General features: G+C 40.8%; 2 protein-coding genes across 2 annotated transcripts; both read right to left on the bottom strand.

Annotated features, from left to right (window-relative positions):
- Positions 1-12,042: 12,042 nt before the first annotated feature.
- On the bottom strand, positions 12,043-29,434 carry arhgef26 (Rho guanine nucleotide exchange factor 26). The gene is made up of 12 exons (XM_022768974.1): positions 29,220-29,434; positions 26,964-28,712; positions 26,190-26,241; positions 25,879-26,021; positions 23,692-23,748; positions 23,075-23,235; positions 20,115-20,267; positions 19,817-19,946; positions 19,155-19,229; positions 18,784-18,873; positions 18,150-18,304; positions 12,043-12,256 (listed from the first exon to the last, which is right to left on the bottom strand). The coding sequence occupies exons 2-12, from the start codon at positions 28,617-28,619 to the stop codon at positions 12,043-12,045; spliced, it is 2,886 nt and encodes a 961-aa protein (XP_022624695.1). The 5' UTR covers positions 28,620-28,712; positions 29,220-29,434.
- Positions 29,435-59,044: 29,610 nt separating this feature from the next.
- rap2b (RAP2B, member of RAS oncogene family) lies at positions 59,045-61,755 on the bottom strand. The gene is made up of 2 exons (XM_022768971.1): positions 60,795-61,755; positions 59,045-60,159 (listed from the first exon to the last, which is right to left on the bottom strand). The coding sequence occupies exon 1, from the start codon at positions 61,397-61,399 to the stop codon at positions 60,848-60,850; it is 552 nt and encodes a 183-aa protein (XP_022624692.1). The 5' UTR covers positions 61,400-61,755; the 3' UTR covers positions 59,045-60,159; positions 60,795-60,847.
- Between the last annotated feature and the right edge of the window lie 3,188 nt (positions 61,756-64,943).

Consider the following 64,943-nt stretch of genomic DNA (forward strand, 5'->3'; position numbering starts at 1 on the left):
TAAGGCATAAAATGTCATAGTATAATGAGGCATAAAAAGTCATAGCATAACAAGTCAAAATAAAGTCATAGTATAGTAAGACATAAAAAATCCTAGTATGGTAAGGCATAAAAAGTCATAGAATAGTAAGGCATAAAAAGTCATAGCATAACAAGTCAAAAAAAAGTCATAGTATAGTAAGGCATAAAAAAGTCATAGTATAGTAAGACATAAAAAATCATAGTATGGTAAGGCATAAAAAGTCATAGTATAGTAAGGCAAAAAAAGTCATAGTATAGTAAGGCATAAAAAGTCATAGTATAGTAAGGCATAAAAACATCACAGTATAGTAAGGCATAAAAAGTCATAGTATAGTAAGACATAAAAAGTCACAGTATAGTAAGGCATAAAAAAGTCATAGTATAGTAAGGCATAAAAAGCCATAGTATAGTAAGACATAAGAAATCCTAGTATGGTAAGGCATAAAAAGTCATAGTATAGTAAGGCAAAAAAATTCATAGTATAGTAAGGCAAAAAAAGTCATAGTATAGTAAGACATAAAAAGTCACAGTATAGTAAGGCATGAAAATCATAGTATGGTAAGGCATAAAAAAGTCAAAGTATAATAAGGTATAAAAAGTCATAGTATGGTAAGGCATAAAATGTCATAGTATAATGAGGCATAAATAAGTCATAGTATAGTAAGGCATAAAAAGTCATAGTATAGTAAGGCATAAAAAGTCACAGTATAGTAAGGCATAAAAAGTCATAGTATAGTAAGGCATAAAAAGTCACAGTATAGTAAGGCATAAAAAGTCATAGTATAGTAAGGCATAAAAAGTCACAGTATAGTAAGGCATAAAAAGTCATAGTATAGTAAGGCATAAAAAGTCACAGTATAGTAAGGCATAAAAAGTCATAGTATAGTAAGGCATAAAAAGTCACAGTATAGTAAGGCATAAAAAGTCATAGTATAGTAAGGCATAAAAAGTCACAGTATAGTAAGGCATAAAAAGTCATAGTATAGTAAGGCATAAAAAGTCACAGTATAGTAAGGCATAAAAAGTCATAGTATAGTAAGGCATAAAAAGTCACAGTATAGTAAGGCATAAAAAGTCATAGTATAGTAAGGCATAAAAAGTCACAGTATAGTAAGGCATAAAAAGTCATAGTATAGTAAGGCATAAAAAGTCACAGTATAGTAAGGCATAAAAAGTCATAGTATAGTAAGGCATAAAAAGTCACAGTATAGTAAGGCATAAAAAGTCATAGTATAGTAAGGCATAAAAAGTCACAGTATAGTAAGGCATAAAAAGTCATAGTATAGTAAGGCATAAAAAGTCACAGTATAGTAAGGCATAAAAAGTCATAGTATAGTAAGGCATAAAAAGTCATAGTATAGTAAGGCATAAAAATCATAGTATGGTAAGGCATAAAAAAGTCAAAGTATAATAAGGTATAAAAGGTTTTAGTATGGTAAGGCATAAAAAAGTCATGGTATAGTAAGGCATAAAATGTCATAGTATGGTAAGGCATAAAAAGTCATGGTATAGTAAGGCAAAAAAAGTCATAGTATAGTAAAGCATAAAAAGTCATAGTATAGTAAGGCATAAAAACATTACAGTATAGTAAGGCATAAAAAGTCATAGTATAGTACGGCATAAAAAGTCATAGTATAACAAGTCAAAAAAAGTCATAGTATAGTAAGTCATAAAAAAGTCATAGTATAGTAAGGCATAAAAAAGTCATATAATAAGGCATAAAAACCATAGTATGGTGAGGCATAAAAACATCACAGTACAGTAAGGCATAAAAAGTCATAGTATAGTGAGGCATAAAAAATCATAGTATAAGAAGGCATAAAAATCATAGTATGGTGAAGTATAAAAACATCACCGTATAGTAAGGCATAAAAAGTCATACTATAATAAGGCATAAAAAGTCATAGCATAGTAAGACATAAAAAATCCTAGTATGGTAAGGCATAAAAAGTCATAGTATAGTAAAGCAAAAAAAGTCATAGTATAGTAAGGCATAAAGAGTCATAGTATAGTAAGGCATAAAAACATCACAGTATAGTAAGGCATAAAAAGTCATAGTAAAGTAAGGCATAAAATTGTCATAGTATAGTAAGGTATAAAAACCAGAGTATGGTGAGGCATAAAATTGTCATAGTATAGTAAGGCATAAAAACATCACAGTATAGTAAGGCATAAAAAGTCATAATATAGTAAGGCATAAAAAAGTCATAGTATAATGAGGCATAAAAACACAGTATAGTAAGGAATAAAAAGTCACAGTATAGTAAGGCATAAAAACACAGTATAGTAAGGCATAAACAGTCATAGTATAGTAAGGCATAAAAAGTCATAGTATAGTAAGGCATAAAAAGTCGTAGTATATTAAGGCATAAAAATTCATAGTAAAGTAAGGCATAAAATTGTCATAGTAAAGTGAGGCACAAAAAAGTCATAGTATAGTAAGGCATAAAATTGTCATAGTATAGTAAGGCATAAAAAAGTCATAGTACAGTAAGGCATAAAAAAGTCATAGTATAGTAAGGCATAAAAACACAGTATAGTAAGGCATAAAAAGTCATAGTATAGTAAGGCAAAAAAAAGTCATAGTATAGTAAGGCATAAAAAGTCGTAGTATAGTAAGGCATAAAAATTCATAGTAAATTAAGGCATAAAAAGTCATAGTATAGTAAGGCATAAAAACACAGTATAGTAAGGCATAAAAAGTCATAGTATAGTAAGGCATAAAAAAGTCATAGTATAGTAAGGCATAAAAATCATAGTATGGTGAGGCATAAAAACATGACAGTATGGTAAGGCATAAAAAGTCATAGTATAGTAAGACATAAAAAGTCACAGTACAGTAAGGCATAAAAAAGTCATAGTACAGTAAGGCATAAACAGTCATAGTATGGTAAGGCATAAAAAGTCATAGTATAGTAAGGCACAAAAAGTCATAGTATAAGGCATAAAAATGTCATAGTATAGTAAGGCAAAAAAGTCATAGTATTGTATTGCATAAAAAGAAATAGTATGGTATGGCATAAAAAGTTATAGTATAGTAGGGCATAACAATTCATAGTATAGTAAGGCATAAAAATCATAGTATGGTGAGGCATGAAAACAACACAGTATAGTAAGGCACAAAAAACTCATAGTATAGTAAGGCATAAAATTGTCATAGTATAATAAGGCTTAAAAAGTCATAGTGTGGAATGGCATAAAAAAGTCATAGTACAGTAAGGCATAAAAAGTCATAGTATGGTATGGCGTAAAAAAGTCAAAGTATAGTAAGGCATAAAAAGTCATAGTATAGTAAGGCATAAAAAGTCATAGTGTAAGAAGGCATAAAAAACCCATAGTATATTAAGGCCATAAAAAAGTCATAGTATAATGAGGCATAAAAAAGTCATAGTATAGTAAGGCATAAAATTGTCATAGTATAGTAAGGCTTAAAAACCAGAGTATGGTGAGGAAAAAAAAGTCATAGTATAGTAAGGCATAAAAAGTTATAGTGTAAGAAGGCATAAAAAACCCATAGTATATTAAGGCCATAAAAAAGTCATAGTATAATGAGGCATAAAAAAGTCATAGTATAGTAAGGCATAAAATTGTCATAGTATAGTAAGGCTTAAAAACCAGAGTATGGTGAGGAAAAAAAAGTCATAGTATAGTAAGGCATAAAAAGTTATAGTGTAAGAAGGCATAAAAAACCCATAGTATATTAAGGCCATAAAAAAGTCATAGTATAATGAGGCATAAAAAAGTCATAGTATAGTAAGGCATAAAATTGTCATAGTATAGTAAGGCTTAAAAACCAGAGTATGGTGAGGAAAAAAAAGTCATAGTATAGTAAGGCATAAAAAGTTATAGTGTAAGAAGGCATAAAAAACCCATAGTATATTAAGGCCATAAAAAAGTCATAGTATAATGAGGCATAAAAAAGTCATAGTATAGTAAGGCATAAAATTGTCATAGTATAGTAAGGCATAAAAACCAGAGTATGGTGAGGAAAAAAAAGTCATAGTATAGTAAGGCATAAAAAGTCATAGTATAGTAAGGCATAAAAACATCACAGTATAGTAAGGCATAAAAAGTCATAGTATAGTAAGGCATAAAAAGTCATAGTATAGTAAGGCATAAAAAGTCATACTATAATAAGGTATAAAAAGTCATAGTATATTAAGGCCATAAAAAATTCATAGTATATTAAGGCAATAAAATACTCATAGTATAGTAGGGCATAAAAAGTCATAGTATGGTAAGGCATAAAAAGTCATACTATAATAAGGGATAAAAAGTCATAGTATATTAAGGCCATAAAAAATTCATAGTATATTAAGGCAATAAAATACTCATAGTATAGTAGGGCATAAAAAGTCATAGTATGGTAAGGCATAAAAAGTCATACTATAATAAGGGATAAAAAGTCATAGTATATTAAGGCCATAAAAAATTCATAGTATATTAAGGCAATAAAATACTCATAGTATAGTAGGGCATAAAAAGTCATAGTATGGTAAGGCATAAAAAGTCATAGTATAAGGCATAAAATAGTCATAGTCATAGTATATTATGGCATAAAAAGTCTGGTAAGGCATAAAAATGTTATAGTATAGTAAAGTATAAAAATGTCAAAGTATAGTACTGCATAAAAGACACCATAGTATACTAAGGCATAAGAAGTCATAATATGGCCAGGCATAAAAAGTCATAGTATAGTAAGGCATAAATATGTCCTACTATAGTAAGGCATAAAAAGTCTCAGTGTAGTACGGCCTAAAAATGTCATACTATAGTAAGTTGTAAAAAGTTATAGAATGGAAAGATATTAAAAAGTAATGGTCTAGTAAGGCATAAAAACAGTAGTATGTTAAGGCATAAAAGTGTCATAGTATAGTAAGTCATTAAAACATATAATAAGGCACAAAAAGAAATAGTTTAGTCAGGCATAAAACGTCACACTATAGTAAGGCATATAAAGTGATAGTAAAGGTATAAAAATGTCATAGTATAGTATGGCGTAAAAATGTCAACGTATAGTACTGCATAAAAACGACATAGTATAGTAATTTATAAAAAGTCATAGTATACTAAGGCATAAAAAGTCATAATATGATCAGGCATAAAAGGTAATAGTATAGTAAGTCATAAAAATTCATAGTTTAGTCAGGCATAAAAAGTCACAGTATTGTTAGGCACAAAAAGTCATACTACAGTAATGCATAAAAACGTCACAGGATAGTGAGGCATATAAAGTCATAGTATAAAAAGCCAACAAAAAGTCACAGTATAGCAATGAACAAAACGTCATAGTATAGTAAGGTATAAAAAGACTTTTTTTTATTTTTGGAATTTGATTGTGTGTTTGCAAATCCGTTTTATAATTGCAAGAAATTTTTTTGAATTTGCAAATTTATTTTTTGTATTTGTGGAAGGTGTTTTACATTTATAGATTACATTTTTACACTTTGTCAATCTGTTCAGACAAATAACATTTTAAAAAATGTACCTCCATTGAACAGATTGTCAGTCAGAGCAAAATGAGGAAAATGAGAACAAAGGCTGATTCTCAGGTGCTGCTTTTTCTCTCATGTGTTTCATTGGGGAAAAAAACACTGGGTGGAGTCGCACAGGTCAAATTCCACGAAACTCTATCTCTTATTTCACCTGTTCTCAGCTGCTACAGAAAGGAGAGTAGAGGGGTGGATTTAGAAAGAGCAGAATGGGGGAGAGATAAAGGGGGTTCAGGAAATGAACCATAGGGGGTTTATTGAGGCCCTCTGTGACTCAACACCATTGGTCTGCATCATGCAGTTGGGTACAACATGCACAGACGATCACAGACTGACTAGTATTTGTGTGGACCCTCTTCACAAGAGCCTCAAATGGACCTGAAACGGGCAAGTCCCATGAGTCAGATCTCACTATTGTGTTCCCATTGTACAAATGCTGTTCAGATCCCTTTCAGGACGCAGCTGTAAAATATTGGATCACGTCATCCCTCAACAATTGACTGGGTTGTATGAAATCACCTTTATAACCACCACTGTGAAATAACTTCATTAACATTATGAGGAGCATAGGACAACCTTTGGAATTTCACAATAAAATGTTACAGTCTTGGTATGTTGGTACCTTTCATTGTGTTCAAAACAGCACTGCCATTTTCAATTCCTCCTGGGGTCATAGGCCAAGTGATAAATAATCACTGACTAGTCAAGTGATGTAATTTCTTTTTTAAATGTATTATTTATATATTTTATATTCATAGTTTGATGGTCTGTGTTTCAAGCTAGCCTGTTCAAGCACCACATATGAAGTACGTAACTGTACATGAATAGCAACACATACAACAGAACAAGACATAAGTCTCATGAGAATGTTGTTAGCTTTGCAGGTACTTGGTCAAAAAGCAAAGTGTTGGACGAACACTTTGAACTGCTGTTAGTGCTGAATTAAAAGTCAGAGGATTGCTAAAGCTTTTACGATTCATACTATGGAAAATATGAATTTCCGTACCGTATTCTTTGGCATATGTGCAACAGTTTATGGTTGCTATTTAAGTCTGAATCAAGACAATGGATCAACCAACCAACATTCACATAGCCATGATGTTAGCATGGATAAAAAAGACGGAAAGAAAATAGTAACATTGTTAGCAGGCATCATAATAAATAAGGGACAGACAAATAGGGCCCTGCAAATCTTTATGTAGAAGTCAGAGAAAAAAATGAAGGCAAACAGCCACTACTTCATTAGTAAAACACACATACTACTTATTTTACCCATATTTTAACAGACACCGAAGAGGAGGTCGCATTCGTTGAAAGTTACTGATCAGTTTGGGTGTGCGTCCGCAACTGTGACTGCTAATGAATCACCTTCTATGATCTTTCCTGCCCTCATTACAGGCCAAACATGTTTTAAATAATAGACCGGATATCCTGTGAGAACAAACTTGCATCAAATAAATGATATTCAAGTGAAGACATGTTACACAAATATAAGAGAAACATGCTTCAGTCAAAGGCCAGGCTTGGTCTCTACTGAATGTGCAACATCCGAGCTGCTCTGTGGGAAAGGCAGCTGTTAGACGTTGCTCTTGACAGCTGGACACACATGCCGACACACAGTTTGATACATGTGCACACTTAAACAGCTGAAATACTTTATTGAAATTATGAATGTACATGTATTCAATAGATCCTGCACAGGCGCAAACAGACAACCATGTGTTTGAGAGGCACTTAATGGTTATCTGTGGAATGTGAATCATGTACCAAAACAGGGTTCAGGTAAAAAAAAAAAAAAAAAAAAAAAAAAAAAAACAGCCTTCAAATTGTAAGAGTGTGTGTTTACATGCAGGCATGTGAATACTGCACATGGACAAACAGCAGGTGCTTGCCCTCTTCCCCTCTAGATGACTACAGGCCTGTGCAGGATCAGTCTATTCATGGTAGTAAAGCTCCCTCTGCCTTTAACCATTCATCCCCAACAGCAAGAGCTTGCCAAGAATCATAAATCCATTGTCAGAGGTTCTTGTTTCACCTCTGAAAAGAAGCAAGGCCTCACCACTGCACTGTAAAACCTCTTTCACACAAGCAGATAGAAAGTGATGACAGCCTCCTCCTAATCTCCCTTCCTCTGCCAACTTGAAATCACCACCAGGCCACTGTTTTCCATCTCATTTCAGTTTCATCACTGCCTCTCCTCCTAACCCTTTCTGCTAACTCCTATCAATTTGTTTACTCCCAGCTGAATCATTCCCTTGTTTCCACTTAACCACAGGTCAGAACAGCATTTGGGTACAATCCCTACTCTTCCAACGGAAACATGACATCTCTCTGCCCGGAGCAGACCAGCGAGGGAAACTCCCTGGGAGAGGGAACCATTCCCATCAGCAAGTTTTTCGTTATCATATAAACAAAAGCAGACATAGTAAGAAAACCAAAACAATCTCATAAACGAAAGCAGACGGAGTTAAGTAAAAAAAAATCAAAAACAATGCCAAAGTGTGCAGCATAAGTACAGACGCCCTCCTCGCGGTCGGGGCTGTTGCATAACCGATGCTGCTTTGTGTTATAGCTGCATATCTGCCTAACAGAACTGTTTTGCTGCAGAGTTCTGTAGCTGCTCTGTTCTACTAATAGAGAAGCGCTATTCACTGACTCTGGAAAGGACACAACATTGGGTCATGGGGAAGGCGCGCTGACATGCGCACACTGAACAAAAGGATATACAGAAAAGGAAGAGGACACAGACAGAAAAGAAGAGAATCACAGACGATACGAGAGGAGAGCAGCCACACAGACGTCCCTGTGCCATCTCCAATTCAGCTGTCTGTCTGAATTCCTCAAGTATTACGCCACTGCTGAAGTCAAAGATCAGTCTATTGTATGCATGTTTCTTAGACCTCACACAGTGACACGTAGGCTACAGTAGACACAGGTAATCGGCTTAAAGGTTCTGCAGGTAGAGAGAAAATGGAAGTAATGGAACTGAAAGCAGAAACTAACCAACCCTCACCCTAACCCACATTGACACCAACATAAAAAATTCCATTTCTACAGTTTCATTTCCACAAAAAAAAAAAAGACACAAAAAAACAAAAAAACACAGACCCGCCTTCGGGCAGAATGTGTGGAATTTCACATTGGAACCCGAATTGAGCTGCACTTAAATGTAGCAGGGAAGTGAACAATATATGCAAGTAAACGCAGCACAGCCACTTCCTTTTGAGTGGAAGAAATTTAATTCCTCAGAACCACTGATGCTTATACCTTTTCCAGAGAAATCCCACACAAACTAGGCCTGCATTTTTTGTTGTCTTTGCCGTCTGAAATGTGACAGTTAGACCAAATCAGCTGACCGTCCTCTATCCAATCAGCAGCTTCCTTCCCAGGCTCTCTTTGACTTTTTGTGAACACTGAAACACACGTGGAACAGGTGTGTAAATAAATTTGTTTCAATATATTTCAGCTTTACTTCAGTAGTAATAACACACATAGCACATTTTGTCACAAAACAAAGGTGGGTTTCATAGTGACAAAATGGTCGGTCAAATAATCAAACGTAACGATACATTTTCTAGTTGCAGCTTCTCATATGTCAGGAAATCCTTCTTTACTCTTTTCTTTTATTGCAAATTCAATATGTTTGGATTTGTGACAGCTGGTCAACAACACAAGCTATTTGAATTCAACACCTGCAGCTCTGGAAAACTGTGATCAATCCAAACCACAGATAGATCAATCAATAATGAAAATAATTGTTACAGCCCTTCTAGACTGTTGCTCCATCCTGCTGCTTTTTACCGTTTGAGGGAAATTTACAGACTTCATGAGTGATCAAGAATATAAAGTAGCTTCATCTACAATAATTAGTCATAGGCACAATACTGTCCATCCTGTTCACAGCAATTTCCGAGAAAGCCTCAAAACTCATCTATCCTCTCTACTTCATTTAACTCTGATAGAAGACCAAAATAGACTGGCTAATGAAACACCACTTCTATGTGTCATGTCGGGTTAAATCACTAAACTAGAATGAATGGTCGGAGGAAGAGGAAGTTATTCTGTGGTCATCAAAAACAAAGAGCAGACACTGTCTGCTGTCTAAAAGATCAGACACGGGACTGTGAAGAAGAGTCGGGGAGAGTGAAGCAACAGGGTGGGAGTAAGGATAGTCGTGGGAAACAGCCCACTTAACAATGGGCCGCTGCTAGGCAACAGCTTAAACAATGCCTAGCAACCACTGTAACAATGGACGGTTGCCAGGGTCCCCTCTTCTCAGCTCATTCAGTACTACAGTGAGTGGAGCGCTGCACCCTCCACACACAAACACACACACACACACACACACACACACACACACACACACACACACACACACACACACACACACACACACACATCATTACATCTCAGCCAAGGGCCCCAAACCCAAGCTATCAAAGGAGGGAGTCCAGGGGCTTTCCACAACAACACACACTAGACAGAGGGGGCAGTCAGACAAGGAGACCCCCACATGTATACATGGGCAGTATCTAAAGGCTCAGTGGGCAGCACATTGAGTCATGTCACTAAGATTGCCACCTACACAGGCCCACAGCAGTCACACTTAACGCTATTACTGCAGTCACTTTGTCTGGCTTAGACAGCTCAGTGGCTAATACGAGTGACCCACTCTAGAAAACTAGTTTTAATTTTGAAAAGCAACACAAAACTGGACAGTGGAGATGTGTGGGATTTTTCAACTATATCAATTTATCAGGATGGAGTAAAGACCAAACATGAAGGTGTTTCTTTTCAGGACAGCAGTACTGACTGCCGTCTTCACACTTTGATATATTTCTGTCCGGCTGCAACAAACAAGTGTTTTCATTATCCATCAAGTCCAATGTGACATCTTCATGTGACAAATGTCGTGTTTCGTCTTAAAAGCCCAAACCCCAAAATGTTCAATTTACAATCATAGCAGAGAGAGGGAAAGGGAAACCACAAATGTTCATATTTGAGAAGCTGAGACCAGAGAATTTATTATTTCTTACAGATGACTCAAACCTATTGAGCATTATCAAAGGTTATGCTGATTCACTGGTTAAATGACTGACTGTAGCAGTTGTACTCTAATCCCTTAGCGGCTGTACCCCGTGCTGAGTGGTTGTTAAGCTGTTGAAAATAACTATTCCTGTCTGAAATGAGCCTTGCTGTAAGGTTACTATGTTTAACTATCATTTACTCAATCCCCTCTATTACACAATTTAACAATTTAAATGTTAAAGCTGAAATACATTTTTGAAATGAATATAAAAAAAATTTCACCTTCCATGGATTGAATCTTTACAGCCATAGTCATAGAGTAATACAGTATGTACTTATCGAACATTTGGCTGATTTGAGAAAAGGTTTTAAAACAGGTGGAGAGCCATTTAAAGGCAGCGCTATTAAACAATGGAGCTGAAAAACCACAGCTTCTGTAATGAGAATACAGAGGGAGGTTCTCTAACTACACAGGAATGAGGAGGAACAGGCCCTGTGCATATGAAAACACACCATTACAAAGCTTTGAACCAAAGTAAATAATTACAGTGAAAACTGAGTGTGTGTGTGTGTGAGCGAGCATATTTGTGTACATGTGAGAACGTTGCTAATGCTAACTAGAACAAATACACCCTGTATGAAGTCCAATATATGACAGATCCCCTTTGTTTGTGTGGGTTATGTAATCTATGTAAACAACTTCGCTCTTTAGTCTATTCCCTCTACAAAGAGAGATGGGATTGGTGGTGGTGCTGGTGGGGGGGGTGGGGTGGTTTGAGTTTTATCCATACGGTTACAAGCAAGAACTTCAAGGACCTTCAATCCAGCTGAATATATTTCTAGGGCAGATGTGTGAGTAATCGTTTTGCACATGCAATAAAGTTCAGCAGACTTTAAACAAAGGAAGTTGCTTGCCCTAGAATAGATGGTTGTGTTGCAAAGCATTCAGTCAACAAAACAATTATCCGGTACAGCTGGTCTGTGTTACAGTACGACTGCAGACTGTAAAACGCAATAATAAACTTCATTTCCTAGGTCACATAAAGAAGAACAGTGAGGCTCAGGCTGCGTCTAGAGAATGGCTGTAACAAAATATCCCTGTGAGCTGTAATGGTCCAAAATGAGACTAAGAAATAAAAGCTAAGGAGAGAAGGGTGAAGGGATTCTCTTACTTCAAGCTAAAAAAGCATACTAGAGCACATAAAGGTAAAGATAAGGGAGTAGGAATCTGTTTCAAGGTGAAGAGCAGGTCCTGAGCCATTTCTCACAGAGATGTGTATTCAGCCATGGAAAAAACTCGCTCTGCTGTCTTGACTGGAAATCAAACCTTACGAGTACCCTGGCCTACTAATATGTACGTAGAAAGATGCAGGAGTGACGTTATGTCAGAGGCAAAAATGATTCACCAGTTGCTTTACAGCAGATCTCGTAAATCTGTAACTGAACACAAGTGAAACGAAAACAGCAAAGTTACGAGGCACAAAGGTTACAAAATAAAGTACTCACAGCAACTCCGTCCCCAGGATCATGGGCACCTTTTCACCGGAGTGGTTGCTACGGAAACGCAGACAGAAAAGATGGTTGGCGCCGGCTTGCCGGGAGCTAAGCATGCTGGTGGTGCTCCTGACCGGTGACAGGTTGAGATCTTCGGGCTGGCAGGAACCCACCCAGATCTGGTCCCTCAGAGCGTAGTCTATCACAGTGTAACTCTCCTCACTGACAAGAACACAGAGAGTGAAAGAAAGGTTTAATGATGTTTCATTTCAGGTATTCAAGATGTGTGGTCTGTGTATGACAGTGGTTTTGGTGATGGAGACCTTGAAATGTGTAAAGTGGACTTGTGATTGAGAGGCTGCCACTTTGGATCGTTATTGTGGCCTCAGTTGAACATTCACTCTCCTGTCATGCAACAGCCAACAACAAAAGAATTTTTACATGGAAATGGACTTTACACAGTTCACCACACATACAAATACAGCTCTACAGTTATATGTGCTACACATACACACATATTGCTGCTTTGGTGGAAAACTACGGGAAATTGAATTTGACAGTCAAATCAGCTCACTGAAAAGCACTACTCCTGGAACCGTAGCCACCAGTCAATGCAGTTAAATACCGATGCAAAAAAACACAAATGAGACTAGTACACTTTCCATTTTGTAATTTTAAAATAAACCGTTGTCTAGAAATCCAGATAATCAGATACTCTTTTGGCAACTTGTCATTTGAACACAAATGTGGATTCAGCTTCTTTTATTCAAGTTCTCTACCAAACATTTAGACAAACATTAGTATCATTTAACCAAAGGTTGTTTTTCATTTTGACTTTTTGGAATGACTTCTTTATGCGTTTCTCTTCCTAAACGGTTCCTGTGGTAGTCTGTTGAAAGCCCTAGTCCACAACTGGTGCAATGTGCCCTTCAGCCCTAAATGTTACAGTCTGTATTCCTGGATATGGTGCAACAGCCTCCAAGTGGAGAGTGGAAAAATATACCATGTTGTTGTTACTTTGTTTTTCCAGTATTAAATTAAATCAAAATGTTTATAAAGATTAAATAGTGTCGAAAGAAACTAGTGTCTGTCATGGTAACAGATATTTCCCTATTGGTTAATTAATTTAAAGCAAATTAAATAAATCTAATATAAAGAATTGCTAAATATTCAAAGATTTAAATAAATTACCAAAATCATATTGGTGCAATAATAAGAATTGAGTACAAAATACACAATATTTGCTGATTATTGTGTACCTGCTACACCATCCATCCCCCCACATATCAAATTTTAGCTCATTGTTTTCAGTAGAGATCCAGTTTCTTGGTGCCTCAGCTGCTTGACCCATGAGAGGCTGCACACCGTGTGGTTAATCAAATTCACCTGGATTTATAAATCAGCTGTCACATTATGTCTCAGCATCTGTGCCAGTCAAAACTCCACATATTCAGCCGTCTAAATGTCCTTACACTAAATCAGCTGCCCTCTGGTTCCTTTAGTACATGCCTACATTTCCCATGAGTACCATTACCTGAGCATGACCCCGTGTCTAGCAGTACACAGAGTTAGTTAGAAACATCTGGAGCTGGTTGGAAAGCATGCTCCCTCTAATGTGTGTGTGTATGTTTTTTTTTTTTTTTTTTTACAGCGCTCTGAAGAACAGAAGCTTAAGTCCAGCTCATGTGTTTTATCAACCTGAGACTGGAGCTCTGAGACGCTGCTGGACAGGAGCTAGCTTCTTGTAAACCAGAAAATCCATTAGTGTACAGTCATGCTGCACGCGCGCGCACACACACACACACACACACACACACACACACACACACACACACACACACACACACAAGCAGGGACAAAGCTAACGGTTAAACAAACAGTAGCGAACAGTGTATCTTACCTATGTCTTACTGTCTCACTGTTTCACTTACACACACAAACCCTGTACTCTGATGTTGTGACTGGTTGGAGAATCCAGTCACGGTTGGAAGGTTCTCAACAAGGTTCAACTGTTACCCCTCAGTCCCTATTGTCCAGCAGTCAGTCAAGTTAAAGCCTGCTGCCCACAACCAATTAGACTTCTCAGAGGAGGAGAAAGAAAGTAGAGGGAGAGATAGATAAAAGCAGAGGGAGTGAACAGGACAGAGGGAGGGGGCTGGAAGTGGAAGAAAAGATGCTGCTCTGTGCATGAGGGTAACCAGACTGAACTGAAGCTTAAAGGAAAAGTTTGACATATTAGAAAATATGCTTTTTTGCTTTCTTGCTGAGAGTTAGATGAAAAGATTGACACCCCTCTAATATTTGTTAAACATGAAGCTGTGGAGCCAGGAGCCGGTTAGCTAAGCTTAGCAAAAAGACTGGGGCATGAGAGCAGCATCGATCTTCTTGTCTAACTCTCAGCAAAAAAGTGAAGAAGCCAAAATGTCAAACTATGTCGTACATCTCTTCTACCTCATACCCCTATTTTCAATCTGCTTTACTAACCTACAAATTTATCACGGTAAGTTTTGTCAAAAGCTTACACAGGAGTGAAAATCTTAAATTCCATTTATCTGTAACATTGCACCACCTTGCACTATGAAAATAGACCCTGTCATTTTCTTTTACCTTAAAAGGAATTAAATGGGATATTAAGGGGATATTTGGGGTTAGAAAATCATTACAACTGACCAAAAATAATGAAAACTTCCCCACAAAAATCAAATTAGGGGGGATTATTTTAATGTTTGTTTTTTTAATCAGGAATCTTGGGACCCTTGAGAACTCTTTAAACATATTCATATAGTCCATTAAAAACACTTGAATGTATTATGTTCAATTAATGTATCTACATGTTTAGGGTAAACCCCTTAATTTGCACCTAAACTAAAGATACAAATTAAGGAAAACATGTCATGTTATACATGTAATTTGTCCCTTAAAAATATTGTTATTAATATTGTTTGGTGGTAAAATAAGAATCCCTGGATTTCAGGGTGTCAGTATTTGGCTCTTACAGGCCCTACAGGTAAAATGCCTGGAATGCCATTTACATGACACTGGGGAATGGGATGGGAGAGGAATCTGCATGTTTGTGAGGTGAGTTCTCTGATGGGTGCGTGCGGGTGGATATGCAGAGTCAGATCATTGCTAACTGAAGGAACGATGGTGGGAAATAACTGAGAAATCCTGTGTCAAAATGTGTAAGCGAGGCATTCAAAAATAAATTAAATAGTAGGAGAAAGAAAACCTTATCTCGTCACATCAGCTATTTACTCAGAAGCAAACACACAACCCTGCTGGTATGAAAATCACTCCAGTTTTAGAGATAGCGCAGGCATCTACCACACGTCATCACAACTGTGCCAGCTGCCATCTTACTAGTGTACAACCCCTTCTCCAACACACAAGCAGAAGTAACACAAATCAACAGAGAGATGTCGAGATAGGACTCCAAATCAAGCGTGCACGTACATACACAGTCACACACGGTGAAAGCAGAATGTTCTGGTGCAAAGCAGGAGTGTTGAGACTAGGCACACTCACACAAACAGCGGGAGAAAAAAAACAAAAAAAAAACAGAACAGAACATGTTGGGACTATAGACTTGCACACACACACACGCACGCACACACACACACACACACACACACACACACACACACACGCACACACACACAAAGATAGGACAGACAAAAAAGCCACAAGGTCACGACTACCAAAAAGAACAAGAAAGACCAGAGAGAAAGAGAGAAAAGAGAGAAATTAAAACCTCACCCTCAATAATACTCAATGTTTAGATGATGCCCAGCATCACACAGGAAAAAGGGGGGAAGTGAAGATGAGAGAGGAGCCAGCTGGTGTGGACTGGGTGTTATGTAAGTGTTCCTGCAAGCCAGAGTGCAGCAGATCAACACTTTCCCCCACTGCGTGACAATAGCCCAGTCTGACATGGAGCTGGTTTCCAACAGCCAGTTTCTTCTTGGATCAAGTTTGATCTTGATAAAATAAACAGATTTGTTAAGCTTGAAGTCTCACGAAACTCTTATTGGATGATTTATCGCCACTCCTTCCTACAATAAACCAAGGGCAACGAATAATAAACACCAAATATGTAAACAAACAAAACCAGAGGCTTAAACTTTGTTTTGTTGTTAGTTCTTAAATATTTATAACTGCAACTAATATTGATTTTTACTCGTTAATCTGACAATTATTCTGTCAATTAAAATCAACTAATTCTGCTTTATTTAATGACAGAAAATAATAAAAATTTTCATCAGTTTCTCAGAGTCCAAGTCTTAATCAATATAAAAATCAATATAAAACAGGAGAAAGTGGAACCAGAGTTTGTTTTAAAATAACTTCAGCAATTCATCAAGTGCCAAAATCGTTGCTAGTAAATTGTGTCAAATGACTAATTGTTTCAGCTTCGATTTGCAACTTGTTCAAAGCTGAGCCGATACAGACATTAAAATAATCTGACTTGATATAGCACATACAATACTAAATTTATTTTCAGTTAAATGCTACTGAACCCCCAACCATCCCAACATTTTGGGATTTGCAATCAAGTAACACAGTCTAACAACCCCCTCCCACACACACCCACACACAAAAAAACACATTTGTGCTCTCTTACTCCTGCATATTAAGAAAAATAGGCCAATAAAAGTGAAAACATGTTCAGGTCGTAGGTATGTTTTTCTCTACTGTGTAAGTGCTGTTGCTTTGACCTTTTCACCCCTCCCCTCTGGTTTTCACGATATTTCTGGAAATGTAAGTGAAAGGATTTGAGCATTGGGTGCAGTTAGCCGCTTGTAAGCCATCACTCCCCTCCCACACGCTCCAGGTCATAATGACGAGGGAAAGAGCCGTTATACCATTATGTCTAGAAGGGTTTGTGACCTGGCGGTGCCTGGCTAGCCTTGTGTACCCCTGGTGTGTTTTTGTTTTGATGACTGCAGATGGAGTGCAGTAGAGTAGCGTGCCACAGCAGGGCTCCAGTACTGCAGTACAAAACAATATTATAACAGCTTCTCCCATTCAACTGTGCACGCACACACAAATACACACACCGATTCCGGAGAACTCCCTTTCCCAAATCCCTCTTCCAAACACAGGTTTGACACCACACACCGCTGGAGCCTGCCGTCCAGGATCAGATTCCCAGAAAAATATCACATGGAATGTTTCTTTTCTTTTCTTTTCTTTTTTTTTTTTAATGATTCTTAGGAATTCTGAGTTTGCGAGTGGCGGGACAATCAGTTCCAGACACAGAGGGAGATGGACGGGAAAGGATTTTTTTCTGGCACAAATAGACACACATGTGCACAAACTCCCAGACTACACGCACGCAAATGAGAACCACATCATTCTGAGGAAGTGCTGTTTAGGGCTTGCTTCATGGTTCTGCTTAAAACCAGAGGAAACAGGAGGGGAAGGAGGACTGACTGACAGGGCTGACAATGAGCAGGTCCACTAGCTCCACGTGATTCATGGCACCAGGACGGGTTTAAGCCTCGACAACCTTCATAAAATAAAGCTCAGATCCATAATCCCAAGTCGCAGTAGGTTCAGGTAACTGCACCTGTTCATCTTAATAAACACACCCATGAAGCAGGGGGACAGAGTAGAAAACCAGTGCATTTGCAGTGATTGTGCAGTGCACTGCAGGTGCCAATCCCTCTCAACTCTCTCAGCCCTGCTGATAATGACTGAACACTGTGGCTGTGACGCAACTGTTATTGTTATTGTTTCATGTATTCTCAATGTTTCATTCTTTCTTTTCAGCGTGGATCTCTTTGTGTTTTTTTTTTTTTTATCTGAACAGGCTCAATTCCCAGGACAAGTTAAAACATGAGAACAATGTCACACACCCTGTACTCAGGGTCTAAGCCATATAGAGTTCTCACATACTCACACACACACACACACACGCACACGCACACGCACACGCACACACACACGCACACGCACACACACGCACACACACACAGTGAAAACCAATGGCTTATGGTTACACTTTCACCCTCAACATGTCGGAACAGGTGAGTTATGAGCAAAGCCGGTGCACCAAGGCTACGCTCGCGCCAGTTAAATCAAACACAGAGCCTGTGTGCAATGTCCAGCTCACCTCTTCTTCCTGGTCACAATGAGGACGTCGTTGAAGAGGAAGAAATAGACCTGTTGCCGTGACGTCCGCTTGAGGAAGATGCCGTTGTCTTCCACAAAGGCTGTCAGCTCTCCTCTCTTTACCATCCACCTGGAGGATGAGACCAGGGGGAACGGCTGGGAGAGAAGAAGGGAAATAAATGTGACGAACAGGAAAAGACAACATATCTAACCAAATAAAGTATTTTAAAAATGTTGGTGCTGTCAGGAAATGCTAAATCACAGTTTGCGTGTGCATGTGTGAACAGCTGGCTATGCAGACTGAGAATATGTTCACTTGACATCTGTGAATCCCAAATGTGCCAACAGATATTTCCCACACTACTTAGACACACTTGCGCCTGCCAAGCCTTGTGTGCATTACGTGTGTAGATACTCGATACTGCCGAGTGAGAGTGACTTGACGGTGGTGTGTACTCTTTGTATTGTTGCATCTGCATGTGTGCACAAGCCAGTGTATGATTTCATTAGGCCATGTTTTACATCCTTGATTACTATTTAAACGAATTCTACTGTGCTAAACTATTACCTTGAGGCTGTTCATGTGAGATATGAGTTAGAATTATGTTGTTTTCAGCAGGAATACATGTCCATACCTTAATCTTGAACTCCAGCTGAGAGTTGATGGTGTACATCATTTCCGTTCTCTCCATTGTGCGAGCTCCTTCGTTACACTTTCTGACCACCTGCTCACACACACATATACACGCAGCATCTGTTAATCACAATGACTGATGTGCTAAAATTTATGAAGTACAAGAAGAAAAATTTGATTTTTCTATTGTGTATTTGCCTCAAAGTCTTCACCAAAATATAAATTTTTGACTGCCTCGCATCTCTATAGCACTACGAGGAGGCTCAAGAGAAATATTATGTACAGATATGTGTGAAAGTTATGAAAATATAAACACATAAAATCCAGAATGTGGTGTGTAACACTTCAGGTCGACTCATTGAACCCACTGACCTTGCTGACCGCTTGTAAAGCCTTCTTACACTCCTCATATTGTGTCGAGTCTTTAGGCGTCTTCTGACAAATTGTCTGCAACACAAGGGGGGGTGGGGGTCAGGGCACAAATAAGTTGCACTAATTCTTGCCATAAAAAAAAAAAATCCGGCATAACATACATTCTTGCACAAAAAAATCCATAACAATTCATTTCACGCATGCGCACTACACTCTATCCAAGGCCTGCTAAAATATTGATGCCTAAAGGCACTGTGGGAAGAAATGAATTGAAACCAAACTTTCTCAGGATCCAACAGCCTCTTAGTTTACGAGCATAAAACCCAGAGTCCCTAGAGAGACACTGACGGAAGACGGGAGAGAGGAGGATAAAAGTAGAGCACGAGAGAGGAAGGGAGGGAGGCACAGCAGGGACAGAATAATCTGGTGCCAAGGGAAGCATGAAACTGAAGAAGAAAAAAAATATTAAAAAGGAAGAACGAGGGGGAGAAATCAGTTAGCATTATTAAGGATTGGTATAAGGTCACGCAAACTTCTGTGAGGTCAGAACACACCCTGAGTGGAATTAGTCAGGGGACTATGACTAATCAAACTGTTGCGTAACAGTCAATGTCTAATGTAATTCCAAAGCTCGTGCTACTGTTTGTCTTCAGTGCACTCACATCCATGAGCAGGGGCAGACGAGTGATCCTCTGCATGGGCAGGATGAGGAAGGAGATCATGGGGAGGTTCCTGCAGTCTGGGTGGCCCTCTATCCTGGTCAGCACCTCCTTAAAAGCTGGATTCTTGGACCTGCAAGAGAGGACGGAGGGAGACTGGGTGTTCAGAAAGAGGAGTAACTGATGAAACACAGAGAAACGAGAGGGAAAGCAAACTCCCTGGTTCAAAGTGTCAGAACAGTCATGTCGGATCAAATCTGAGAGAGATATGATAAGAACATGCGTTTGCTCGGTCACTCACACCAGCCTCTGCAGGGTTCTCTGCTGGTAGACCTCATTGGAGCAGTAAGTGACGTAAGGATCAAAGTTGGACTGAGCGTGCCTGCAGACGATGTCGCTGATGTCGTCGATCACTATGTTCTGTTGGTGCTTTTCCTCCAATTCCTTAAAGAACCTGAGCACAGGATGAAATGAAGGGTTAGTATGTCAGTGATTCACATCGTACATGGCAACAGCTCGAGTCCGAAGCGTCAAATCATGAGGCATCCCACACTAGGGAGAATATAGGATATAATGACAGATACAAAAGTCAGGAAGGCAGGAAGCACTGCCAACACCTTTCTTCTCAACCTGCTGCAAGATCACAAGAGGAACTCCCTGCCTCTTAAAATAGACATAGCCTACCATTAACCATAACACAGAGGCTTTTCCTCTTCCTGAGCACCACCAGATGGCCGGTTTAACGGCACGCCACATGAGAGCTTCAAGGGAATAAGTGTTTTTGCATGCGTGGTCCAAGGTGACAAACAGGAAACTGTTGCACAGACACAGGACGCTGACCTTGACTGGCTGGACCGAGTTTGAGCTCATCTGCAAAAGCACCTCTCATGCCCCTACTGAGCCCCATCCCTACCTTCTCCACTCACACGCGCACACACACATACTGTGCTATTACTATCTATGGAAAACAAAGCTTCTTGTGATCATGCGGCCTTGTGTCAAAGCATGACCCTGTGCCCTCTGAGCTGTAACCTTTCTAACTAGGGCACAAGTACACAGGGCAACAGAAAACACACACACACACACACACACACACACACACACACACACACACACACACACACACACACACACACACACACACACAAAGTGTGGCTCTTCAAGTTCAGGCTGCACTCACTCCTGGGGCAAAACCCGCTGACCCTAATAACAGCATGTTGTCATGAGGGAAGAGGTCAAGGGACGAGAGTTAAATCAGGATGTTGAAAATAAAGAAAAAAAGGAAATGCCCAAAATTAGACGGCTAACCAATTATGAATGAAAATAAAAGAGTTCTACCAGCACTCACTGCTAAATTTATTAGGCCTCAGGGAAATGCTCTCTCCACCGCTCACCATCACACGCAGTCTAAACAGGAGTCTGCAGGTGGAGAGACATTATGCTCTGTTTTCTTTGAGAGTGCTCAACTCAAAGCCTGACTATCTGTTTCAAGTGAAACATCTTGTTTAACCAGTGCAACGGGCCTCTTCATATCTCTAGATCTGCTGTCTCTGCGTCTCCCTGCCCTCCACTCTCCCTGGAGCTACGCAGGTTTGAGTATTTAGGCGGGGAGGGTGAAGTATCACATTAATGTGTGTGGCCTGTGCATTGGAATGAGAAAGGTGAGTGAGATGAGCTGCAGCACGTCTGAACGCAGGAAGGAATTGTTGAGGAATTTACAGGTAACCCTATTTGTGCAGAGTGGGAATGAGGTGTAAATAGATGTACAAATTCCCTCCATGCAAATCCTCATGTACCGACTAATGTTCAGAATATGAGGGGTAATATTTTGTAGTAGCTGCTTTAATCCAGATAATGGAGTCACATGCACATGTAGGCGCCACAATGTATGCAAGGAGAAGAAATCTGTCCTTCTCAGGAGGGGGCTGTAATCCTGACATGGAATCCTTGAGCAAATGTCATGAACAGTTGCACGTGGGAGGCAGTGCATCCCTCCCACACACACACAGACACACACACACACCCCTTGTGTGTGTGTGTGTGTGTGTGCGTGTGTGTCGACAGCCATAATAAACTTAAACTCAGTAAATGGTCTTAAACAGTCTTTTAACAATTTTCATAAACATACACCCTTGGCAACAGTAAAAAGACTAGCTTAACCTCATTTCACACTTAGATTTATTAACCTCAAAAACTTGGTAACAACCTGTTTGAAGGGAGGTTTTGGTCAAGGCAGTACTAAGGCAAGTGTGGTAAATGTGGTCTCAACCAAGCCAAACGGTAGTCAACAGTCCCTATAGCAGTCTCGTAGACTTAAACATCTGTAAAACAGTGATTTTAAAGGACATGAGACTGCTGCAATAGTCAACAGTTACTTCAGAACAAGAGCAGACACCGTTATTCATAATGAATACTGAGCTGACAAAATCCAATAGGGTGAAAAACTGTCAATCATCTGTAGAAATAATGATGCCTGGTCCAGCACAGTAATTGCTGAACCAGCACAGTTTTCACCAGTCTCAACTTTCATGGTTTCCATCAGTTTATGGGATCTTTGGAAGTTCATGGTCACCTGGCCATGAATGCCATTAAACAGTCCACATGCATGCACTGTAAATCATGATTGACAGCTAAGCTCAGGGGGCTCATAGCAGCAGATTTTGGACATTGCATTTACATGCCCTCACCTCTAAAAACAGGAAAAAAAATACTGACATGTCCAGCCTGTTTTTTGAGCTCCCTCAAGCAGCGAGGAATGTTCATGACAATATAACCATCGCAAAGCTAAATTGTTGTTTTGTTCTTTGTCGTTTAACTCAGTTTGTTCCTTGCTTCTTCCCAGGCTCTCCTTTCTGTCTATCACCATGTAACCTTATATACAGTGTATGTACTCACAACCAGAAATCCGCTCACTGCTGTGTACCCACAGTCGTTCACAAGCAGAAAACAGGCCAAAAGAATGGTATCAGCATGCAGTAAATAGTGTTTACAGACACACCTCACATGGAATGAGTGTGGTCTACCACTGTTAAGTGCTCTTAAACAAGAGAATTATCCAGCTCATTAGCAAAAACCAAAACCCACTAACACTGACAGAGTAAGTAAAGCCAAAAAACACCAGCTACTTACTGTAAGTTCTTAACATCCGAAAAACACTTCCAGACACATAAACACAGAGAATCTTACACGAAGGCACATAACAATGTGCGTCTGATAATAATTCTGCCTACAAAAGCAACACATTACAACTCAGCCACTTACTTCTTGCTCGCCTCACAGACGTCAGTGATGTTGGAGAAGAGGTGGTGGTGTTCGGTCTTGGTCATGGCCTCGCTGAGCTCTGCAGAGTTCTTGAACATACGGATCAGGATCTCCAGACTGTGGAGATAAGAGTGCTCCGACGAGATCACCTCGAATATGGCCTAATGAAGGACAGGAGAGAGCGAGTTTGTTCTTTCGTTCATCACATGCAACTTTTCCTTCAGTTACCCCTCTAGGTCCTGACTCTGTGGGCTGCTATATGAGGAAGGTTCTGACATGAACACATACATGTATGTATGTTTGGCATGCTATTAAACAATACCATGCACTTATATTAATCTGTCAATCAATCCATTAGTCTCGTCATCCTTAATATGACATGGATTCAGGTAAATATCAGAATTTATGTCCTTCTCCTCCCCTTTACAATGCATTCACTTAAAGGACATAATAATCCATGATGCATGTTTCCTGCTTCACTCCTTTAATGGATTTTTTATTGGTCCAGTGGAGTTTACAGAGAGCGAATGGACGGCTCTACTCCCCCAGTGTTTGGTAAGTCTTAACTAAGTGCATGTGTTCTATTAGATTGACTCTGAACCAGAGTAAAAATATACCTCTTGTCTTTTGCGTTCCTCCTGACTCATCAGCTCAGACAGACCACTTTTCTTGACCTGAACAGAAAACACACTTTGTGAAAAATCAAAGGAACGATGCATGGAAACATTTCAATTACAAAGTCACACTTGTCTGACTACCCTTTGCACTTATTGAACGGGTGTGTGCGTGCCTGGTTTGCGTGCCAATGTTGTCCTCATACACAAAGAAAGGAACACTTCGCATACCACACTAAATAGAGAGCCAATTAAGTTGTTGTAAAATGAGGACGAACATAAGATATTCACTTAATAAAAATGCGTGGCGCTAGTGCACAAATAGGAAATTTGTTGTATCCACAAAATTCTAAAGGGAAAATGGGCAAAAAGGGAAAAGAAGGGAAAGTGTATGTACGTGTTGGTATGTGGCTGAAAGAGTTAGTCCAGAGCTATGTGAATAGGAATGAAACAAAGCAATCTTTTGGAATGGACAGGGTGTGGAGAGATATTGAATTAATCCGCCAGTGGCTTGTTAGATTGAAGGTATGGTTAAACAAAAAATTAAAAAAAAGCCTACGTCTCATGTTTGACCAAATACAGCCAATATGACCTGGGGCACATTCACATTGTACTTACCTGATCACACATGTAGGCAGAAATCCTGAAAGGCCATATTTCCTTACTTTCATTACCTTCTCGTCCTGTTTTGGTATAAAAGGCACAAGGAAGTGATACTGCTCCTGGAGCAGCCTTCCTTCTCTCTAGTATCTGCCCTGAAGCCTTCCGCAAACACTGAGAACAAACAGACCTGCAGCAGACCAAACATCTCTATTCCTTTCACACATCCTCTTTATTATCTAGCGCTCTTACTTTCTCTTTCACCAAACCTCCAATCTTCGATATCAGCAATGACTACTGTTGCTATAGAGTTTTTCCTGCGCCCTGTTGTGGCAACTGAACTGTAACCTGATTTTCAGTTTCACTGGGTGTAACTAGAACTATGTCAATTGGGTGTCATTATTCAAAGGCAATTATAAGTTCCCTTTCTGAAGCTTGAATCTAGGTTTTCTTGTTTGAGCTCCAAGACAGCTCCACCACCTGAAACTGCAGCGGATTATTTCCACAGAACATAACACTTCTGGGATATGACATATCATCCAAATCCTTAAAGCGAAGGAGAGCTACACAGCCAGAAAGAGAGGGAAGGAGCTAAGTGAGGGGAGATGACAACCCGTATATCTGGTTCTCAGCTTCACTGGAAATCATCTTATTTCCTGTCACACTAGGGCAACGACAGCATCGTGCCAGGATGTCCCGCAAACTGTGATAGTTGAGCAAAATTCCTGACGAATTATGTCTTGTATTGTGTGGAAAAACACATTCACACTAACAGATCCACAGCTGTAAAGCAGCTGTGACGGAGAAGAAAGCTTTCTTTGGTAGAGTCTTGGTCAGCCTGGTAGTGTCGGACTGCGCTCAGTTCACCTCTGCGTCTTGCTGACATACACAAGATGACCAGGGAAATTTTCTAAACATCTTTAGTTTCAATCTAATTTCCTATTTATTAGAGTCTGTGTGCATATTATTCTCTGGCCAGCAATTCGAGAACTAATCATAAATACCTCCCTGACCTGTTTTTGCTCCCTCCTCACCAAGTAAACAAACAGATGGGCATGCCCAAGTAAAAAACTAAATTAGCTCATTCACTTCCGCTATCCTTACATTCCAATCCTTAACTATATTATGTAATGCAGAGCCACCGCACTTCTCTCTAGAGGCAGCATTTTAAGCATATTTGCAGTCTGACGAGTATGAGGAGTTTGCCAACACACTGGCATAAGGCCCAGCAGTGCTTCCAAGGCTTCCTGTGGGTCTGGCTGACTGTCTGCCTCCCTGCCCACCCGAGTCCTAAACGAAATGCTTCTGTACTCCTTGATAAACAGAGTCAGGGGCAGAGGAAGGCAGAGACAGTGGGAGGATGGGTATGGACTGTGGCCAAACTGGATATGACAGCATTCTTCAGAGCTCTCACATTCCAAGGCTCCACAGCCACAGCACTGAGTGTATACTATATGTTTGTATGTGGAGTGGTTGTAGAGAAAGAGTGAGAAAGGTAGAAGAAGAAGAATGGAAGCTACCACAACCCGTGTGTTTTTGTGTGTGTGTGTGTGTGTGTGTGTGTGTGTGTGTGTGTGTTTTATATCTGACCACACTGAGCTGGCTCCAGGAGATGCGTATGGGTCTATACTGCACAACGATGCCGTTATCAGCACTGGGTTCTTTGGAATCAGCATCTTCATCTGAATCATTATGCAAGGCCTTCTCCTGGTAGTTCTGATACAGCTCCTCCTCTGAAACATCCAGTTTTTTTGTCAGAAAGATCCATCATGTTTTAGTAGAGAGAAAAAAAAAAAAAGATATTGTTGATTTCAGAAAGCAACAGAAAGGAAAACCGACAGTAAAAGAGTAAAAAATGAAACGAAAAGTGTGGTGAAAAAGAACAGACGGGTGTTTCTCACCCTCACTGTCAAATGTCCGTTGAGAGGTCAAAAGTTTCTTCTTATCTGGACTCTGAAAGAGAAACGCAGCACAAATGTAACGACATGGACAAACTAAGGGAGCAGCCAGATACTCACGCACAGTCAATGGAACAGGAGTGTGTACCTCTGTCACCTGTCCATGACCTGTCCATGACCTCTCTGGTGACACCCTTCACTGACCCCTGTCTAATTACAGAACCATTGTGGATATAAGTGTGTATGTGTGGGCACTGTGTCACATTACATCATGTCTGCTAACAACCACACTAATTGTTTCCTTGTAAGGCCTTGTCCCAGCTTCTGCTGCTGCAAAGTTTGTTCCACAATACTCAGTCTGTGCTGTGATTTTATAATTTCTTGGACTTTACCCCATGTTGAAGTAATCTTTGTGCACAATTAAATATAAACCCGTCAGATGGATTATGATTAACAGAATCAAGAAATCTCAATCTGCTACGGCGAAGGAAAAAAACATTACAATACCAGAGTTCACAGGGCATTTCCAGGGCTGTCTGATAGCTGAGTTCAGTAACTGGCATGTAGGAGTGGTAGTCGGTATGTTGGTATATGTCCACTTAACTCATTAAGTGAAAGTGCTCCTACTCCCATATGTGTGAATGATATTGCAATTGTTTTTTTTTGCCAGATATTTCACCCTTTTACCTCAAGCACACCAGTATTTGTTTCTTGAGTGCATCCTTACACTTCCCCTTTTGAACCCACCACCACTTTTTAGGACTAAGGTTTACCCACCTTGTTTTTGCCAGTGCTGGTAGACTTTTCTGTCCCAGGACTACAAGGCTTTGAAATCCTGGGGCTGGCAGGTTTGGGTGTCCCCCGACTTACAAGTTTGGGTGTCCCAGGGCTCGCAGGTTTGGGTGTCCCAGGACTCACAGGTTTGGGTGTCCCGGGACTCGCAGGTTTCGATATCCCAGGGCTCGCAGGTTTCGATGTCCCAGGGCTCGCAGGTTTCGATGTCCCAGGGCTCGCAGGTTTCGGTGTCCCAGGACTGGCAAGTTTCGGTGTCCTAGGACTCGCAGGCTTGGCTGCACCAGGGCTAGTGAGGCTTACGGTGCCAGGACTGGCCGGGCTCACTGGTGAAGCTGGATTTTCCCCGTCGAGCCCTTTGATGACAGGCTGTGACAACCGATGGACCTTGAGATCTACGCATGGGACCTCCAGGTCTACTCCGCTCACAACAGCCCTCCTATAGGATGTACTCCTCAAACCTCTCCTGAGTGTCCCCGGGCTCTCACTTTCTCCCTCTGTCCCCTCAGTGCAGTCCCCTCCTGTGGAAAAGTAGGCTCCTGTCTCCACCATGCTGAGGGCTTTCAAAGCTCTCTTGGAATGATCCAACCCCAGCCGCCCTGCCAAACCTTGGCCTTGCTGCCCACAGGGAGGCGCCTTGTTCTGCCGAACATCAGATGCTAAACCCTTGGGAATGAGCTGCTGGGTGCCCATCTTCAGGGCAGCTGGACTGTGGGTGCTGAGGACGATGGAGGGAGTTACAGACGGAGAAAGAGAGGGAGAGGGAGAGGGGGAGGGGGAAGAGATGGAAGAGGAGGAAGAGGCAAGTCTGGTGTCCTGCGAGGATGCAGGCGAGGATGAGGACTGTCCGAGGAGAGCCTGTGCTCTGTCGGCCGGTGATGGGGAGCGTGGGGTCGGGGGGTCTGAGGAGTTGAGGGAAGAGAGGGAGGGGATGCTGGAGGTGGAGCCTTGGGAGGGGGTAGGGGTACGGCAGGCTGGGGGAGAGGGGCTGGATGCAGAGGAAAGGGAAAACAGTTCATGGTGGTTGTAGTTGTTGTTGTTGTTAGGGGTGCGCTGAGACGCGACAGGAGAGGAACGGTTCATCAGAGCAGCAGCTTCAGGTGAGGCTGAACTCGTCCCAAATGCTATCTGGTCTTTCTGTGAGCTCAGACCGAACGGACTGGACATGCGTTTCTGGGAGTCCAGGAGACGCTTTTCAACCCATACTGTCTCTCCATTACTGGTTTTCCCCCTGTCACAATCTCCATTACGCACTCTGTTGTCCAGTGAAGCAGATCTGCTATCCTCAGACCTAAATTTGGACAGTGAGAAGCGTCCGTTGGAGAAGTGTCCGATGCTGATGCTTCGAACAACTCGGGATTTGGACTTGGAGGGTTTGTGCAGAATGTGCTTCAACACCACAGTGTTCCTGCCTGAACACGGGGGTGTGACCACCAGTCTCTCAGCAGGTTGGCTCAAGGTGAAGGAACACTTGTTGTCCTCCACAGGGAAGTCTGTCGTCATCACCCCATTTGTGTGGTAACTGAGGGGTCGCAGTTTGGGTTTACTCGACTCCTGGGGTTTTTTACAATTGTCTGTGCGACGTTTCCACAAAGGAGTGATGTTATTATTGGACAGATCTACATCATTGCCGATATCCATGGTTGCAACGTGCCTGCGTCCTCTTCGCTGTGTGACCAAACACACAGGTCACAGGGGAAACACTGCAGCCCTGTAGCGAACTGATTTCACCCCCTGAAGATAAACAAAAGAAGGCAATACTAATCAGTATCAAAGGGGTCAGAGCAGTGTCCAAATTCCCAAAGTTTACTCATTAACAGAGATTCAGAGCAGATACTGGCAGCTAAACTTAGGAAACATGGTGACATGCAAAAGAGAAGCCAAGACGGTGCAGACAGCTGATAACCCTTTTGTGTATGTTCACTGTTGTGAAATGCTCTAATTACAGGCACAAAGCTGACAGGATACAGTTAGCTGTGAGCAATCCCAACTGGAAACAATGGCCCACAGCAACAGTGAGTTTAGAGACCAAGTACTGTTTGTTTTTTGGGGTTTTTTTTGCTTGCTTTTTTAATCTTCTCGATCACTTAAAATCCCAACAATGTCTGTGCATCTGTGCAAAAATCACAACATAAACAGGCGTGCTGTCGTCATTTAGTAGAGACTACACTGGAGAGTTTGTGATTCAGCTGCAGAAGAAAGTAGTTATTCAGTGAGTTATTTGGTTTTTTTTTTTTTTACCTCTAGTCGGTTGCTCTACTGCAGACTGCGGTCATTGTACCTGCGCTGTCGGGAAAACCACTTTCTTCTCCAGCCGAAAGTTAGTGGGCTTAATCCAGCGTGGCATCGAAACTAAATAAAGTTTGGGAAAGCAGAGGTGGAGCAGCAGAGACAGTGAAGTTACTGTGTGGTCGAGTGCACGGCGGCAGCGAGCGCTTCTGAAGTACAGCGGGGCTGAGCTGATAGAGTTTCTATGAGGAGGAGGAGGAGGAGGAGAGGAGGGAGGAGGAGGACGAGGAGGAGGGACCGGAGCTGAGAAACAGCTCTGCCAAGTTCCCAGGAACCCACCTGTGAATCTGTAGCCAATCACATGTGGTTAACAAAGTGGAGTCCAGAGAAAACAAAAGACGCAGAAGTTTATTTATTATTACTCTATTTAGGCTATGGCCTATATATTTATTTTATTTACGGATTGTTTTTGATATTTTCTTAATGATAGCACAGTTTAACATTTCTTTGTACTGGTATTATTCCTTTAATCCATACATCTGTTGTTAGTGACTAGGCCTAGTAAAATGGTCTATAGTATCATACTATGTCATGTAGCTGACCCAAAAGTCCATTTTAAACATTCTTAACATTCTTTTGTAGAAACCTGAACAGATAAATGTAAATTAACTGACCGGCTGCTGCTGTGCACCATCGTGTGGTTTGTGCCGGAGCTGCAACAGGAAATCTTTTCAATATACAACAGACTCACAGTGTCCACTCGATCATGTCTTTATAATAACCATACAGTGCCTGATACTGTAAACTTCTCTTATGGAGTAGTATCGTTACAGTATCCATTGTGTGTGTATGTGTGTGTGTGCGTGTGTGTGTGTGTGTGTGTATGTGTGTGTGTGTTTTGCAGTGGCATTGGCAGATCTCTGTACTAAGAAATTAGTAAATATCAGATCTGGAAGGATTTATAGTTTTTCATTCCTAATCTAATGGAAATGTGTTGTGTAACTTGTGGTTGTGGTTAATTCTGAAAATTTAAGATTGCGAAACTCTATGTGTGACAAACATGTTTTCCACAAGATCCCCACATAGAAGAACCGTCCTTCAGCTGCTGAAACATTTGACTGGGTGACACGGAAACTCCTGTAGCCTACATGACAAGTACAAGTACATGACAACTTTCACAGTGAATTTAACAGGTAGGCTTGTAGCATAAATAACTGATCAGGCTGTAAACACGTGTGACATGTGTCATGGATTGTGCGCCAGTGATTCGCCTATTTTACCGCTAAGGGGCGCAATTGTCCTGCTCACCAATTATTCACGCCAGGGCAGAGAGGTGACTTCAGAACTTTAACCTAATGGTGAATTATTTATACACTGGTCACAAGTCATGCTCTCAAATAACAAAACAAGAAATATCACCTCCTTCCATTATGATCTTGAAAGATTTTATAGGCAGACATCAGACAGACACGGTGTTAAAGTGATAGGATGGATAAAAGCAGTCAGAGCTCAGAACTAAACAACTTGGTTTCTTTCTTTTTTTTTTTGAACATGTAGAAAAAGCGAAAATAAGTGAGCAAAACACATATTATTACTATTACTGTCGTCATTGCTTTATTCTTTATTGTTATATAAATAATGATTAGAATAATGACTTTGATGTTTATCACTTTGTCAAATGGCTCCCACAAAAATCCACAGCAATATTAACTGCAATGTCATCTCCAGCAACATTATACCGCCGCTGCATTTATCAGTGAAATCAACATTAACACCATTATCATAATTACCATCATTTATTACCTGAATAATACTTCCATGCTAGCATTCATCACATAGATCCCATGTGGTGTGACAATCCTCATTTTGTTCTATAGAGGAAGTGCAGCAGCCTATCCTGTTGTATTGTTTAGAGGAGCTATATGTTTCCTCATGTTGTTTGGTTATAAAAAAAAAAAAGAAAAAAGAAAAAATAGATGGCGCTTCCTCTTCCATCAGACATGACACTCACCTCTGACTGGAAGGCCCGAATGCAAGCCCCCAGAGCCGGCGTACATCCGCCCAGATGAAGAGCTCTTGAGCGAGACAGTCAATCTCCACACGTTTCTTCCAGATTCCCTTTATTCTTCCACACATCAAAGACTGATAGCATTAGCCTTGTCTGTCTGTGTGGACTGCTTTAAAACAGTTTGAGGAGGCGAAGTTATGTTGAAGAGAATGAGGGTGAAAGAACTTAAAGTGACAGGTCAATCAGGAAAAAACAAAACTAATGTGATTAATATTAATAGAACCGAGAGGATCTCATTAATCTCACGGGGGAAATTACTGAGAGGTGAGAAAATGAAGTGGGTGGCTGAATTCTGAGTTTTGATGGAGTTTGCAGCCCATCGACAAAGAATAAAGAGTTCATTTCATTTCATTTCAGAAACATGGAATGTACTGAAGAATCTAAATGTCTTCTTGAAACTGATAAAAGAGGTGGTGTTGTTCGTGAAGTATGGTGGGGAGATGTGCTGACATGTGGCTGTGAATTGCATCATTTTTTATTTTTTTCACAGTGATGGATTAGGTTTTTAGTTAAAGCAAACATTTGCTGGAGGGATGAGCTGTTCTGAAAGCAGAAACGAGTTGAACCTCAACTGCCAGGGTGGATGAACCAGTTTTTCTGCTTAGGTTATGTTTCATGGAGAAAAAGACAAAAACAGAAGACTGCTGTGAACTGGGAGCTGCATCCTTCCTAGGAACTCAAAATTAATTTTAGCCAGACAAACGTATCTAGTCTACAAGTGGTCTAGTTTATCATCTAAGGAGTCATCTCTGCTATCTACAGCAGGCATAAACTAGCTACCCTGTCCAGTGTTTCCTGCAGGTGGGTTTTCCTCTTTAAGACAGCTCAGCTCCACTGATAACGGCCACTAAGTTCATTAAGTTCATCCTAAACAGAATACTAAGCACCGCAAACATTCAAGTCAAAAAGCAACAGATTCTGACCCAGATCCATGTTGAAAGACAAAAATAAGTAAGTAAATGTTCAAACAAAAAATTAACCAAAGAAATACTCACACACAAATGCTTTAATGTGGCTTACGGCCTAAATGTAGTGTGTATTTCAGGAAGAAAAGAATATCTTGTTATACCAAGTGCCAAGGATTACCGCCTTAGCCTCCATTCCTTTGTATTTAAGCTGCTTAACCTGCAGGGTTTAACCTAAAGTGTTCACTGCTGTTGTGTGCATTTGCATTAAACTTTGTCTGACTCTGCTGATAAGATATTGCTGCAGCAAATTGCTGCAGATGTTAACTTTAGAAATCTTATTTTAGACACGTGATCTATTGAGGGTTTGAGACATTTGTTTTCAAAGACGGATTTTTCTTGTACACAGTCCAAACCGTACACTAACAGGAATTATTAACATGATTAGGTGTCTTTCTCGAATTGGGATGTTTTTCATCTTTTTGTTTTATTTTATTTTCTCACCAACCTCTGGTGGTGACCAAGGAGGTATTCAAGATATTCAGATATTTATTTCTGATATTTTTGCTTCAGGCCCAGTACAAAGAGTGTAAACAGAATTGCATCTGCAGTGCTTGCAGCATGGGAACACAGGGTAGTAGTAACAGGGTCATCTGGACAATCTACAGAACACAGTGTCAACAGTTTTTATCTAAACTGTGTATATCTGTGTTTTATCTGTTTTAAAAAAAAAAGTTCCAGTAAAAATGTGTCCACAATAACGTCTGTGGATTACCCAGAGTAACAAGGACACTGTTTCTGAAAAGATGTATACTGTTCAAATGTTTAAATATCATTATTCAATACTGTGAGCACCACAAATTTAATCCCATTCATCTCCATTTTATTGGGCTGGAAACAAAATCTATCAGCATGTAGCCGTACAGATAGACTCAACCATTTATGCCTCCTATAAAGTACATAACAGGATCACAACAACTAATGCAGATGCATCAGTAAAGCACTTGATGAGGGCAGATGCACAGTATGATAGTATCTAATCAGGACGGACTCAACATTGTGTCTCTATGACAGAATTGGCTCACCTGATGAGCAGAACTGAATATCTTTTTTTTGTTTTGCCTTTATTGGACAGATATTAGTTAAGATGCAGACAAGAAACACGGGGGAAAGAGAGCATGTGGCATGCGCTGTAAACACTCGGCCACCAGAGCGCTCTGAATCTGTTCAGTTCTGATAAAATATGAGACAAGGATTGAGAGAAAACACACACACACACACACACACACACACACACACACACACACACACACACACACACACACACACACGCCACCAGAGCAGAAGTAGTAGAAGTAGAAGTCAGAGCAGAGTGTATATGAACAGCTTGGATGGCTGTGGTCTCTGAATTGCTGTTGGGCATGCAAAGTAGTGTAATAATTCAGATAATTCACAGACAATGTGGACAACAACAGTGTGTGCAGCCTTGGGAGTGAGGAATGCATCGGTTAGAAGATTCCTCATCACGATGTTGGTGTGGCTAAAGAATCAATGAGTGGGTGTCAGAGGAGGGCAGACACTTTTGTTGTTGCAAACTGTGAAGAGAAACACTTTGAATTGAAATACTCATTACCCACAAGCTACTTAAAGGGCCGGTGTATAGGATTAAGGGGGCTTTATTGGCAGAAATTGAAGAGGATATAATATCTTTAAGAATTGTGTTTTCATTAGCTTAGAATGAGCGGGTCCCTGTCTGCAGAGCCTGCCATGTTGCACCACCATGTTTCCACAGTAGCCTAGAACAGACAAACTAAACTTTGGTTCTAGAGAGGGCCTGTCACGTTTTCACATTACCTGAAGCCCACCCTAGGTTCTCCTATAAGCTCAGAAAGGGAAATGTGGGGAGGGGTATTCAGTCAGTTGCAATCTTGCAACCTCACCGCTAGATGCCACTAAATCCTACACACTGGTCCTTTAAATGTATTCTAGGAATAGGAATTCAGAGTTGTAGGTTTTTTAATACGTTTTCATGTTGAGCCTCAGTTGAGTAGCGCCCCCTCCCTCTCTCCTCTGTGCATCGTGAGTCACCTGCTCGAGCCCTACCTCGCCAGATATGAACATCAGAGCCATAACACAGAGAGACAGCATGAGCACAACATTCCTGAGCTTTCTCAGTCTTCTGGCATTTTCAAAAAAAAGCCCTCCACACACTGACCTTTTCTCAGCAGCATACCTCTCTCTTTCTCTCGCTGCTGCTCTCTCCTCATTTTCCTCTGACTCACAGCCCATTGTACTTCTCCTACTCAGCAGTGCTGTTTGCTCGCTGTCCTTGCCTCCCCTCCCCTCACCCTTCACTGCCACCCACACGTCTCCTCATCCATCCTCTCGGAGAACAATACAGAGGAGAGCTAACGACTGTAATTACCATGGCTATAAGTTACAACGACTGAAAAAAAAGTGCATAGCTACCAAACAGGAAACACATTTAGAATCTGGAGAAAAAACACTTCTGATGCATGTATGGATCACATTATGTATGCATAAGCCATATGTTACTAAACTAGGACAACAGCTCTTTATACGATAGTATGTGTCATGATGTGAGTGAGTTCACCTCAGCTGATAACAGCTCTGTGCCCCCTCATGCATATAACCACCCACGGTATAGTATTCACGCAGCGGGCCAATTTATGTACACAAGTGCATATGGAACCAACACAGGGGGCATCTGCCACACATACACGTATTTGAACCCAGGCTAATCACCATGGTTACAGGCCTTTTGGCTTGTGCTGATTGGCTGTTGTTATTGCAGTGACCCGTGATTGACTCCCCCCTGTGGGTTCTCATTGGCTGTTTGCCCCAGGATGATGATGTCATCATGTGTGGCATGTTGCAGTAGATGTGGCATTGAGACATGCACTACTGGGCACGAGTGGAGGAAGCAGAATTAGATCAAACCTGGAGGTGATGGCCGTGTTTGTATAATTTACAGGAGTTTTAGCTCCCTGAGAAGTGTATGATCCAAATGTGACAATGATTAGCACAGGCCTGTTATTGAAGCTTTATGTATAAGATTCCCTGATCAATAAACAGGAAGGTGCAGACACTGAAGTGATGCAAATTACAACCTGTGGAGGGCATATTTATGATCTATTCTGGGGCTTCACTTCTTATAGTGTATTTAACTGCTCCTAGAGTCAATAAACTGTACTCACCGATGAGCTCTGTTCCTGTGATCAACAGAAGAAACCTTGCATTTCCTCTAAAGCTTTACAAGACAAAAATATAAATGAAGAACAGCCCACTGACTGCACTGTCTTTTATGAATGACAGTCTGAAGGTGGAATTAATATAAGCCCCTGTGGAGCTTATTTTGTTGCCATGGATTTTGCTATTTGAAGTACATTAACTTTTGACAACAAATGTGATAATAGGTCTCTATGGGTTCTTAAGAATATACCTCAATAACTCAAGAGACACGCATAAGTCATCAGTATCCAAAAAAGTATATATTTACATTCACATTACATATATGACACATATGAGCATGTATATAAATTTGCCCAATGAAATGTGCAGAAGATATTTCTGAACAATGACATGAGATATTTCAGTCCAACCCTAGAGTCACAACACCAAAAAGTAGACTGTATTTATATAGGCCTTTACATTGCAATTGATAAATAAAATGAATAAGAGCCTACCTCATTAAACACAATATGCCTCTCTATGATTTGTGTTATAGACTCTGGCGACTTGTCAGCTATCTTTCCCCAGCTTCTGCTGTTACTCCAACACTCTGCTACTCCTCCTTCTGCTGCAGCTGTTGCTGACTCATCCTGGAACCACTGTCCAGTCCGCCACTCATGACCCCCACTGCTGCTCCAATGAACCCATCAAGTCACTTAATTACTCTTCTCAAGGCTGCCTAATGAACCCTTTAATTAAATAAAACTGAAATCTCTCTTCTCATGGTGCAGTGACCCACACTTTGTCCAGACTTGTCCAGTCTGGACAAAGTTTACAGGAGGATAAGCAGGTGTGAGAAGTGAAGGTAAGAACAGTTTACTCTAAGCCCAACCAACAGGTGTGTTTAAGGGCCAACCACATCGTAAGTGCACTGAGATTCAGTCAGTCTTACTTGTGGTGTGTCTGCATGAGTGGCAATGTCGGTTCGTGGTATGGTTCAGACTGAAATGTATCAAAATTATTTGATGGACTGCTACTAAATTCGGTCCAGACATTTATGGTTCCCAGATGACAAATGCTAATAGCTTTGGTGATCCCCTGGCTTTTTCTCTAGTGCCAGCATGAGTTTGACATTGTGGTTTTGAGTAAAATGTCTTGACAACTTTTGGATGGATTGCATTGCAATTTGGCACAGACATTCACTCTTGTGATCCCTTAGCTTGTCCTCTAGCTCCATTATTGGGTCAACATTTCCAATTTGTGTAATACTTTGGATGATGACAAAATACCTGCAAAACTGATGACATTTCCATTAGCCTTTGTGCTTATGTTAGCATGCTAAACTATGATGGTGAACATGGTAAACATATCTAAAAAACACCACTGTGCCTCAGTGATTATTTTCTTCATATTTTATGTAATTCATTATAAATCTGTTTTTAATGCTTGTAATCTCTGTTCTTGTGCTTCTGTCTTGGCCGTGACATCCCTGTAAAGGAGATTTTTAATCTCAGTCGGGGTCCTTTCTAAAGTTAAGTCATGTATCCCTCTCAGTTGAGAAAGAGGTAGATGTCAATATACAATAAAGATAATCTCATTCAAATGTCATATGCTGGGACACACCCATGTACATATATGAGAACATATACATACGTACACACTGTATACACACACACACCAGGAGGACCAACAAAGCCAATGCTCCAACAGGAAGAGGTGTTAGCATCACTTCCTATCTGATAACTATGGTGTGGAGTCTGTAGTTGAGTGTGTTACTGTGGGAAAGAAACTGTGAATGTGTGTGCACGTGCATGCGCATGTGTGTGTGTGTGTGTGTGTGTGTTCATTCCCTTTCCACTAGTTTCTTCTGTTGGAGGGACCGAGGCGAAGACGCTTCACCAAAACTGCAAAATTCTTTTATTGGTTTAGTGTGAAAACTGATTAACTGATGAGTCTTGATATCTCTGCAATATTCTCTCAGTGGAGTTTTCCCTGCAGCTACCGATTCATCATTGTATTTTAGGTAAATAGCTGAAATAACTGAGACCCATTGGCAATATGTTGGCTGTAATTAGGGATAATTGCTTTCCTTTGGGATTTTCTACAGCCAAGGCACAAGTCCCAAGGTTCGCACCTCTCTGTCTTTCCACACACACACACACACACACACACACACACACACACACACACACACAGAAAATGCAACACCAGACTTGCCATTTACCCTGCAGCTTCAGTCTGAGTTATCTGGTGGCAGAAAATCTCACATAAAGAGGACATATGTTGAGAAAGAAAGAGGGAGAATGATGAAGATGCTCTAGTCGTGTTAATCACGTCAGAAAAATGTTCAGACAGAGGAAGAAGGAAAGTAGGTGTATTGTAAAATGGCTATGTGTGTCTTTGGACGGGAGGTCTACAAACAACAACTGCAATTTACCCTGGGAGGATACAACCAAAAAAAACAAAAAAAGATGCTTGTTTGTTTTTTTTCCACAGACATCACAGCATCACAAAGACACACAAGCTCAAAACCAGCTGACAAGTAAATCGGGGAAGATGCAGTCATGAAGCAAATTTGCTGCAAACTGCATGATAAGAGATATCTTTGTATTGGAGATAAACAAGGAAACAGCGACATGTTGCAGACAAGCAAACACACACACACACACACACACACACACACACACACACACACACACACACACACACACACACACACACACACACACACACACACACACACACACAATAGAGGGCAACATCTCTGTCCCTCTGCAATTAAAGTGTTAGTCATACTGCACCAAAGGCTATTTCAGTCCTCTTCCAGCCCAGTTTCCTCAGCCATCTTCATAGCATGATTTTTTTTTTTTTCATCTTCTATGTTTCTTTTTCTTTCCTCCTTCTCTCTCTTTTGCTCGGTGACAAGGTTGTGAGTCAAAGTCTATTGATGCTGATTATTATTGATGCATGTTACGAGGCCAATCTAAAGTCACAAAACTGGCTGCAGTTGAAGAGGATGTGAGTGTGTGTGACTGTATTTTGAGGGACAGGCGAAATTGCTCTCTTCATTCCTACCACAACACACACACACACACACACACACACATACACACACAAACACACACAATCTCATCGAGAGACAAAAAAAATCATCCAGTTTGACAACTCTCATCTGCTTGACATGAGCACACAACATGCTCAGCACTACTGTCCCTCTAAATCATTTGAATATACATCCCTCTCACACACCTCACCGTCCTGTCACTCAGTCATAACACAGAGAGGCTCTCTGAATAGATCCCTTGTCACTGTCTCTTGTCAGTCTTCCCTCCCACACCTCTCAGCTTGCCGTAGATCTACTGTTCCTGAGCGGCCCAGAATACCGCTGAATGACAGCTCTGCCCAACATGCCACGTCTGCCGCTGACAAATTTGGCAGCATCCCTGTCTCTCTCATCTGCTCACATCGCCTTCCTCTCAGGCTACAGTCCTGTCCGTGTGTTTCATCTGGTTGTCGTTCCCTGGATCTATAAGATTTTTTTATTTTTCTATACAGTGGCGTTGTTTTTAATTTTTCATCGTTTAACTGTGAGAGTCTCCGTTTTCCTTGGTCAAAGTCACAAAAGTGCACACACGTTTTGTCACAGGAATCTTGTGACAAAGAAACTGGGTACAAACAACAGCTGGAGGAGAGACATGACACTCGGCACCATGTCAATGCTTCCCAGCACTTGTGACACATGCTGAAAGAAGCGCAGCAGAAATTTTTTCTGTCCTTCTCCAAATGTGATTTTCTGGAAATACCCCATGGGATGTATTGACTCGACGCACACTCGGCGACTGAGGCAGTGGTATGAAGTCACTGTCACATAATCAAAGTCTGCAGGGTGCTGAGGACATCTACAATAAATGATTTAAGATGCCCTGCCTCCACCAATACACTGATATCATCAGGGCATACGCACTGACATCACTAACAAATTTACGCCCTCCACTGCAGCGTGACTAAAACGATAGAGAGATATCTGTTAGGATGAATGGTTGAAAATTTAAGTCAGCACAATAAGGAACAGGTAAAAGGGGGGTGCGGTTTAAAAGAAGCCATCTTGGTCATGAGTGATCAAAGACACTGCAGCATGAGCTCATCAGTGAAAGAAGTGAGCTCATGTCTTAACTGTTAAAGCGGTACTCCATGAGATTCTGATTATATTTTCGTTTTGTGCAACATCTTCGTCTAGATTCACTCTCTTTCACTCACTCATTCACAAAATAAAAAAATAAATTGCACTCTGTCGGTAAATATGAGGTGCTTTTTGGTGTTTTTGTGCAGTGACACCATGGAATCACTTTGTAAAGAAAATACGCAGCAACAATGCTGTCAATTTCTGTAGTGTTATTGCCTCGTCATAGTGTTTTCCTCTCGGTCTGTTCATTCGAGGTGACTATCAGCTTACATGTTAACTCCTTAAGATTCTCCTGATGTGTGCTTTTACAGTAAAGGGGTACTCCAGGACTTTAGTATTGCTCTAGCAATTTTAAACATAAAATTCTGTTTACTTGGACAGTACTAGTGAGCTGTTCCAATCCTGTGAAAATGATCTCTGGAAAAGTTTTGACAAGACTGAGAAAATAAACCTGGTGATGTCATCAGGGTCATCTTGAGTTAGGCTCAAGATTTGAGATATGTGACAGAAAACCCGTCTGGACGCGTGAAGTTTGAAAGATGAGGATATTTAAGTGGCAATGAAAGATGCTATTGAGTAGCATTATGGGAAAATTTGGATCCAGGGTGTCTGCAGTTTGCCCCTTACCACCACCACTACCATCTAAAAGTCCTAATCACTTAGTCTCTGTGGCACCAGTTTTTACCATTTTTTAAAATCTGTCACGCAGAAGTACCTTAATGAAATTTCTGTAAGGTACTTAATAAAAGTGCAATACAAAACTGTTCTTGTATTGTAAAAAAAAGGCAATAATTTTGTTGTCACTTTTATGGGTCAAGCTATAAAAAAAAAAGCTAGATTGTAGCCTATAACTCCCATTATTCAGCTCCATAGTGTCTCTAATTACACCTTTACTGCATGACAAATGCCCATGTCTTTCAAACTCCATACCTTCACTTTGCAACACAGGCTTTTTGATAAAAATGCGACATGTCCAGGTCTAATCTGAGAAAACCTTGATGGACATCACCAGGGCTGTTTTTTCCCCAGACTTGACAAAATAAGTCCAATACTAGAAATACATTATTCAATTGTCTTTACAGGCTAACTAATCCTCCCCATGACGAGTATACTGATCCTCATGTGTATAACCAGTGGAATGCCCCTTTACTGTAAAATAATTCCAATAATCCTACAGGTTATGTGTATTTTCATTGTCCTCCCAGCTGGTAACCTCACTTCAACATGTAAAACTGGTGGAGTGGCCCTTTGATAAAACCATTGCTTTATATCTGACAACAACAAAGTCAAAAAAATGTATATGAAAACATCACAGATTGTCACTTTCATTATCACATTTGTCCCAGTTTTTGTGTTTTCCTCATCTTGTTTTATGCCAGTCATATAATGAGTTATGCCATAATGCAGATACATGCACTTCACCTGAGAACAATGTAAGAGCTGCGCTGACTGGTGCTTTACACGCCCCCACAGAGTGAAGAGAGACAGGAAGCAGAACAGGAAACAAATATTTATGATAGATAGATAGACAGATAGATAGATAGATAGATAGATAGATAGATAGATAGATAGATAGACAGACAGACAGACAGACAGACAGACAGACAGACAGACAGACAGACAGACAGACAGACAGACAGACAGACAGACAGACAGACAGACAGACAGACAGACAGACAGACAGACAGACAGACAGACAGACAGACAGACAGACAGACAGACAGACAGACAGACAGACAGACAGACAGACAGACAGACAGACAGACAGACAGACAGATAGATAGATAGATAGATAGATAGATAGATAGATAGATAGATAGATAGATAGATAGATAGATAGATAGATAGATAGACAGATAGATAGATAGATAAATAGATAGATGTCTACATTGCTCAGAGCAAGGGTCTTTCTCATCTTTAGTTCTGTATCTTTCTGTCACTCTTTTTCAATACGAGATAAAATAAAAAGCCTGAGGGTCCAGAGAACTCTAATCTATTTTTCCTGCTCCTACACACTGTGAGTCATCTATCCACACACAGCTAACCTCTCCTTTATCTCCTTCTCTCTAAGGATGGCTCACTGGAAGAGAGCCTTCTCTCCCAGACGAGCTGTTTGACTATGACCCCCACAGACTAATGGAGCACTTCACCATGACACCCTTTCACATCTCAAACCGAATTAGAAAATTGCATGTAAAACAGGCCGCAGGGTTCATTTTGCCTGCTAATGCCCCTGGAATGCAGGTAGTGATGAATTCAATACACTCAGTGCCTAGTGTTATTCCATATTTCTGAGGTCTGGGCATGTAGTAAGGAGAAGGAGTAGAGCTTTATTTCTTGTTGTGAACACACAAACACACACTACATCTGATGCTCCCCGTTTGGTTTGTCTGAATTAGCTTTGTGAGTCATAACACCGTATCACTGGGGCTTATTCTCACTGTATTACCAGGAGCCATAATAATGGTGGTCTGATGTTATGCAATGAATTCATTGGATATTTGGAAAAACACCTGACCTTGCATCCTGTGAATTCTCCCACAGCTTTCCCTCAATCCCTCTAGCACTTGTGATTAAAATGATTTTATCTTCCGTGAGACACTTGAACAGTGGATATCTGAGAAACCTGCAACAAAACAACAGATTATAAATATGGAATTCATCTGTTTTAGGACTGTTTACTACTACTTGAAGACAGTGTTATGTGATTTTGAGTCTAACAAAAGGACTTAATGGACTTGGTTAGCAAACATTAGCTAGCTCTATGTGATAAACTGGCAGCTGACGATACAGGGATGCATTTCCGTTTACACAAAAGGCATAAGTGAAATTATATGTCCAGTAAGAAATGTAACATGTAACACTAGATGTTTCACATGTGACCTCTCACATTTTACATGTGTGAAAATCGCATTTGCCTATATCATGAATAATACAGAGCACATCACTTGAACCCAATGACTTGGATAGAAAAACAGAGCTAGGTCAGTGTGTTTGTGGGTCTATGACAGGGCCTTCATTCAACAGAATACAATAGTGCCAGTTAGTACAGTCGCCCCACTGTCCCGTCTGGTGGCCAAATGGCAGAATGCAGACAGGCCTACAGTATGGCTCCTCTCTCCTTACTCTTTTTTGGGGGCTGGCACAGACTTTCACACAGAGCACAAGAGGCCGCTCAGTCCATGAGTGAGAAGAAGCATTCATCGAGGGAATACAGTGAATTTGGGAAACCATTTGGCCGGAGTTTAACTGGAGGGGAGAGAGGGAAAATGTTCAAACAAGCACCACAAACAAACAGACACAGCCAGGCACGTAGATTTGAAGCTGCACTATCGCACCCCATTTCAGTTTCCTGTCATCGGCTACAATAGTACCTGCCTGCAAACCGTGCAACCTAACCCTATCTTATCAACTGCAGGCTCAGACACGGCCACAAAACTCTGCAGCATGTGAGTGTGGAGAGTGTCTCTGTGTGTGTGTGTTTGTGTGTGTGTGTGTGTGTGTGTGTGTGTGTGTGTGTGTGTGTGTGTGTGTGTGTGTGTGTGTGAATGAGAGAGGGAGGGAGAGAGATAATGTGTGTGTGTGTGTCTGTGTGTATTAGTGTGTGTTAGTGTGTTGGTTTGTGTGCCCCAGGAGGCATGGGGAATGAATTCACTTCATAGGAATGCACAGCTGAGTCTGGGTGTTTTTACATCAAAACACCTACTGTATGTATGTTTTTTTTGTTTTTTTTTTTTTACTTCAAACATGGAGACTTTATACTAATTTATTCATATCCTTTTTATTAAAGAGTAACTACACAGTCAAATCCAGCTACAAGCCTGTCCTCCAACATATTTAAAAGATATTGCAGGGGAGTAAGGAAAGTAACGACTGTAGGACTGACTGACTGACTGACTGACTGACTGACCACTGCTGGAGCAGGAGGATGTAGAGCTAGTAGTCAGCTAACCAGCCATGAGAAGCTGCTGTCAGACCCTGTGTCTTTGCTGGTGAAGCTCCGACAGCCACTAGAGGCACATTTATGACCCTTCAAACGGATCTGGTGTGTTTTTTTTCTTTTTTTTGAGGTGTGTGTGTGTGTGCGCAGCTCATAGTCCTGCTATTTATAACATTACCGTTTGTAAGCCCTAAACATCTATAAACTCTGAATACAGCACAGTTATCGGTGGTCCCATGTGTTGTGTTTACTGCCAATGCAGAGAAATGAATCTCGTTCATCAACGTCATTTTCAGGCTCTTATCTGGTTTGCTAATGCTAACGTCACCATCAGCTAGATGTAAGTGGCACAAACTGAGGCTACGGTTAGCTGGTGCTCTGATTCATTTCAGTCTTGCCTATTACGTCACAGTTAGGGATGGGCCACTGGAATTCCAAGCAGGTGGAAATTTGTTAAATTTGAAGAGTAAAAAATGTGTTTACCCACAATATTAATTTTTGTAATATCTATCTATCTATCTATCTATCTATCTATCTATGGAGGCTTGCAGTTACAGGAATATCTTATAGCTTATATTGTTTGTATATATGCAGGCTCCTTATCTGCTTGTTGTCCTTGCACTGCTCATGCATGCACTTCTCTGTCACTGCAGCTGTTACATTCTTAAGAGAACATCTCCATCTTGTCCTGGCTTGAATACTTGCTCTTTACCGCCTACAGTCCTCTGAAAATAGACAAATAACCCGTGGGGAGCCTGACACATTCAGAGATCTGCACCTTGAGAAACAGTAAAATTGCCGTTTGCCAACCACAGTACAGTTGTCTCATCTTGCTCTTAATTCTCCTCACTTTTCCCAAATGTTTTCGGAGTGCGCTCACTTAAAAACTGTTATTGCACCAAATGCTGACACTGAAACCTTAAGAAAGGATGATTAGACATAAGCTGACGATGAGACACACTTGAAGTGAAATGTCAGAACCAAAAACATCCTCTCTTCTGTTTTAAACCTTCCAGACTTGGATTTTGTGTACAAGCCTCAAGCCAGACATGTGAATCACATCACCTACTCTTCAAGCGAGTCAACTACAAAAGCTTTTCTGATTGCTTGAATCTTAATTGCTTGATCCTCTTGCATATGTAAATGTTGTATGTGTTACAGAAGAAGTACCTTGTGGGCCAAATATTCAAACAAAGACGTCATATTTGCCGAAAAATGAGGAGAGAGCTTATCTTAAGTCCAGTAACAAGAGCTTTTAGGAGTTAAATAAGATGCGAGATAAACATGATACACCCATTCTCTCATACACTCAAATACAAGCCGGGGCCAAACATACCCTCCCTATTCTTACACAGAACCTCTGTATCTTTACTAGCAATCTGCCTTGTCGGCTTTTAAAAACCCCGGGGCTAAATCCTTCCACCTACCACCTACTGACTCACCTACCAACTAACTACTTTCAAAAAATCTCTCTCACCGCACTCTGTCTGCTAAAAGACTCTCATTTCATTCAACATATACAGCACAGGCACAATATTCCTGACCTTTGCACTTCATAGATAGTTATTTTTTGTGATCTAAAAAAAATCAAACCTGATCTGCTGTAGCAGTGAAGCTGATCCATATTACAGTATTACATTACAAACTGAACACAATAATATATACCATATCGTGGGCAGGTTTGTGCTGGTACATGACACCCACAAATCACAGTGTAATTATATACTGTACACAGAGGGAGTGGATGGAGATACAACAGACAAGTGCAGACAGCACCAATTAAATGCTGGTTTAAGTGTGTTGTTGTCATGGTGACTAAGCTAGTTGGCTACCTCTGAAATTCTGTTTCATATTAAATGCCGTTGCTTTTGTTCCTGTGCCCGTCGCTTTATCCTTAACCTCCCTGCTCAGTGTGTCTGTCTCTCACTTCAGTCCCCATGTATCTGTCTGACTGGCTGAAAAAACATCAAATACGGTCAAAAACAGTCCCGTTTAACCAGCCTCCAACTGCCTCGTCTCCTTCCCCCGCCCATCTCTTTGTATGTGTCTTTGCATTTCTCTTCCAGCTGTGCCCTCATCCATGTTACCACGTTAGACAGTTAGCAGACATTGTGGCACAATATGTGGTGGGGGTGGAGGATTTTGTGCCGGAGGGAGGGGGGTTTACAATCTGTCTTTCCCCATGTTTCTAGAGAAAAAAAAAAACATGTTTCATTGTTTACCCGGGTGTTCAGAGACACCGAGGTAAATGGTTTTATGTGATCTGTCTAATCTTAGAGAGAAAGCCTGACAAGAGGAGAAGCGTGGGAGCTTTGAAGTACTTTGATTTCATTGACCTTCCCTTTTTATGCAGTCTGGCTCTGCTGCAAGTCTGTGCAGGTAGAAACAGACAGACACACAGACAGGAGCATACAAACATCCAACAGGTGACATGCTGTATTTTAGATATTTGGATTTTCTAACTGCTCCTGGCTGCCTCTGGTTCAAAAGCATCTCCATAGAAAAACCTGTAAGCTCATGTGAACAGTAAATCCACATAGATTTTCTCAAATTTACATTATTGCTGTTTATTAATGGCGTGCAGACTTTTGTTAGTTATGATACAATTGTAATCAACATAATAATTGATGAGCTATGGAAACACAGGAACAAGAACGAATTCTGACAGGGCAGGAGAGAGGGGTCAGACAGTCAGACAGGTTGTAAACTAATCAACAGTTTAGCCAGATTATCTGATGGTAGATTAGTATGGCAGGTTAAAGCTGAACCAAGAAGTTGGTCTGTAAACTGTGATGTACTGTAAGTTTACAACAGAAAGGGTCAATATTAATTTGACCTTTCCTTTATGTTTTTTCTACCAAATATGTGGCCAATCTACAGGATTTGCTGAAGCAGTTACACTGCTCATCCAAAAAGTGTCCTCACTCTAAATAGCTAATTGTTTGTTCATTGCCCTTTTTTTAGCAACCTTTTTTTTAGCAATCAGATCAGACAGAAATGATGCCCACAATTGTGACAATAAGACCCACTGTCAAAACCTCAAGCAACATATTTTCACAAAATGAGTTTTCTGACCAAAGTGACAAAAATGAATGCAGACAGTCATTGTGATGTATTACACAACTCAAAATAGTTTTTAGAGCCTGCAAATTGATTTTTAAACCACACAGAATGAAGGAAACCAACCGCAGTAGGTACTACAATACTAAACACTATATATATGGTATGGTATATAAATACTAAATACTAAATACAATACATCCAGACAACAGCATGACTTTCAAAATGGTTACTTTTAATCTGCATTTGTAATCCTAAATATACATGGCTAGTAAATGGCCTAGAACATGGAAACCCCTGGTATGGTCCTGCAAAGAGATAAAAAAAGGAGAGACAGAGCGAGAATGTGCTGCTCTCTGAACTGACAAAGTAGATATACAAAACTTCCATATGGGTAGTTGGATGTGTGGGAAGAAGGTATGAGTTGACTCTGCATTATGGCTCAGGAAAGGCCTAATGACTCAGGTAATCTGGGGGCAAGTTACTTCAGAGGAAAATGGAAAGCAAGAGATGTAGACAAGTATTGGCAGGCAGGTAGAAAGCAAATCAGCCAGAGGAGGGGGAGGAGGTTGGAAGACTTCGGGGGGGAGCAGAGAGACTGACAGATGAACACAAGACAAGGCTGTTGGGTATCGCTGTTATACAACAGCAGACGTGAAGGTGCAGACTAATTACAATGCAGAATACAAGTACATGATACTGAGGAAGGGCTAATTGTGTAGTGTGTGTGTGTGTGTGTGTGTACTGCAGCCTTTCCATGTGGGATTTATCTTTGCCCAGCAGGCAGTGTTGTACCATATGGTCCACAGAGTAGATATTCCTAAAACAACACACACACAATCAGACACAAAGACACGCAGGCTCACACATTGAGACAGACATGTGATGGAGAGGAAGAGGAGGATGAGAGAGACAGAGAGTCACTGGTGAGCAAGATAGCGCCATCTGCCCATCCTGGATCGCTGAGCTCCACAGATCACAAACCAAATAATAATTAGACAACAAGCTAACACTGTGCAGAGGCGAGCGATGAATTCTATTTGCTTACAAATATGCAAAATGTCAGGGCTTAAATAAAATCAGACGGGGTGGGGGTTGGGGGTGGGAAAGTGAGATGACAAAATGATGACAACTCTCCAGACTTTCTGTCAGTCTCCAGACAGGAAGTTTGAAGCAGCTGAAAAGACGATAAGATGCCCCTGAATTCCCCTCAAACAGCAGGCCCTCCAAGGGGGGGCTGGCTGGAAGTCCACTAAGCCCCTCAGAGCACATATGGTCTGGAGGCTTACGTACCCCGAGATGACATGAGAAGGCAAACCCAGAGGCAGGATCTACGGACAGGAAGAAGAAACAGGAACATGAAGGGGGGGGGGGGACTTGCGGCATGTTATGAGCATTCAGAGATGTGTGCTCATGTGTGACACACTCTAGGAAAAGCGTAATTTGCGCGAGCCCATGTGCGTGTGTTCAGATAACCATTTGTCTGGCTTCAAGGCTACAGGGGTTTGTGTGAGGAAACTAGCTTTACAGGATATGTGACATGGTGGAATTTGTGTGTGTGTGTGTGTGTGTGTGTGTGTGTGTGTGTGTCAGGGTAAATAAATAAAGAGCTGTAATGACTGTGTGTCATATGATCCGCCTGCACAGTGACACTAATGGCATTAGTCTGAATGAGAGACCTGCAGCGTGGCCTCCTCTTGTCCCTCATGTCCCCCGCCGCCCTCTCTTCTTTTTTCCTCTCATCTGTCAGCTCCGGCTTGTCTCCAACACTTTTCCCTCTCTAACACGGCTGCATTCATCTATTCAGTCTTGTTTATTGATTAGTTTAAGGTGGTTTTGAACAGACTGTTGCTGCAGTTGTTAGGCCTACCCACCTTCATAATTGGATGACATCTCATTACAGCTGACAATTCCCACACTCTGTGATAAACATCCCAGATATCAATCAGTATTATCATGATTGGAGTCAACTCACAGTTCTAAATTGAAAGAGGATCAAGGGAGTTAATTATGATATTACAGATGAGATGTGTCTGTTTAAGTAATTATCCTGAGAATTCACAAGGCTTTGTTGTTTTTAATGTCAGTCTCCAATTACGTCTGAAGTGTGTGTGGATAACAGCTTTGAGAACATACTGCTTTATGGATTTGCTTGGCATTTTACTGAGTCCTATTAGACAAATATGGAGCACGAATTATAAGAAAAGTTTGACATTTTGGAAAATATCGATGAAAGTTTGGTGAGAAGATCGATACCACTGTTTGATGAATATGAAGATACTGCCAGCAGCTGTTAGCTTACCTTACCATAGGTTAACTGCTAGCCTGGCTCTGTTCAAAAGGTAACAAAATCTGTACACTCGCACCTCCGAAGCTCACTAATTGGGACACAAACTCGTGTTTGCGTAATCCATACAAAAAGCGAGGAATAAAAGTGATTATTTGCGCTTTTCCTGGGGGGTTGTGTGGACTATCTCTTGGCACGGCACAGTAACTTCCTGAAATCTTGGCAAGAAATAGTCTGGTAAATGGATTTATACATTTGGACAGAGTCAGACTAGCTGTTTCCAGTCTTTGTGCTACAGTAAGCTAGTCGGCTGCTGGCAGTAGCTTCATTTTCACAGAACAGACAAGAGAGTGGTATCAATAGTCTCATCAAAATAGAGAGTGACAATCCTGTTTTCCAAAATGTTCAACTATTCCTGTGAAGGAAAATCCAGCTCAAAAACCTGGTGGTATATATATATATATACACACACACACACACACACACACACACACACACACACACACACACACACACACAGTATATATAAAACAATGACTCTTGCAGCAAGCAGCTAGTTGATAATATGTTGACTTTTCACAATGTGGACAGGTGGCCCGACAAAGCTCATAAAGTAAATGAAGAGATAAGTAAGTGAGGAAAGGCTTGGACATGCCCTGGAGGAGAGCGGAGGAGAAGAGTGAAGGGAAAAGGAAAAGAGCAGCACAAGGACTGACACTGAGTCACACAGCAGGACAGGAAGTCTTAGATGGAGACACCCTTCCTTCCTGTCAGCACACTGATCACCAACACTGGACACCATTCAGTCTCACATCACATGACACATGTGACAAGTATTACGGTGGACAGTGGCATGCGTTGTACTTTGTGAAGTTTATATGGAGTGGTACTCAAGTCAGCGTGTTGCCCGGAGTAACTTATTTTAGTAAAAACTGCTGCATCAAGTCCAAGACTCTGGCTCCGCATGAGGCCAGTAAGTGTGCAATCTTCTCAGGGAACAGCGGATTTTTCCCACCTTCCGCTTTTGATTGCAGTCCCTGTGACGATAAAAAAAATTGATCCCTGGGGGTATTTTTTTTTATCTATCATAGTGGAGTGTTCTTTTGGTAAAAGCCCAAAGGCAGCAGGATTAGGACACACTGAAAACTCAGCAGCCAGACAGTGAGTTTGAGCACACCCACTGATCAGCAAATTACTTTGTAACTGACTATAGGTTGCCAAAGGCAGAAAAGAGCAGTGAGCTCCAGATTTATGAGGCTCCCACCTGTTCACATGCTCCTCAGTTTTTGTGCCTGTAGCCCAACAAGCTATTTGCAAATGAGCACAAACTGCAAATATCATTTTAACACCTTTCAAAGAAGTGAGTGGGGCTAGATCCAATTTTCACAGGCAGATACTGTCTAAGTTAGATCACACCAGTAAGAGTGTGATCTGTCGTAATGGAGGAAAATGGCAAATAGCATGAGAGGTCTCAAATTGGATAGTGCACACACACCCACACATTCCGACCATTGCTCCACTATTGCAACAAATGTAGTTTGAGATTTTGGCACTAAGGGACTTTGAATTGACCTTGAGACTTATGCCGCATTCACATCATATCACTCAGACCATTATTTCATGCCACCAAATGGGAAAATCACATCACGTCTGCCTCTGACATGTAATGCAGAGAGATTGCATGAGATTTTCTGGGAATTTCTGACAGTGGCGATATCTGTGGCATCTATCGCCTATTTCATGTTATTCCAGCGATCAAAAAATGGTGGCTGTGCCATGCCAAGAAACATAGACAAGCAGAAAGCAGGGAAGAAAATGGCTGCTGGCCTAACAATGCAGGACTCAGAAAATCTTGGCCTTGCAAATGTTACATGAGGAAACACATTTACCACGTTTGATAGGCCTCAAGTATCCAAATAATGTCATTTGGTGAGCAACACCGAATGTAAGTGTTGTTTGTTTAACAAGATAATTCCACAGGGCACCGTCAAGTATAATTGCACCAACATGACAATGCAACATGTTCTCCAGTTACTGACATCAGTCAAATTTTCATCGGTTTAAAGTATATTTTCTAACATTGCGAAGCAACAGTACTGGTAACCATAGTGTAGCAGGATCCAGAGTCCAGTAATGTGGGTCAGTAGACTGGAGATTCCCCGTGTCACAGGAGACTTCCTCTTCCATAGCTCCACACAGGATATGAGCAATTTCCTCAGAGCCTAGCCTCTCCAACGTTCCCAGAAATCAATTCAGTGTGGAGGGTCATATCTGGGGCATCTTTTACATATTTCTGCTAACACATAGACTATAATGACACTTTCATGAAAGACCATTATGCTCTTGCATGTGGGAACAATCAGCAAGTGTACATACAGTACAGGTGTGATTGCCTGCACACATTTTTTCAGCACAAAAATATCATGGTGGTTTCAGCGAAAATGAAAGAGACTTGCGTGTGACTCATGTAGTAATAACTCAGGGCCATGTGTTAACAGTGATTTAGCTGGAGGTATGAATGTTTGGTTTTAACTACTGCACTGTCACATTCACTTCCTTCTGCAGTGTATTGGTGTGTGAGACAGACACTCTGGCATTCTGGGTGGGGCCGCTGTGTAATTTTACAGAGTAAACTAAGTGAACAGTCAGCTGTGCCACGCATTGAGTTATCTGAGCACACTTCCTGTCAGAACCATATTTGGAAAATGTTTCCGAAAGGTAAATAAAGATGTTAGGACACATAGGCTAATAGTTGTGCAATTTTTAAAAAAAAATCATAATAAACTGTAAAATATACAAATACACATGTTCACATAGTAATTGTTTTTTAATTTCAGCTTTAAAAACTTTAACAGAGATATTTTTTATCGCTCTTAAGGGAAATGTTTATGTGTTAAGTTTGTGGAAACACTTGAAAATGAAACGTTTGTATGACTAAAATTGAGAAAACTGTAGGTTGAAGGAAGTAGGAAGTCGGTTTGCTTCTTGGCAGCAACCTGTCTATTTTATTTATTCAAAGAAGCAAATCAAGCAAGGTGAGTTAAATGTTATTTGAAGAGAAGCCAGTGGGTCTGTTACTGTATGGGTGAGCAGATTTGTTGTTTTTTGGTAATGTAATAGTTATGAGGAAATTATAAACATGAAATTTTGTCACCTTTAGGACCATTATTACCATGTGTTTGGGTGAAAATGTGGGCGACATCGTCAATAAATGTCTCCTCTAATTGACAGACAGATAGATAAGGACAAGATGCTTATATATACAGTATATATATATACCTGCCTTATTTATGTAAAGTTTACAATTAATAAGGCAGTAAGGCATACACACACCTCTTGCTATACATGAAAACCTTAGCTCTTCTTTTTGTAGTCGCTGTCTCCCACAAGTTTCTTTTTCTGCCCCCTGGTTGCTCAGGTTATGAAAGACGTTACGTAAACCTGCCTCAGGAGAAAAGTTTGATGATGAATCTGTACTGGGGGAAGGAAGGACGCAAATGGATAGAAGAGAGGAGGAGTAAATAACTAAATAAATACACATACATACATACATACATACATACATACATACATAGGTATCTAAAAAACCTCTTCACTTCTCAACTCAAAATGGTAAAGTCCTTAAAATGTATAAAAAACTACATTTAAAGAGAGAGGTGACAGGAATCCCACAATGATGAGAGCAGTCAGAAGCATAGAAGAGGAGGGGGAAAAAGATGATGGAATGAGAAAAAGAAACGGGATTGCAGATGGGGGAGGAAGGTCACAGATGTCACGGCATGTTAGTCAGAATGCTGAAGTTGCCGTGGTGACAAGAGGGCAACGCCGGGGTGGTGGGAGGTAGTCACATGACCCAGCATCAAGCCCTGGAGCAGGATGCCACAAACCCTCTTCCCTCAGCCACAGATGTACCAGATGGGGGGATGGAAAAGAAAGGAGGGCAGGAGAATGAAACTGAAAGTTGTGATTCTGTGAGAAAAGTTAAGATTCTGGAACAAAAGTCTGTCTGATATCAGTTCAGTTGATTTTACAGCACAGAGGAATGGGGAATCGAGGTAGTACATTAAGTAACTTCCTAAAGTAATTTCCTACACCAGAAGGTTCATGCCTTGGTGACATCAAGAATTGTGTCAGGTTGAAGTGTCCGTAGCAAGACACTAATTCCGGCCAGGAGCCAGTTGCACCAGCTCCTCATAAATTCAAACTTAGCCCACTTGTGTTGTGTAAGTATGTGTGCTAAGTACGGGTTTATGCATAACTAAATTAAAGCTACAGTTAGTATGCAAATATTTTCAGATTTTTTTTTTTTTTTTGTAAATATGCTACAAAACATGTCTTTATGTGGAGAGATGTTGTCAAGGACTTCTGTGACACAGACACATTGAAGGCAGCCTGTCACAGCTCTCTTAATGAACATGTGAACTTGCTTCTGGCCCACTACGGCTCTCAAAGGCTTCAAGCTAATATTACCTGCTGGAGGTTGCTATGTTGCTATGGCTGACTCACAGGCTAGCATGCTCTTGATTCCTGCGTTAGCTGAGATGGTGAAGACAACCAGGATGTAGCTGTAGGCTGTCGGCTCGGTGGAGCATAACAGAGCAGGGAGAGGGACTGAAGAGTAACACTTGATGTGATACTTTAAGTAAATGCTGTTTATAATGATGAAGTAAATTGAGAATATTTCAAATTACATCACAGTAACATAACATACTTTAAATTACAAACTGTTATGGCAATAATGGCAAATTAGCTCAGTTAGCCTAGCATAAACACATAGCCCACTGATTTACACTTTACTAAAGTCTAAACTAGATAAGATATTTTTAATGATACAAACCAATTTAAGAAGCCAATTGTTTGAAACTAGCTAGTAGTTAGTTATGCTAGTTACTAGTAGCAGTGCTAGTGAGTTAAGAGGACTAATGGGTTTGGCTGGTACAAGGAGCGGCTCAGTCTGTATCCAGATCCAGAGATACTGTTCTGTTGCCGTCTGTACCCTAAGACATCCCTGTGGTGTTGCTAGCAGTGGTTATGGGGTGTGGGTATTATTACATTATAAAAAAATCTGTCTAAGCTTTATCACAACCAATAGTTTAAACTTCTGTGGTTTCACCCAAACCGTCCAAAATTACGCAAATAGCATGGTCAGGTCCAAATGATGTTGAGTTCCCTTTTCTAAATATGACCTAATGCGTCACTTCTAAACACTGATGTAGGCCTACAGTATGATCAAACAGCGACACAAACAAACTACAAGGAAATAATCAAGGCCATTCACTTCTTGTAAGTCCTCGGCAGAGAAGCCGGCCTGTCATTCAAGTGAGAAACCACACCCAAACCTCAAGATCTGAAGCCTGCTTTGGAGCAACAGCAGCCAAATGACGGACACAGTGCCTAACTCACTCAGGCCAAAGGTAACCCTGTGCTATCACAGATGTTATTGATAATATCCTATAAATTTGAAAATCTATCCAGCCAGCTACTAATATCTAATCATACCTACAGAAAGATCAAATTGCAATCTGCCATGCCTGCACGCACTTAATGACCTGTTTTTTTTACCCACCATAATTAAAACACTGATTGTAGCTTAGCTCAATTACAAATCAGGTCCTTAAGCACTACTTGTCCTTACTGACACCAGTGAACAAAAGCTATTAATCCACACAGGGGATGCTGCGAGTAACTAGTCCTGTCTGACTGGCTCCTTTGGCCTAGTTTCCTTTTCAAATCGAGCTCTGGTGCGAACCAAGGCAACTGTGCTATGATTATCTAAAGATGGGTATAAAGAGCAGTTTGACTGTGTGCCCAGTGGGATCCATCTTGTGACACAGTGGGGCGGTGTCTGGAGGCCTGTTTAGACAAACCCTGCACTCTCTCTTTAATCCTTTATCTCTGCTGCTCTCGTTCTATCTCCACCTTTGTGTTTTTTGCAGCTTCTTGGTGATATACCCCTATCAGACTCGTGATCAGGGGCGACAAAACAAGGAAAGCTAGTAAGCAATCAGGAAAAGTAATTTCCAATCAGACATAAAGGGCAATTGCAAGGCCAAAACCATGAAACTAATCACCTCGAACACATAAATACCAGTCCTTATCATATCCCAACTTTTTCCTCTCTCTTCCATCTCTTTCAATTCAGACTAAAGACATGTCCAGACATTACAGTTGAAGGAATGACAGGAATGAGAGGAATTCCGGGGCATTCCCATCGAAGCTCAGTCAGCTCCAAGTTAGAGAGCCACTCCCTGATTTACAGAGAGAGCTGAATGAAGGAGCTAATGGATGATCAGTCATGACGCTTCTTACTATAAACTGACCCTTGTTATTTTTACTCAATCCAATGAGAAGCAGACTTTAAACCACCAGGACCACACTTCTGCACAGATAAAGATACAACAGTAGTTATAATACATATTTGAAGATCTGCTGCCAATTGTCCGACAAGATATCACAGTTCAAGGCGAAGTATGGTCAAAGAATATGACATGGTCACATGGATTAAATGATAACTGTGTAATAAAGGAACTGTCAGGTCTAATTCAGCCCAGTGTTCCTGTGAAGGAACAGAGGGGGTGAGTGATGCCTCTGCTGCTTGAGTATGGACAAAGTCTTGTCCATAAGTGTTGGAATGCTGCAGGAATCTCAACTGCAGTGTGTTTAAATGTGCACAATGTATGATGTGCACATTTGCAGTGTGTGTGTGTGTGTGTGTGTGTTCATGTGTGAGAGAAAGAGAAAAAACAAAGCTCATTCAGCCAATGACGGGAAGACAAACATGGGGCGAATGGGTATTCCTGTGTTGTTATGGTAATGCCCAGCACAAAGGGAAATAACAGTGACACTCACTGATTAACAATGCTGCTGCGTGTAAACCACATGGAAGGACTGTCTTTGTTAAATTAAAAGTGTCAAGTGATGTGATGTGTCAAAATAAAAATGTACAGAAAGAAATACTAATAGAGTCAAACTGATTTCAGAGAGGATACTGCCTAAGACAGATACAGTACAGTACATAACAAGCGCGTCTGCCAAGAAAAAAGGGCAAAACCGCACTCTTGAACACAACAGAGCCTCAAAAATAGCATGATGACGTTGGAAGAGAAAGAGAAGCCTGTAATTCAGCAAGGAGCCTATATAGTGATTAAGTCCCATGTAAAAAATGCAAACACACACCACCCACTCTCACTGGCTGTCGCAACACTTCCTGTCAGAGCAACTGCTTCCAGAAGCAAAAAAAAAACAACACTGATCTTGCATCTGTGGAGCAAGCAGCTCACTTAACCCAAATCTTAATCATTAACAAATCAATATTCAGTTTTCTGTAACCAAAGGAAGGAAATTATTTATATAAAACTGTAAAATCAGCCTCTACAGTAATCTAATTATCTCGTAATGTAAAATCACACTTCCTGTCATGATCAAGGAAAATATATGTTTGTGGCAACTGAGAGAAAGATGATCAAACAGACCGACACCCTCTTCTATTACAGTCACCATTCCAGCAGTGACTGAACTCCCATAGGTCACGAGGCCACCCTGCGCAGCCATACCACATCCCAACCCCCCTTAACCATGGCAACCACATCACATGACCATCTCCCATGACCAGCAACCACTGTCAAGCCGGGCCATCTGTAAACCTGAACACTACTGATTTCCTCTTGGCTGCAACTAAAAGCAAGACATTTAAAAATAGCTTAATTAAATTCCTTAAAATAAAAAAAACATAGCGCTGCAATTCAAGTATGCAAAAATGTGGCTGCAACATACTGAAACTTAATAACTAAAAGGCTGAAACCAATTAAACTCACAACCACACACAGTCAATGCTAGTGCTGAGCTGTATAGAAAAAAAGGGCAGGAAGTGAAACTTTCACCTTCTCACTCCTTAGAAAGGGTTAGATAAAAAGAAACAGGAACTCGACAGGCCCCTTACTCTCCAAAGGGCAAATTCTTCTGCTATCAGATGTTTATACCACAGCAAGAGATTGAAGCTGCACAGCAGTAGAAGATGGGGGTATACATTTACAGTATCTGGGGCATAGCTGTAATAACTTCTCCCTCTCATCCACTACCACAGTAATTATTATTTTAGGGCAGAGTTCAACTTCAGCTCTGTTCATGTCTAATCACACAATCTGTATGAAGGCCTTAGAGGAAACGTGCTATTAGCCTTGACTTCACATTGATAGAATAGCTGTAAACTAGTCACGGCTTGTGGTGGATGTAAGGAAGATCTGAGCCCTGCTATCAGCAGTCACACAAACACAAAGCACTTCGTAGAAGTACACTGAAACCGAATATTAAGCTGTAAAGCTGTCTTTTCAGCTTCAGGGAACGAGAAAGACATACACAGAGTGTTTACATGCACACGGTTTTACACACACACACACACACACACACACACACACACACACACACACACACACACACACACACACACACACACACAATCTGCAGATAATGTAAACCTATGGCCGGGCAATAATTCAATATTATGGTTTATCATTTCTCAGTTGAACAGTATTGCGATGATATGGATAGGAAGAACTTTTATCTTGTTTTATTTTTATTTGATTCATGTCATTTTATCATTTGATAATTAGCAATTTAAACAAATTTTGTAAATTGTAATACATAGCAGTAAAATACAGTATAATATATATGAATTTGATTCAAATCAAATTGAAAAATATGTTAATTTCATATGTAACAATATCAAAAAATATATTCTTACAAATACGATATTCCTTTAAGCCATATTGCCCGGCTCTGACATACATTCATGTTTGATTGCACCTGTTGGATGTAATATTCACTCTGAATTGCCCCCTAACACGACCCTGTACCCTGACCTCCCCATGCCCCACAGTCACATGATGCAAGCAAAGCCAAAGAATACATATGATACCATTGCTTACACTGGCTAACAGGCACAGATACCCAGGCCTACACAGTCCAACATAGGCGTTTGAGCCTGTGCTGGACCGTGACAGGCAGACACATATGCTCAAGACTCATAAGACACACACAGTACATACCACAACGCGACACACATACAGTACAGCTTCAAGACCAGCACAAACCAGCGCATATCTACCCTCAGAAAGACTGGACTCTGTGTGAAGCTTGTCTTGTGTTTGTTTACCCTCTCCCCCCGCAGCCATTCTGCGGTCGTCCAGCCAGCCAGGGCTAGGTAATCCCCATAGGTAAACAGAAGCAGAGCGGGGCCTGCTCAGTCATACCAGCCTCTCCACATCACACCACTACACCCACACACACTGCACCCAGGCTGGAGCTCTGGGCTGAAACACTACTACACCCACACAGTCAGAAAAGACATTTCTCTGGAGCGGCATTGCCTGGCCTTGTCTATTATTGCATGTGAGGATCATGAGTAAGTGTTGGTGCTTTCATCTTGATCCCATTTTGTTGATGGATACTGCTGAGGTTCATTATAGAGGCAGGGATGATAAATCTCATCGTGAATTTTTTCTTTCAAGAGATGTAGTATGTGCCGTAATAACCTGAAAATAACCATGGCTTAGATTACCAATGTCATGTAAACAGACTAACTCATCTCTTTTTCAAACTAGTCATACCATATACACACCTTGGTCTTTTTTCTTTCAGTTTCTGATTTTGCACATACGTATACTGCAGTGGTCTCAGCGTTAACCAGGGGGAAGGTTGTGTTTGAAAAAAAAAAAAACACAGCTAAGCAACAGTAGAAATATAAAACTAGGTTTTTTGGGGAAACAGCAAAATGGCTTTCATGATTCAAGTAAAACTGCATGCAATAAAGCCTTCCTTTAAGGTGCCCCGTAAATTTGTCCAACATAAAACTCAACGTACACATTGCATTTTCCTATTGTACTCATACTTCCTGTTGACCTGTGGGCTACCACACACCCCCAACAATCAAACAACACATGGAAATTGGTGTTTTGGGGGAAGTCAGGTTACTGCTAATGCATACAACTGAGCGTTTACTTTTTAAACTACCGTATTACGGTGAGTATTTGTAGTATTCCAGTTATTTTTGTGTATTCAAACATACTACGCTGATGTTTAAGCAATGACACACTCTTGTCCAAAGTGCTCATGACAACTTCGTTTGGGCTCAGCAAACTGGCAATTAGCCATTGTGGTAAAACACTGAAACAAGTAGATGGCAACAAAGAGAAAACACAGCCTGGTTTCTTTTTTAAAAAATGCAATTTGTATTAAAAGTCTTGTTTTTAAAACCAACAGCCCACTGTTAAAAGGCTGGTCTGAAATTAAACTTACAATCAGGTTAGATTTGTCAACAGTACATTATCACATTTCCTGTTAAAAACAACAAAATGAACAGAACAAACAGAATTCCTTTGATTTAAGTGGTCTGGCAGGTAAGCGTTTGGTGTTGTTATCACGTCTAGGGGGTTCCAGTACCTGTGCATTTCAAGATATAGGTTTGGCCAGACCAAGCAGACATTGCAAAATGAACACCTTAGACTTCAAAAAGGCCAACGTAAAACATACAGAAAACCGCCATTCCATTAACAAAAAGCCTATTGTAGTTTTTTTTTTTTCAGCCTCCACCCTACGAGATTATCCAGGTGAACAGTTCACTAGTTTGTGGATTGCCAAGTTGAAGAGTTCTTTTGGTGATACATGTAGGTTGGCACTAAATCTGAACAGCTGATTTGTTTTGGAAAGGCACTCGACACAAGGGCGATCGGGGCACCGTCCCCATGTCACTTCAGTTAAGGTCCTCTCACACACTTAAGAGGAGATGAAGGAAAAAAAAGTGGCACTCATCACATTTACTCCACCAGCAGATAAGTGGTGTCAATTTCTTTTGACTTTGGAAAAAATAGGATTTGGAGTGTTGTGGAGCATTGCTCCAAAATGGGTTAGGCAGAGACATCACCCAAATCTTTACCTGCCCCAGACTGTGCAGTTATTTAACAAAATATACTCTATCTCTCTTTCTTCTTCTTATACAGAAATATCCATTTATGTGTCTCTAAGTGTTGCCCTCCATATCTAATCCATTGGGGTTTAGTTCCAGTTGGGAGTACAGTTGGAACTGGCGAGGGGGTTGTTGCTGAAACTCTGGATCTGACACTGTGTTGACATCAATGGTGGACACTGATCGTGCAGCAAAGATACTCCAACCCAGCAGAATTCCTGAAGAGTGGACCCCTCCCTCTGTCTCAGTTGCTCCCCTCCTCCTCTCGTCCCCCTGCAGCATTCCTCCCTTCATTTTCCTCCAAGGCCAGGGTGAGACATGAAGAAGAGCTCAACAGTACACACTTGCTGCAACACACTGCCACAAACAAGAGATAAAAGAAGTCATGAGTGAACTACAACAACTTCTGACAAAACATAAAGAAAAACATGGTACTTTTAAGGTTAATTTTGGGCTCGGCTCAACAAAAACCAACTTGCTGAACCCTGAATGTAGGCCATGCAAGAACGTTGGAATCTCCCGACTCCTGCTAACCTCATTCTGGAAAATACCATTTGAGCAGTTGTTAAACAACTTCTCACTGTAGGTGTACAGATTCAACCACTAACTTAGTAAACCTAATTTAGTCAGCCATAGCTTGTCCCTACAGTTCTGTAAATGAGTCAGACACTTCCCCTGTCTGCTAAGCAAAACAACAGACTGCAAGTGTCCTACTCCTAATGGAGCTTAGTAGTAAAAACTAATGCTGAGCTCATACTGTATGAAGGAGAACTGACAATTAACAAAAAAATAAAGACTAAACATTGACATAAATCCAAGTTCAGCATACATCCGGTATTTTGCTTTTCACTACCGTATACTTAATATGGGCATGTGCTAAGAAACGATTTCAATAACAAGTTTATAATAAGTCTAATGCTTATATAGTGTCACTTATTAAAACTATCACTAATGTCAGCTTTATATTTTCAGTGTGGGGTGTCTCAACTTACCATTGCAAACTTAAAACCGAGCAAAGAATAAAACTTCATGGTTGTCCTTTTTCTTAAAGAATTACACAAGACGAACAGCACTGGTCGTCGCCATTTGGTGTTGAGGCATAGTTCATCTGTCGGACTATCTCTGCAAACAGTTCGTCCACCGAGCTTTTATTTTTGGCTGAAGTTTCCATGAACGGGCAGTTCCAGTCGTCCGCCAGTGCCTTTCCCTCACCGGACGAGACCTCCCTTTCCCCCTCTAGGTCCACTTTGTTTCCAACCAGAATCATCGGCACCCTCTCGTACCTTTTCACCCGAATGATCTGATCCCTCATCGGTTTGATATCCTGGAAGCTCTGCTGATTCACCAGGCTGTAGACCAGGATGAAACCCTGCCCGTTTTTGATGTACAGGTCTCGCATGGAGGCGAACTGCTCGGTCCCCGCCGTGTCCAAGATCTCCAGGACGGACGGAGAGGAGTCCACCTCAATCTCCTTCCTGTAGAAATCCTCTATCGTGGGGTCATATTTTTCTATGAAGGATCCCGTCACGAACTGGACAGTCAATGCGGATTTTCCGACCCCACCGGACCCGAGAACCACTACTTTGTACTCTCTCATGGTTCCCAAAACAGCCGACACTCCTGCTTCCTCTCCGCTGTGAGCCCGCTAGCCGCCCTGCTGGGTTTCAAACCGCTCACCGTAGCGCCTCCGCCAGCAGTTTTGTACGGGCTCCGGTCGGTGGATACGGGGCGTGGCCGTCAACTATTGTCGTTCAGGAGGTAAATACGGTTGTTTCGGACCCACGCTCAGCATTTGTATTGTGGCATGCTGAGCTCCCGACGACAGCCTAGCCGGTTCTTGAGCAAGCTTCCCCCGTTTTCGTTCAAGTAGCCACCGTGTGCCCGTTGCTCTCTTTGGTAGAGTCAAGTCAACTCTAAAGGGAAAGTACCACTTCCTGTGTTAGCTTTCACAATAAAAGTGTAATGGCGTAATGTGTCCTGTAAAGTCAATCCAGTTGCAATTTCACAACTTGTTGAATAAAATAATTTACAAAATATTTTACTAAATCTGCTGTGGCTTTGTGTTATCTCGTCACTAATTATTATTTTAATGTAATACGTATAACTTGTTGAAGGCGAGCGATGTGATTTCCAGTATAGGTCTTTCTAACTCCAGCTAACTTGACGCCGTGATCTCTCTGCGCTTCCTGCCCACACTCAGCACGCAGTCTGCGTCCCACGTCACTCAATAAATACTCTCCAGTGTTTAGTTAAAGGTGCAGTGCGGCTGTTATCGCACAGTCAGCTTGCTGCCCCCAGTACCCACGCAGACCTGCCACACCTTAGTTTCGACATCAGTGATCCTTGGGCTTACTACTGCTTGACTCATTCCCATATAACTTACTGGAAAAGCCTATCTACTGCAATATTTGTATTGTCATCTTATTGCTTAACCCCCGAAATGGAATGAGGCTCTGTTGTTAACTTCATCTCTTAAACTCTGGGTTCATCACACGAGTTTCAGTATTTCAAAAGAAATTAAATAAATCAAGCTGAATTACGAAAACGTATAAAATGACAAACAACATATACAGAAATTGTTCAGATGTAGCCTAGCCTGCATCTTCAAAAATATCAGCAAAACCCAAATGACATAACAAGAACAGTGAAGAGGAAGTGACTCACATCAACATTACTGTGAAGCATGACCCCACATGTGTCACATTGGGCTTCTGTCTTGCATGTGTGAACATGTGCTTATTTTGTTTTCTTGATGCAAAGCCATATCAAATTAATTCTTAATTTCCTTGTTCACTGACTTGTTCCATCGAGCCACTTTTCTGTAGTCAGTCAGATCAATATCTGAACCATACTCAGACAGACCTACCAGGAAGGAAAGCTGTTTATTCTCTTGGTTGTTTCTCAAATTTTCTCTGAATCTGGAAGTTATCCATGACTCATGTCTTGTGCTGTAATTTCTAATCCAAGTGAAAAAGCATTGATGAGCATGTAATAAAATCAATTATTTAAGTCATCACATTTCTCTTCATTATGTCCTCCAATGAAAGCCTGTTAGCACAGTGCAGCGATGACTAAACCACAGTTGTGACCTTGTCACCTTGAGTGCCGGCTGGGAAAACACTGCTGGATCAATAGAGTTTTAATTCATCCACAAATCATCACCAGTGATACAACACACAGTCATGCAGACCTGTGAATGGAGAAGTGGGCTAAATCTGTGAGTCAACATTTATCACTTTGATTACTGAACTTCAGTTATTATGTCATAATGTTCCCCCACAAACACATGTGATTTTCATATATTTACAAACAGATTGAAGCACAAGCAGATGCAAAACACTGTCAGTTTTGGTTTCAGGTGATATTAGGTGCAATATGTCGATTGGCTCCTCATGTGGGCCCTGCAGGCAGCCCCTCCTTAGATCCCATTAAGAAACAACAAGTCAAAGCCTATATGAGGACAATCAGCACTCTGCCCCATGGGGAGTGAGGGGTAATGTGACCTAAAGCCTTGTGATGTGGATTGTCACATCTGTGAGAGTGATCACCCTGGATGTAAGGAGCAGGCTTGTCCTGTCAAAGCAGAGTTTATTTTCACACACCATTGATAATTAAATAGACACGGTCACTTTATCAATTGATGATGGTATGCTAAAACCCCCAGGTGAATTCTCAAAAACAAGCTAACAAAGGATAAGGTGATGTGTGGCCTTTCACACAGCTTCTGGCTTGACAGTAACTAGTCTGTTTTTGTGCACAAATATACTTTGCTCTCATACAAACATACACAAGTCATATGAACAAAAAAAAAAAAAACTGCTGATAAAAAAGTTTCCTTTGAGGTCATATGAAATACCCTTTTTGTTCTACTTCCACTTTCTAAACACATAGATACTGTAACTGCTGGACTCATTACTATATATAAGGTAATTAAGATATATTAAGATACGTACTACTGTATCTTAAAACAATACCTATATGTGCATTGAAAGAGTTACTGGTCAATCTTTGTGTAACTGTCCTGCCACTGCAGCTCAACAAGGTGTGAAACTCAAAGACGGACTTTCAGACTAGTATTTAACTTCAGATATTAACTCTGGAAGAGGCCCCACTTGGCTTGGTTGCTTGATTAATTCAACCTGCATTTTGGTCTGTATCTCAACACCAGTTAAAAGTTTGGTGGATGCATTCTTTAAATGAACATATCATGTAAGTATTTCATTTAATGCTGACCCTATAAAACTGATGATGATGTTTGGCTACTTCAGGGCAGCAGATACAAGCTGTAAACACTGCATCAACATGTTCAACTTTAGTATCCATTTAGAGTTATGTTCCTGGCCAGTCATTGAGAGTAAGTCCAACCTTCAGTCTAGTTTTAGCTCTGTGTTTGGTATGCATGTTTCTGAGGGAAATGTTTGTCTCTTTAGCTTCTAAATGCTCTAAAGCAGCTGTCTGCTGCATCTCGAAACAACACTGATGAGAGAAGTGAGACTGAACCAAACATTAAGGTTGCAGGCCAGAAAGCTAAAAACAATGAGTTAAAAGAAAGACTCCATAGAGCTGATGGGAACAGTAGAGTGTTATTATCTGATTAGCAACATCTACTGTACATATACAAAGTCATTTGATCCATTGTTGATGTAAAATATTGATTATAGCAGCTTTAAGGATAGGGTATGGGACCATTAGTGTAAGTGTACACATTCTTTTAACTTTTTCCTTCACATCTAAGCAATAATGTCAAATAAAAAGAAAAACAGATCCCTTAAACATTGTGGTATTCTGCTTTGTTTGCATTGCTAAAACTTCCTTAATCCACAGATCTTGGCTTTCCTTGTTCCAGCTCCTTATAGCCTCTACCAAGGGGCCTGGGCTCATTGCACCACTTTCATCTCATATCGTCCCCAGCATGCTGTAATTGAAATAGCCTGAAATAGGCCGAGGACTGCCCCTGTGTGATCCATTCAGTGAAAGGTGAAGATCTACAACAAGACAATAAGATGTACAGCGACAGGCCTTTAATCCTCACTCCTGGTCCTGTGAGAGTGACAGTAGACTAATTAAAATGTCTGAGATCACTGAGCTAATTAATGACAGAGATAAGTCCTGTCCAATGTTTTCAACCCACAGGGACTCGG

The sequence above is a fragment of the Seriola dumerili genome, unplaced genomic scaffold (genome assembly GCF_002260705.1).
Source record: "Seriola dumerili isolate Sdu_G_001 unplaced genomic scaffold, Sdu_1.0 BDQW01001995.1, whole genome shotgun sequence".
NCBI classification, from domain to species: Eukaryota; Metazoa; Chordata; class Actinopteri; order Carangiformes; family Carangidae; genus Seriola; species Seriola dumerili.

Excerpts from the sequence above, each read along its gene's own strand:
- arhgef26 (XM_022768974.1), bottom strand. The coding sequence starts at position 28,619 with ATGGATATCGGCAATGATGTAGATCTGTCCAATAATAACATCACTCCT. Across the intron at positions 26,022-26,189 it reads ACGGACATTTGACAGTGAGG|AGGAGGAGCTGTATCAGAAC; the intron begins GTGAGAAACACC and ends TGGATGTTTCAG. Across the intron at positions 18,305-18,783 it reads AGCTGGAGTTCAAGATTAAG|CCGTTCCCCCTGGTCTCATC; the intron begins GTATGGACATGT and ends CTTCTCTCCCAG.
- rap2b (XM_022768971.1), bottom strand. The coding sequence starts at position 61,399 with ATGAGAGAGTACAAAGTAGTGGTTCTCGGGTCCGGTGGGGTCGGAAAA.